The sequence below is a fragment of the Eulemur rufifrons genome, chromosome 6 (genome assembly GCF_041146395.1).
Source record: "Eulemur rufifrons isolate Redbay chromosome 6, OSU_ERuf_1, whole genome shotgun sequence".
Lineage (NCBI taxonomy): Eukaryota > Metazoa > Chordata > Mammalia > Primates > Lemuridae > Eulemur > Eulemur rufifrons.
The window spans coordinates 34164919-34237007 of NC_090988.1; positions in this window are offsets into that span (position 1 = coordinate 34164919).

Sequence of the window (72089 nt, forward strand, 5' to 3'; positions counted from 1 at the left end):
CTCTTTCTCCTCTCCCAGGTGACACAAATGATCAGCAGCAGCTAGATGAGCAGATGTTGTTCCCCACCTAGTTCGCGATGATTTTCTTCTAAGGGTAAATGTTCCCATGTGTGTACCTTCTATTTCTGATCAGCTCCTGTGTTGTACAAACAACAGATTGTGTTTTCCTTTTTTTTTTTTTTTTTTTAGAATATAGACTTTTAAGTGATTTCCATATAAGTGTGTATTTTTCTAAACATTTTTAGTAATTAAGACAAGCTCTACTTTATTCTTCTCTAGCATTCTCATCCTAACTATTAAATCTGGCTCCAAAAGATGATTTGGCTTTTTCAATGTTGTTTTAGCACGAACTATTTAATGACATCATTTAATCTCTATATATTTACTTTTATTTCAATTATTTTATCATGTGTATATAATATACTAATTGATTATTTTAAATTCTTATGTTAACATATTTTATCATGATTTTGATTGAGATGACAGGAAAACACTAGGCTAGGAAAGAAAAATTTTGAATTTACTCATATAACTTCCCATGAGTGATTGTGTCATCAAAAATCTTTTCCTCAATTCTTAAGCTGTAAAATTCTATCTCCGAATCAGCCTGAAAGTTGAAATTCAGGAATCTCTTTCTATGATCTCCCAGCTCAGAAGCTTACTGGGACACCCATGCTGAATCCAGCTTTTACTGCTTCTTCCTAGACAAATGAAAGCAACGTCCTAGCCTCACCATCCACCTTAAAAATTAAAATAAAAAAGAGTAAACGTTTGAGTCCCCTTAAAACCAAGAGAAGGAAAGAGAAAGCATACGGAGTGTATGTGCTATTTCATGGCATCACATGCTCCACATCAGCACTCACCTAGACACTGTACACAAATGACCCATAAATCATTGAAGTATAGATTTGTAAAGGAATCTTACTATTTTTATATGTTTTACAAATAGCAAGATCATGTCCTAGAGAGAAAATGTTTCCTCAAGATCACACATTTCTTAATAGCAGAACCAGATTCAGTATAACCTAGACTTTATTACATTTATTTCATTTTTGTTTTTATTCTCAACTCAGTAAAAAGCACTTTAAAAAGTCTTTGGGTTGAAACTCTCTACAGCGTATTTTTTTTTTCTGACATTTTGTTCAAAGACTATGTTTAGGATACAGCCTGTGTTGAGTGCTACGCTTGGAAATAATGCAACATACTCAAATTTATTGTGTTTGCATATGTAAATATGTAGTTGTAGCTGCATACATTTACTTATTAACCACATCAACAGATGGATGGTGAGTTTTATCTCCCAGTGGTGGGAGTTTGAATGTGCTAAAAGAGATACTTTGATTCCCTTCTTCAAAAATAAGACTTAGGTTTGGTTTTTGGTGCTCCTATGTCTATAGTTACTGACCAATTTCTTTAGTTATAGGTTTTGATATCTTTGAAAATGTAACTGTCTTTTCAAAAGATAAGATGTTACGAAAATAAGCATTGATAGCATGACATCTTTTTTATGTTTTTCATTTTTAAATTGACAGATAACACTGTTTTTTTATCATGTACAATATGATATTTTTAAGTATATATACATTGTGCAATGGTTAAATCTGGCTAATTAACAAATGCATTACCTCCCATAGTTACCATGTTTGTGACAATAGCACATCACATCTACTTTCTTTACATTTTTCAATAATACCATATATTGTCATTAACTATAATCACGTTGCTGTATAATAGATCTCTTATTCCTCCTACCTAATTATCATTACATATCCTCTTGGTCAGAGCATGACATTTTAATTGCACAAATAGTTCTCTTTCTTAGGGATGAGATTTCATACTTGGAGAAATCATCCTGACTCTGGTCTTTAAATAAGGAGAATACAATTTATGTACTAAGAAAGTGGAATTTAGTATTTAATACAAACTGAAATTTCTTCAGTTTTTATTGTTCCTCCCCCTCCAATAGAAACCAGAGGAATAAACTTGGTAGCTGAAGTTCAGGACCCTGACGTATGTCTTACTTTCACTCACATTCCTCTCACATCCCATTTTGCAAGATATGATTTCATATTTTATGTGGCAATGTGGCAGGAACCACAAACTCCATTTTATTCTTTTTTTACTTTTTGTGTGTACTGTTTATTCTGTGTTTTGTGATGATTGTCCAAGATCTTGTGAAACACTTCTATAGGCTAATTTGGCCTGGAAACAGTTTTGCAAATTAAGTATAACCTAGGCAAGTGAATCAACAGTCCATATATGTCTTTAAGCAGGCATTCCATCTTCTTAGAATGGCTTAAAATGTTTGATCACTTGCCTGGAAAGAAAATTTCAAACCATGTGCTTTCTAAAGTATCTTTCAATTTTTGTGGACTTATATGTCTTCTCATCCAAAATAGTACACTTAATTGCACAATAAATGATAAGGACATGGATTTATACTTTCTGTCTACTGGTCATCTCTTACATAATGTCCAATTACTTTAAATGTATAAGGATTGTATTAAATTTTGGAGATGCAAAGATGCTCCAAACAGATATAGTCTGCTCTCAAGTAAGTAACATTTTCCAGCTATTGATATTCTCATCTTGCTCCTCCATAACCAATCTCTTTGTGATAGCCAAATTTAATTTTTCAAAAGATATAAAAATTTTGGGAAAACAGAGAAAAGTCTAGGAAAATGTTCACTTGTATTCTAATGAAAGACCTGTGCCCTCTGTAATCCATCAAGAAGAAGGTCCATATAGTAAATCACTCAGCACAAGCTCTAAGACAGGTACAGGTTTAAATTATTCCAACTCTATAATATTTGTATAATCATGAGCTAATTTGTAAAGATTTTTAAAGCTGTTTTCTCAATTATAAGTTGGATATTTAAAGTTCACATATAATTATTACGAAGATTATTAAGGCAATCTATACACAGTACCTGATACATAGTAAGCCTTTAATAAATGGTAGCTGTAGTTATTTCAAATTTCCCACTTACTTTCTATTCTTATAAACTAAGTTGTACTAAAGAAGGAAAAAACCCAACCATAAAGCCAAACCTATTCCAATTATCTTCTTTCCTAGACCTATCTTCATCACAATTAAATTGTTATTTCTGAGGGTTTTCCAAACATAATAATAGCAACACAACAATGATAATAATAATATCCAGTCTGAGTTTTATCACTGGAGACAGACAAAAGAACATTAAAGAAACCCGTGTGACACGATAATATTATTTTCTTCAATACGTGCTAACAAAGGCTTTAATTGGTATTATATTAGATCTCAATGTTCATTTTGGTTATCATAGATGTGCTAGGCATATTTTATAATTTCTCCCAAAAATTAACAGACTGAGGTGACAGACAGATCTATTCCACAACACTCTGAACTTTTGCTTGAACTGGAATCCTGGCTCCCAGAATGATATGAAATGAAAAGCAAGATCTTTTTCTCAATATTTTCAAGATAATTTTATTCTTTAAAGATGACTAATAATTCCTATGTGGAAAGTTATGCTGAGAAGGAAATAATATAATATACAGGAAAAGTAAAGCAAAATACTTGGCACATAAAAGGTTTAGTTCACTCTAATCAACTTTATTGAGGAAGGAGTTACATACACTAAAATGCCCATATTCTAAGTTTATAATCTTTGAATTTTGACAAATATATACTCTGTATAGCCACCAGCTCAATAAAGATGTAGAACATTTCCATTGTCATAAAAGAGTTTTTTTTTTTTTTTTTGGTACTTGTTTGCTAAAAACAACCCACTAATCCCAGCAACAGGTATCCACTAAACTGCTTTCTGAAGCTACAGATTTGTTTTGCATTTTCTAGAATTTATACATATGCTATCATATACATAAACATTCTTGTTTTGTGTCCTCTTTCATCCATAAGAAGATTTAAAATTGATCTAAAATAAACAAATGTAATATATTTTCATTTTATTGCTGAGTAATATGCCTTCCTATGAGTATACTATATTTTGTTTCTCCATTTATATATGGATAAACATTTAGTGTTTGCAGTTTTGGGTTATAGCATGTATATATAAGTGTATTGCATGTCTACACATAAGTATATACATATAATATAATTTGTAGAAACACAACATCTTATGCTTACATATACTCTACTCTGCTCAAAGAACAAACTTAATTTGATGGCTTTTTCTCTTTTTGTTAGCTTGAATTTTACACATTTCTTCTCATATTTATTATCTTTTTCTACTTTGAATTTATATTTAGCTTTTTAAGGTGAAAATGTAAATCGTTAGTTATACCTGTGTTTACCTTTGAATATAAGCAGTTAAAGCTATACATTTTCTTCTAACTACTGCTTTTAGTAACAAATTTTGATATGCTGTATTTTTATAACCTGGTTAAAATATCAAATTTCCTTTGTTATTTCTTCTTTGAATCATACATTCTTTAGACATGTGTTGTTTCATTTTTTTACGTATTTGAGAGATTTTAAAGTTCTTTTTTTAATTGGTGTCCAAGTCTCATTCCATGTATTTAGGGAATGTACTTTGTACAATGTCAATTATTTTCAAATTTTGAGACATTTTACAATTCACCAGGTGGTCTCTCTTGGCAAATATTGCATGCACACTTGAAAATATTATGTATTTTGCTGTTTTTGAGTAGAATGTTATATAAATGTCGTTTAGTTCTAGTTGATTGATGGTATTATGCTAGTATTTTTCTATCTTCTCTTATTTTCTATCTACTTGTTCTATCCATTACTGACAAAAGAGGATTAAAATTTCCAACTATAATTGTGGACAGTTTTATTTTTCCTTTCATCTCTGACATTTTTGCCTCATATATTTTGAAAATCTGTTTACAGGTATAAAATTATTTTATATATGTTTGTTATCTTGATGAATTGACAATATTATCATGAAATGCTCCTCTTTAACTCTGGTCATATTCCTTTTTCTCCAGTTACTTGCTTAAGGTAGCCACTTAAGTTTTCTTCTGAGTTGTGTTTGCATGATATATAATTTTTCATTGTTTTATTTTTAATCTGTATGTATGTAAATTTAAAATGTGATTCCTTTAGAGAGCATAGAGCTGAGCCTTTTTAAAATTATTATTCAGTCTGGAAGTCCATGCCTTTTAATTTTAGTATTTAGTCTACTTAGAATTGACATAACTGTCAGCATCATTGGGATTCAGTCTGTAATCTATTCAGTCCCATCTGTGATTTGTTCTACTTTTCCTCCTTTCTTTCCTCTTTTTGATGAATAGCATATTATTGGTATTCGATTTTATCTCTACCTTTGATATTTTAACTATGCCTCATTGTTTTATTTACTTTTAATGGTTGCTCTAATGGCTTATGGTTTATAACTTATCACTTCTATGTTGAAATATTTCACATATAACTTAATAATGTACAAGAACATGTTCCATTTTTATTTCCTGGGTTTTTTGGTAGTGTGATTATGTATTTTACTTCTAAATAATTTATAAATATCACAAAATATTTTTCTTATATTTTGTTTAAAACTATCAATTATTGATTAAGGTCATAAAAAAGGAAAAAGAAAACTGTGTTTGTATTTATCAAAATTTTTTTTGATTTCCTGACTCTTTGTTTCTTTTATGGCTCATTTCTTCTGTCTAATATATTTTTCCTTGCACATGACAGAATTCTCTTAAGAAAGGATTTCTTGGGTACAAATAAGATGAGGATGAATTTCTTTAGTATAGTAATGTCTTCTTGAATGTCTCTGACTGGTTTCTGAACTATGTAAAGAGTCTTTGTAAATACCCTTAGCCTCCTTGAATGTTTTGTAAAGTATAATTTTCAAAATTTAAAATCTTCTCTCCAAAAATTGCTACACATAGCCAGATTTTATCTTCCACTATGTTCTTTTAATTCTAAACTGCATTCCCACTGTATTTTTGCCAAATGATCTTGATTTCTCGAGAATACAATAAAAAGTTATTCTCTTACCTATCATGTACTCATCCAAAAGACTGATACTCACATTAATTATAATCATAATGAAGTAATTAACTTATACGTTACTTAGACAACTGAGAGAGATGTAATTGTTAGCTGACTGTTATGTACATAGATTTTAATTAAAAAAGAAAGCTCATGAAAACAAATAATGTATTTCCACAACTATTCACATTCCTTCTTCACCATTTAACATTGGCAAAAATTAATGGCTAAATTAGTTCAAAGAAGTAGCATGTAAGAAGCAAAAATATGTAAAATTAAAATTTTGCTCAGTGATCAATGTTTCAATATTTTATTTTGCTTAGAAACTATGAATCCAATGATTATTCATTAATTATTCCAAAGTTTTATCCTTTAAGTTATTTAAGGATCTTAGGAATTATGCTCAAATTTACAAAATGCAAAAAACATAGTTCCTGTTTTAAAAAAATTTGATAGAAATATGATTCACTATAGATCAGAAATTTGTAATTTTTTATTATTAAATGCTATGTGAGTATAACTTTAGCTTACTTTATCAGCAAACCAATATAAGATGCTTTAGAGTTTCAGATTAATTAGGCAAACAGCACAGTTTCATTAAATTTGTCGTGTTAGTCTATGTGGATATCTTGGTTGAGCCTTTAAAACTGTTAAAATTTAATTTTCAAGAGATAAAATCATGACTTTTTTTCAAATGTAAAATGCCATTTCTCAAATCTTTTATTCAACACTTTAATTAATAAAGAAAGAAGATGTTAAGATTAATTCAAAGAGCATTTGAGGGCTTAGATATTTATGGGAAATTTAATAACTGTACGTTGATAAGATTGCTAGATTAATTTTGAAACTGACTTATGTCTTACTGGGCAATTATACTTAACATTTAGAGTTATCTTTTCTACCAAGCATAAATTATGTGCATTTCAACTTGAAAAATTCTATAATTTAACATGTCATTTTACTCAGTCTAGGAATGTCACACAATAGTAAACAGTGACTCAAACATACAAATTTCCTTAGAAAATTCTTACATAGACCTGAGCCTACATTTGACATTAAAGGTACATTACCCAGCTTTTTGCCTTATTTCTACATTTTGGATCATTTATGGACTGGATATTCTCTTCCATAGAATGAACATGGCTGACAGCTAATACAGTGGGAATATTTTCTACTTGATTATGACTCTGTGGATGTTTCATTTACATTCATATTCAAAAAATTGGAAAACAAGAGCTAGTTTTTATAGTATGATTCAAAAAAACAGTATTAGAGATACTGGGCAAGCTTCAGATTGGAGCAAGTTTCCCCTAAGCCTTTGTCTCTTTGGAGCCTGATACTGTCTAGTGCATGTCCTCCAGTATTCCTGCTCAGAGCAGTTGGTTTTTTTTTTTGTTTTTGCTTTTTGTTTCCTTTTGTTTTTTGACTCAACTGCAATAACTTAAAATTATACCAATGCTCTTCTAGTTAACTCATACAGAACAACATTAAATATTTAAAATTTATTATATCAATATATATTACATAGCATATATATTATGCCAAATTTTACTATCTGAATCTTATATTTGTCAATATGATGTTCATTTCTCTTTCAACAAGAGAAGATTGTTACTTCATTTAGCAACAGAAAAACTCTCAATAAATAGGCTTAAAAACTCTTTTTACAGTGGCAGATAACCATAAACACTACTTTAGAAATAGTTTACATGATACTAAATATAGTTTAAATTGTAAAATATCTCCTATCACTAATATGCTAGCAATCTAACCAAATAAATAATTTATTATTACTGAAACTGTAATAATATCCCCTTATATTAACACTGTATAATTTAAAAATGAATTCTAAACATATCAAATTTTATTCACACAAAATCCCATGAGTTAGGTGATACAAGTATTGCTAACTCAATTTAATGTGTAAGAGTACAATTGTAAGGGGAAATCTGTTTTAAATCTATGTATTTTGTTTCCAAGCTAGGTGCCTTGCCAGTCTTTAAAACTCATAAGGTATATCTTATGTGATCAGATTGACACTACAAAATATGCAGGGAATCAGTCTTAGGATACTTTAGATAAATTTAGGTTGCATTTGAATAATTCTACAGTATTTGGAAAAAGTAAAACTCATATACTCTTGCAATTTCATTGTTTTTCTTTATACTGCCTATATAAATGAACGATAAATATTAACAGTGGAATAGACTTGGTGCTTAGGAGTACAACTAAGATGGGTAGGAAGTCCAGCCATTTATAATAAAATGATATTTCAGGTACACTGAAATTTTCAATACAAATTTTGCTGAACCATTCCATCTTACTTTAGGTCTGCATAAATCAGTGCTTCAAGGAAATAAAAACCAAACTAGAAGATAGCTCCTTTTCAAGGCATGTCATTATTGTTCAAAGGTTTAGGTCAGGAGTCAACAAATTACAGCTTAAAAGCCAATTCCAACTCTGACATATTAATTTGGAAATTAGGTTTTATTGAAACATTATCATGCTCATCCTTTTCCATATTATCTATGATTACTTTCTCACTACACTAATGAGAAACCATATGATCTGCAAGCCAAACACATTTACAATCTGGTTCCTTACCAAAAATAATTGTGGATACCTTTTTCAGAACACCTGCTGCTGTTTTTATTATTTTATATCTTTACTAATACATACATAATATAAAGCAAGAAGCAAAACTCTTCTGAATTAAAAAAATTATATAATGTGTAATCTTTAATATTATACCTTTTATGCTTCTTGCTAATTCTATCTTACTATTGACCCTGAACCTCTCAGGGTAGGCATTTTCACTCATCTACTCTCTCATCGGGTATTCCTGAATATGACAGCTGGATAAGTCCTGGGATATGTTGACATTTTACACAACATAACCAATGAATAGTTAGGAACTGGGCCGCACGGCAGGAGGTGAGCAGAGGGTGAATGAGTGAAGCTTCCTCTGTATTTATAGCTGCTCCCCGTCATTTGCATAACTGCATAAGCTCCACCTCCTGTCAGATCAGCAGTGGCATTTGATTCTCATAGGAGCGGGAATGCTACTGTAAACTGCATGTGTAAGGGGATCTAGGTTGCAAGCTCCTTCTGAGAATCCAATGGCTGATGATCTGAGTTGGAGCTGGGGCAGTGATGCTGGTGCTGGGGAATGGCTGCAAATACAGATTATCATTAGCAGAGAGGTTTGAGTGAACAATAAATGTAATGCTCTTGAATCATCCTCCCCCCCTCTCCACCTTGGTCCATGGAAAAATTGTCTTCCGTGAAACTGGTCCCTGATTCCAAAAAACATTAGGGACCACTGTATATAGAACATTTCCTAGACCTCATTTATACACACATCTGCTCTTTATAAGAAAAAGGCAAATTCAGAATTAATATCAAGTTGCAAATACCAGCATTGAAGGAAAGTTAAAATATAACTTTAACAGTTAAAATGGCAAAATCATTTAAGAAATTTACAATATAACTTTTATAACCTAGATACATTTTAGAGAATAATAACCTCTAGAATTTTGAAATCAAGTTTCAAATAGGGACTTATTTTTCATTCATCTAGTGCAAAGAATTCAAGAATGAAAACTAAAAATGCTAAACTGACAAAATTTCTTCTATGTACAAGTTCCTATTTATTTAGTGTTCTCTTGAAATGAATAATCTCGGTGCTAAAAAACTATAATGATTCCTTCCTATAAACTCTATCGTAATGTTGCTTTCTAAATTACTGGTGATGGAATTTTCCCAAACTGACCTCTAATAAGAACCAGTTATAATTGCCAGTGTATCACAGCATGCATAAAAAGGCACAGCACATTTTTCATTGAAAGAAACAAAAAATACTCTGAGAGAAATATATATTCTGTACTATTATTCATGAAAATGACCACCATGAAAATGATATCATTAGATGCCATAATGTGGTATTGACATGATGTATCTTTAATAAAACAATTTAGATATTTTCTTTCCTGGATAAGTGGCATGACCGCTTACACATTGTTCCTTTTTAGTATGTTATGACCAAATCTAAATGATCAGTGAGGTGGAATTATGACCACCAATTGATAGCTGTATAACTGTTTCATCCAGGTGGTCATTCTGATGTTAATGTGAGATTATCACATAGCTTTAATTTGTAACAAAAGTAAACATCCTTCGCATTTAATTACAGGTAGAAAAAATAGAAGCTCATTATTATCCCATTATCATTACTATAACTTTTATTTAATTAGTTGTTTGTTTACCAATAACAGGAAAATTGCACATGTAACTTCTTCCACTTATAGAATTTATCAAATCAACCCCAATTGTGACTGAATGCAGGCATTATTTTGTCAGTTATTACTCTTAGATGTTCTAGGTGAGAAAAACATTTTTATTAAAAAAAAACTTTATTGAGGTATGCTTGTCATACAAAAGCTGTACGTATTTAACATATACAACCTGATGGGTTTGGAGACAAGTATACACCTGTGAAACTATCACTATAATCTATGTCATTAACACCCCACCCACAAAAAAAAATGCTTCTTCCTGTCCTCTTTATTTATTACTATTATTAAAGTGTATGATAAGAACACTTAATATAATACCCTCTTAGTAAATGTTTAAATATATCATAAAATACTGTTATCTATAGGCATTATGCTCTCAGTAGATTTCTAGGACTCATTCATTTTGTATAATTGAAACTTTGTAACCTTTGACTAATATCTCTCTACTTCCCATTCACCTGACTCCCTGACAACTGCCATTCTACTCTCTCTTTCTATGAGTTTGATTAATTTTAGATTTATCATATATATGATCTCATGTAATATTTGTTCTTCTGTGTCTGCCTTTTTTCACTTAGCATAATGTTTTCAAGTTTCATCCATGTTATCACAAATGGCAGAATTACCTTTTAATTATTTTTTTAATTTCAGCATATTATGGGGCTACAAATCATGGATATTATACAATGTTAGGTAACAGAAAATGAATACTATGTTTGGAGTAAAACTTGAACATACTAAAATCTCAGATATGACCTACTGTGACGGTTAATTTTATGTGTCAACTTGACTGGTCATAGAGTTCCCAGATTAAGCATTGTCTAGTGTGTATTGGTGTGTATGTTTCCAGATGAAATTAGCATTTGAATTGGTAGACCCAGTAAAGTAGATTACCCTCCTGAATGTCGATAGGCATCATTTAATTCATTGAAGGTCTAGAATAAAAGGAGGAGCAAGGAGGAATTTACCTCTTTGGTCTTGGGAGTTAAGACTGTGGTGCAGAGCTCCACCCACTGAGCTAAGACATCTCATTTTATCTTCTCTAGTTCTTGGACTGGGATTTATATCATTGACTCCACTGATTCTCAGACCTAACAGTTTTCCTGAGTCTCTAGCTTGCAGACGGCAGATCATGGAATGAACCAAAGCCATTTAATCCATGCAACTACATCCAGAACTACAGTATTGCTTAAAACTGACCATTTCTAGGCATTCTTTATCATACTTCTTTATTTCCTTCATAGTACTAATTGGGATTTTAAATTTTCATATTTATGTCATATTTATTATCTGTCTCACTCAACTGGACTATGTTTCTTAAGGGATGGGACATACTGTGCTGACAGCTGGAAGCCATAATTTTTTCTGTACTCTTTGATTTATTTATTTTTTGTTTGTGGGAATGGAGTGAAGGGATTCCTCAAATGGCAGAAAAAAGAAGAATGTTTATAGTCTGACTTATATATGACCTGCTTCATGTAGTCTATGTTCCCTTTGCCAGCAATTAACAATTAGAGAAATAGGTAAGAAAATCAGTTCCTGAAGCTCAAGTTTAATTCTATTCTGAAGTATGATTTGTGGAAGCTCTTTTTCAGTGGTTAATTTTAAGTAGAATTATAATAAAAGAATTCTGTGCTCATGTCTTTTTAATGAGAAAGAACAATGACAAGAAAACAAGGACTCCTGAGTCATGTAATATGAAAAATTAATCATCATTCTGCCACTTCTACTGAAAACATTTGATTGTACTCTTTCCTTTTAAATAAGTAAATCATAGTTAATATATTTTATCATAAAATATTTTTATTATTTATAAAAATAGAGTATAAAAATGAAATTCATGAGATAATGCCTTTAAAAATCAACTTTAGAAATACTAATGTCGACAATTATCAATTATTTGGGCTACTTTAGGTATCCTTATAGAAAATGATTTAATTGCTTTCACTGAGCTCATAAACTGGATTTGGGTTTCCTGGTGGGGAGGTGCACTATTGTTCATCTGTAAGGAAATATTCTCTAGCTCACTATCATGATATAGAATAATTTGCATTCTTTCTTTTTTCAATGATGGATGCAGAGGACATTTTTCTACTTTTTAGCTAGTGAGAAGGGGAGATATATACTCTGGATACATTGTAAATATTGTACTTTGTAATTTTAGATGAAGAACACAAAGTCTTTGCATTGTTCTTTCTCATTTAGTTCTGAATTTCACATGATGATGAGTGCTTTAACATTCTCCAGGGAATCAAATTAATTTAGACAGGGTCATGTCCAAGAAAATTGTCCCATATGTAATTGTGTAATGTTACTAATATCAGTATGTACATAAGAATCACTACTAATTAGACTTAAATTATCCGATTTATTTGAGCTGAACCTGAATGTGGTTTCTAGTTCAGTTTTCAAACATTAGTCCGTTTCCTCCTCCAATTATTCAGTGAACTAGTTTTAAATCACGTGACTGTGAAAAAAAAAATTGTGAGGGGCATCATTACTGCATTCATTATTTTCATCAATATTTACTATTCCTGTGGTGATCACATAGCCCTACATAAGTTATAATCTAGTTGAAGAAAGAACACAGACTATGAAAGATGGATACCAGCAGGCAACAGGTTATGTAAGATCTCAGTAGTCTATTGCTTACTTCTAAGTAAATATTGATAAAAATGATAAATATTCCACAGAAACATTTAGAGATTTGTCTGTATAAGACTATCTCAAAACATTCCATTTGTATTATAAAGATCAGCTGTGATATTAGTATTGTATTTCATTAGAATTATTTAAATTCTGATTCTTCCATTTTAAATAAAATAACTGTGGAAGCAGATCAACTTAACAAGCCCTCAATCAATTGATAAATCAGTATGTCTGGCTATAGAATTTTCTATTCCTATTACTTCTATTCATCTAATAGTGTTGCAAACTCTAAACTTCATCTATTTTGGTTCCTTATTCTTCGCTAATGTCGGTTTATGTATCAGGGACAAGATATCTCTCCTTTCTACTTTTTCTGCCAAGTTTATACTTTATTTGTTCTGAAATGACTGTAGTAAGAATTCCTTAACTGGCCTTACTTCTAATATCTCCTGTCTCCCATCTATCCAGGTCTATCTACCATCAGATATTAATATTCCTAAATCATGGTCCTGTTTTCATTATTCATTTGTTCTATAACCATCAATGGTTTCTCATTATAAAATGAATAAATCAAAATACCTTGTGTTAACTACATAACTCTACTGCAATCATATACCAAACCATATTAGAGTATAAAACTGTATCTACATAGCCTTTTCTCCATAGTAGAACCTGCTGCTATATAGGATTTTAGGCCAAAAGTCATAGCAAGTATTTGATTCCTTTTCCAACAAATGTTATAGTATCTTTTTAGGTGACAGAAAGTAATGACATTTTATTTGCCTCTGAAGTACCAGGTAAAATGAAGTTAGCTGGCTTTTTGGCATAGCTAATATCTGGAGTAGATAGAAGGACTATATAGCTGTTATTCTGTGAGTATTCACTTGTTCATTGTATTGAATTATGTGAGAAACATACTAATTAAATCTTTTATTTGTGCTACTGTGGTTAATTAGAGCACATGTGGAGTATACTTTTCCTCAACTAATGAAACTACCTAAAATATTTTGTTTCTGTATTCCCTAATTGTGTCCTTTGTGTTAAAGCCAATTGTTTTCAAACTAGAAAATACTAACAAGAACATGGATTTAGGGCCTTTATTTTCTGTGCAAGAATTGGTATCTACAGGATCATGAATAATTTTCTTAAGCTTTCTGAACCAATTTTGTTTATATATAAGCCTAAACTTGATAAATCTTTATATGATTTATCTTTATATGATAAATCTTTATATGAAATTTTATTGTGAATTTGAAATGTGTCCCTACCTAAAAAACACCTACTGAGTTGCAAATATTCGGCATATAATGTAAACATTTTTTCTTTCCTAATCACAATATCGTGAACAAAATAGGTATTGGATTTTGTTTTTTTAAACATTCAAAGAGATCATTGTCATGTCAACATAGATTTTAACATATTATAACCTTGAACATACACAGATAATCAATTTAATTACCAGCCTGTTATGTTTCCTCAGAAAAATATACTCTAATTATTCAGAGGATTCAATTCTATTTACACATAAAAAGGACTTGACTTAGATGAATCATTACCTTAGAACTGAAAGTAAGATCTTTCTACAGAGGAAAATGTTTGCATTTGGGCAAGCTGTCCACAACAGCTAGTGAGGGTGGAATCCAGAAGAAAAGATATAAGTTTAAAAATATATTTCTATAAAAAAGGAAGATGAGAAAGTATAGAAAAATTCTTTAGGGATACAGGATGCAATAAAATTTAAGCCCAGTAATGAGGAAGGCTATGGAAATCAGTGAATAAGGAAGGTCCCTGATTAATGGTGTCCATATGGTTTCTCTAGACCCATTTGACATAGTTCTATGTAGAGCACCCAACTCAAAATCAGCTTGGAGCTATCATCTATACAGTTGTATGGTTCTTTTACTTTCTTGTTTTCATTCAATGGCATAGATGAATTTCAGAAAGCCTGTATAAAATAAAGAAAAAAGCACTGAGTAAAACTGTTAGTCATTTCCCAGAGTAGTGTCGAAAACTCAGCTGCAGGTAAAAAAATATACACAGGATTCTTTTTTTTAAACCTTGTATTTTTTTCTATGAATATTTATTTTGGCATTATAAATCAAGAATATGTGTGTATCTCAAGAATTTTCCTGAAGAAAATTAAAGAAACAGTATTACTTATTCTGTCATTTCAATCACAAAACAGTTCTCATAGTTATAATTTTATCAAGAAAATCATTTACAAATGCTTGGGAATACAAGAGGAAAAATTCCAGCTTTCAAGTACATGTAGAAGGGAAAAATGGGTAGTTTGTCTCTAGTCTCACTAATATGTATAATTTAAAACCTCATCTAATATTCAACTTTTAATCAAATCTAAAATTTTACAAAAGCCCAATATAGTAAGGTTGCTATATTGACTCAGTCCAAAACATTGTTTCTGTTAATTTATTTATTGGGAATTTGAAGCCTCATTCATGTTTTAGCAGGTAGATGTTCTTATATTGCAGGCACATTCCATCAATTAGTATTGCTTTGTACTTTTCTAAGAATCTGTACAGATAGTTAAAATTAGAAACAATATAGAAACTGATATGTGTTCTTACCATTTATTGAAATCATTCATTTTTTTTAGTAATCTCAAGAAATTTTTCAAATCACACACATAACTTTATTGATTTATTTTTTGATAAAGGTCTCAGGCATTAATCAATTTCAATATAATTATGTAAATGATATACAGAGATACTTCGTAAATAAAAATGCACTGTAGCTTCTTTCACACATATATCCTTATGTTATATTTGTTTTAGGTATTAAAACATCAAGACAGGAGATGGAAATTTGATGATTTATATAAGAAAAATTGGCACTTGTGAAATATCATATATGTGTACTGTTTGCAAAATGAATAATATATAGAAAAAATGGTTGTGTGTTTTAATTTAAATAGTATATGTGAATTTAAAAACATTTTAAGAATCTTGTATATTTTTTTGTCTATTTATCCGTTTTAAACCTTTCCTTCTATTCTGAAGTCTAATTACATTTCTTGAATTTACAAGTGTCAATTTGATCAAGATCAATTCTAGAAAATATGTATTATTTATTTTGTGTGTACGTGTGTTTTGGAGAGGGCAGAGATTGAGTTGGAGGGGTGAAAGCCTTGGGAACTTGTGTGGAGTTAGAAAAAGGCTGAAGGAAATTTTGATTTTTTTTTCTATTGTTTCTCTCCAGAGAGGATTGAGAGTCACATATAATGAACTCTTTAATGCTTTATATTTTAAAACTTAGAATATTAATCTGCTTTGGTTATTTTTTTCTTTGTAAGAGAAATAGTATAGCATATTGGTCATACATTCAAGTCTGGAACCATACCATATCATTTGGCATGGGAAATGTTGGAAGTTGATTAATCTGGTGAATTCTGCAATTTCCCTGGTGTTGATACAGATTTAGCAAGGTGCTGCCTCGCTTCCTCTCTTTTGCCTGAAGTATGGATCAGATGTTTAGATACGATCAGAGGTGATAGTGGACAGAGTCAACAGTCCTGGGAATTGATAGTTCTGAAACTTTACATTAATACATTTTAATAGAAGAATTATTAATATAAAGCAAATTGGATTAATAGCATTATAATTTCTCTTATGTTAAAATTAGGGCAATGATTGGGAAACAATAGTACTTTGAAAATTGGGTAGGGGGCACACAGGCAGATTCTTATAAAGTAAAAAATTTAAATTCTTCATTTTTCATGAGACTCCTTTATCACTAGAAACAGCCCCCTTTCCTTGTTTGAATAGGTAAATTTCTACCTGCCTGCAGAAATGTTAATGACCATTTATGAGGTAGTTGTTTTAAAGGGGATGCTAGTTCTCCTTAAACTCTACCCTCACTATTCACATTATTTCTATACCTAAACCAAGTGCTATTTTTTTCAAGCCCAAGGAATGGAGACATTAGATATAGATATAGGTACAGGTATAAATGAGGTCATATTTTATATACATATATATATATATATTCACATATATCTCTCTTTTCAAGAACTACTCAGCAGCAATTTTCAATGTGTTCCCTCCAAGTCTCTGACAGTGTACATTACTCTAAATTCTGCCTACTGGGGTGATTTCTTTTCAACTCTGTCTGTAATGCAAACCCTAAGCAAGATTATAATGGTACTGCTGTACACTTTTGGATAATGCCAGCATATTTTTCAGAATTCTATGTAAATCAGACCCAATTTTTTCTTCTTCAATCAATTGTTCATAGTGAACACCTCAGGAGGCCATAGATGTGGACTGAGACAGAGGCAGTGATATTCCAGGAAAGGCATACATAGGAATTGGAGTCACTTGCTCATGCAACATATGAGTGCCTTGAGGAACCACTTAAGCCAGACCTTGTATACATCATTTCTACTCAATGACAGAATGATGCTTTGTAAACCCAACTTTATGACCTGGTGGGTCAGACTACCCCAAATTCATGATGAGCACGTCATGTTACATGAAAACTTGGTGACCTCTGACCAAGCATTCAGTCCCTACTGGAGCCCAACAACAAGCCAAAATTTGTTCATAAAGAGAATAGTCTTTTGCAAAGAGTGGAGACACGTTGTTCCAAAATTCCAAAGGTCTACACTGTTAGCCATTAGAGCAGTCTGGCAAAAGTTCCACACAGCTGCTTGACAGCATGAGACCTGCTGAGTCATGTAGCTCAAGTAGCTGAGTAGTTTGCATGGCAACGATCAACTATTGCAGAATCTTCTCTATTCTTTGTTTTACTAAAAAAAAAAAAGAGAGAAGAAAAGAAAAAGCATCCTTTTATATGTTGTTAAAAAAAATAAAAAGAAAGAGAATACTTTACTTCCTGGGGTGATTAATCTTGAAAATCAAAGAGGAGTATGCAGTTGTTACTGCCTAATGGAGACAGAAATGGAGACAAAGGTATGTGTCTAGAACCCAAGAGATGCTTTGAAGTTCCTCTTAGCACTTGTATATCTTGTGGTGAAAGCTAAATGGAAACTACAAGCACTAAATGCAGATGTAACTACAAGTGTACCAGGACTCTCAGTAAGGAAGGTCTGTGGTCCCAGCAGTGAAGAGACCACAACTAGGAAAGGTAAATACTGAGGGCAAAGGGCATATAGAGTAGGGAGCAGAAGATGGAAGTTATTAGTCCAAGCTACGACCTTATCAGGTAGGTGGAATTCTAAGACAGTTCCTTATTCCAACTCCCAGGTATCCCCTTGTAGTTTGAGACAGACTGTGAGTGTGACAGATTTCAATCTCATGGTTAGATTACACTCTAAGACAAAGGTAATTGGATTTTGCAGGTATCATTAAGGTTCTATTCAGTGGTGTTTGTGTTCCTCTAAAAGGGGGTTACCCCGCATGGTACTGACAATCAGAGAAAGCCTTCAAAAGGAAAATGGGGATCTCTCCTGTGAGAGATTCTTCTCCTGACTTTGAAGTGGTAACGTGCTATGTTATGAAGAGGCCAAGTTGGTAAGAACTGGGAGTAGAATCTAAGAGCTGATGTAACCAGTGCCCTGTTTTTGAATGCCCAATTTGGAAATTTTCCTGCCCATTTCTTGCTGTGCTCTTAATGAGGAAATACTGATCTTTACAGTCCTTCCTTCCACCAGGCCCTCCCTTGTACAAGTCTCCCCTATCTAATTATGTGCTTGTTTAGAAGTTCCAGAGACTGAGTCTCGAACCAATCCAGACCCCCACCAGGAGATTATCTCAAGGCCACAGTTGATCTGTACATAAACAGCCTTCAAGATAATGCCAACCCATTCACCGGGTGGGGCCATAATTCAAGATAGTCATTGAGACAAGTAACACTGACCAGCACCTCCTTGCCACTCCTGCATGCCCTTCATTCCACATTCCCTTTTTAAACCCCTACCCTCAGCCCAAAACTTCAGAATGGTTTCTTTGAGGCCCCAGCCTTGGCCATTTCCCCACTGCTAACTCTGCAATAAAGTAACTTTCCTTTCATTTCATCTCATCCTTGTTATTGACCCTTGCAAGTGGCAAGCAGTGGAACTTGTGCTCGATTACACTAAGAGCGCACCCTAGCCAAGAGACAGCAAGAAAGTAGAGACCTCAGTGGAACAACCACATGGAACTGAATAGTGCCAACAGCCACGTGAACTTGGAAAGGGACAACTCCAGAAAAGAAGAAACCTGGTTCCAATCTTGATTTCAATTTGTGAGACCCTGAACAGAAAACCCAGTTACACTATGCCCAATATCTGAATGACAGGATTGTGAGATTAAAAAATGGGTGTTGTTTTAAGCCATTAAATTTGTGGTAATTTTTTATACAATGATAGAAAATTAAAACCCATATTATCAGTTATGGAAATAAAATCAGTAGTATTTATATGCTTTCTTTGTATTTATATGAATACATACATCTGTGTATATAATTTTCCCTTCTCATTCCTGTTATATATGTTATATTTCATACATTAATATTCTCTGTATTAACTTACCAGATATCAAAGACAGAGTGAATCAGCTTGAGTAGTAATAAACATTATCCCATTGTGGCTAAACTAACATATAAGTCACCATATATTGCCTTTGGGGAGAAGGTTAATGTGCATTTACTTGTGCAAGGTATACTAAAAGTCCTGTAAGGGTAATAGATGGTTATAATATTCCTTCTTTTGGAAGTTATATTTGGCTACTAAATGAGGCATGTATAAATGACAAATTGAAAAAGAGTAGACTGTAGTTGATGTTGCTAGTCAATATATTTGAACCTGGTAAGCATGTTTCGCATAATCCCCTTCCCTTTAAGACTCAGGGATAGAGTTGGCCATAAGAGGAACTTGAGTCATGTGTGAAAAATAAAACTAAGGCGTAGCCACTATTATCAAAAGGTTATAATAATAAGATATGTAGTTGGATGGACACAGATTTACCCATCTGGTCTTAGCTCATTCTCTTTGCCCTTCATCCAGCTCATCTTCTCAACTGTTGTCTCTGCTGATAAAAAGCATCCCCAGGACACTACCAGGTGCTTGAGTACACAGCACAGATGCTTTAATTTTACAGAGATAATAGTTCCCAATAGATTTCTCCTTGAGCTCCCACTTCACAGTCTCACTTCAGTGATCTGACAGGTTCACTTGTCAGATTTTCCTTGCAAGCTCTGAGTTGATTTCCTGTGGGCCAGTAATTCACCCTTTTCCTGATGCTATAGCATTCCTTCCATGCCTTCACTCCCTCAGATCCTTCAATATTTGTGTAAAGTCTGATTACTATACAAAATCTCTTAGTCCCAAAACAATTGTAGGAGCTCTGCTTCTCTGACCAAAACATGACTGACACAGAGTAACAATAAAGGGGTGTACTTAAGTATTTTCACTATCTCGTAATAAAGGAAAGAATGGAATTTTCAAATAACCAGTGGTAGGAGCTGGACGAAGAATTCTAAAGAGACAATATTCCTTTTTAAATATACAAAGTGTTATCCTGTACTATAAATATCCAAATTAATTGCTCTAATCCTTCAGTAAAATGTTACCTCCCTTGTGTTTGTGGCCATACAAGAGAATAAAGGAATTGCAGGGCTAGCTAGCAGTGAAATATGCATAAAAGGAAATAAAATGTAAAAGACAGAAAATAAATACAGAGAATGCTAGAGAAATAGCCTTGAGCCAGAGGGAGCCAGGAGAAACATTTGCAACCCACTACTCTTCAAAGATCAGCTATAAACATTTCACAATAGCCTTACTATATTTTACTTTGTATTATAGTTATTTGTGAATATTCTGTATCTTAACACAATTATCAGCTTTTAGATGCCTCAAAGAATGTGCCATACATATCTTTCTATTGGCTAACCTCCCCTCTAACCCCTCTAACTCACATCAAGTATCTAAGGCAGTATCTTGCACAGAATAGCTCTAGTAAACACGTTTCTTTTGTTTGATAACATACTTCTATTATTATTTATTCCTCTTCTAATCTGTAGGGTCCTTTTAGGACTATGAATCACTTGATCTCCCCCTTCCTTGTTATACAGGTTGTGCATGTGTGCATGCATGTATGTGCATGACAGAGGGAGAGAGAGAGAGAGAGAGAGAGAAAGAGGGAGGGGATGGAGGGGAAGAAGAAGGAGGGAGGGGGAGAAAAGGAGAAGGAGGAAGAGAAAACAATGTGTTAACAATTTGAAATGCTTTGCTAAAAGGTACTCTACCCTCAGTTTTCATGACAGTTTTCATATTTATGAAAAACAATAAATTGTCTTTTGTTTAAGTTAGTTTAATCTTCTAATTTGTACTCAACTTCTGTCCAACATAAACAGTGTTACTTAAAAGTGAGGAGTTACAAATGATGAATCCTAAATTACAGAATTGACTGAATGAGTTAAGGCTGGTAAATTTGCAGTTTTACATTGTGAAACATTATGTCGGGATTCAGACTATGCATCCACAGAATATAAAGATTGAGATGGCTTGTTAATAAATTTTTTCTGAACTCCTCTTTTCACCTTCAATTAGATGTAACAAAGATGTTTCAGGCTTCTTTTAGACTAGCCCCTTCTAAAGAAGAGAAGGAAGGGATGTAATGGTGCTTTTGAAAAATGGTGACTGTTATGCTCAGAATCAAAGAACCAAAATTTCTGAGGTTTACATTTTAAAGACAATTAGATCGTCACAGATCTGCAAATCTGTATTTTAAGCAAAATTCAGTATGATGATAGCAAACAGAGGTGTTTATGACTGCCATATGAGATGAACAAAAGAAATGCTATAAATTTAAATTCTGAACTGGATTATCTTATTGAGGTAGGGGAAATATTAGGCCTGTCTTACTGCTTTACCCCGTAGACAGATAGACTCTATTACGATGAGAGCTTTGGACATGTACAACACATAAAGAGTTGCTTCTAAGGGAAGAAATCTCATTATCAGTATCTAAATTCAAGATTTATGACTTTCCTTAATCACTCAATCTCTGATTTTGTTAACAAACTCTGATATAGGAAAAAAAAACTGGCCACAGGCTTTCTGTCATTGTCAGGAGATTTAGGACAAGAGGAAGACTTGTTAATGGGTGATTATGCCTGTTCAGTGCTCAAAACATCCTCCAACCCTCCATAATAGGACATTTAGGCAGTAGGCAGAAAAGCGTGAATAGCCCCCTGAAGAGAAATCCACCCCTCTGCTTATCTCAGATCAGTTCATGGAGGACCATGGCCAAGAAGATAGGACCTCAGTTGTCTATATTGAGAAACCTAACAGGAGGTCCCTCACTATCTAGGAAGAAAATCTTTACTGAACCTGGCCCAAAGAATACAGTGTATGTTAAAAATAGTTGCCTTATGTTATTCCTTTTCCCTACTGAACTATTAATCTTCTGCCATTGCATGCTGAATTTCAATTATGGTTAATTTCTTCATTTAAACAAGAGATTGCTGCATTTTGAAAAGAGATCACCATAGAATTAGAGATGTGTCTTGAACTTACCTTGTTATCACTTGTTATTGCTTTGGAATAAGATAATTTGGGAATAATTTGGTTTGATTCTGTTATGGAGATATCAAGGTCTTTTTCTATTCTACATAGGATAGTTATATTATGGTAATGGCCATAAACTTAATGTTTGATGTATAGGGACAAGGGTATATGTGAGTGATAAATGACAAAGGAATATATTCTGCACATACATTAACTTTGTTGGAGCGCTTCTACGTATCTTTTAGAGAGATTATACTTGAAGAATGAAGTTATGTCAAACCACATGCAGTTACTATTTGGGCATAGGCTCCTGATTATAATGGTCAAGCATGTAAAAAAAAGATCTATCTGAAAGTAGGTCCTTGCGTGGAAAACTTAAAGATGAGCCAAAAATTGTAAATGCAAAAAGTATTATTATTTTCCTTTCTTATGGTTAAATATATTGTTGCATGAATAGATTGCAAAATGTTCCTAATAAAATAGGGTAGGTATGGATATGACCAGAGATCCTGGCCCATAGACAAGTGGTCAATGAAACTACTTTATAATGCAGTATCTGGATATGGCTTTGGATGGCCTACTTTTGGGAAAGGATCAAGTGCACTTTCTGCTTACTGAATAATCAGAAACAATTGCAGAAATAACTGTAGTCAGAAAGATGGATTACTGTGGTTGGTCTGCCATGTGGCATGTTGATCCTCAGGCCTTTGGGAGCTAAAGACTGATAAACATGTTTGCTCATCATGAGCTGAGTTTCTGATATCTGCAACTGAGTCTTGACTAATATAATACGAATGTAAACAAATTTTAAAAATAGGTTTCTTACTGTGGAGTGCACCAAATTCTACAAGATACTCCACTGTTGCCATTTTTTTTTAGTAAGTAAATAAATCCATTTAATTCCAAATGAGGAAGTAGCTGAAGAGCTAAAGAAGGCATATTTCTCATTTCGTTAGGAAACTTAACAATAAGGGCTACTGTCTGTGAAATGTCCTAGGGCGTAAATGGAAATTCTAGACCTAGGACATCAGAGGGAAGCGTGAAAATATACTGGCAACATAATGAAAGAGAATTGAAACCAAAGCCCTGGAACGATGCCTATGAGGATTTTGGCTGAGGTAATTCTTTATCTTTCCTTGGAATACACAAAATCTGCAAAAATGTGTACTTACATTTATTAATTAACAAGTGTAGCTTTATTTTTGTATGAGCAAAGAGCAAATTCTTACCTGTAGTCTTTGAGAAGATAGCATTTTTCTTCAGATTTCTGTCTTATATATTTTTAGATAGAAATGGAGAAATAATTTTGATGAGTTATTTTAATTTATAGGTTTAAAATATGTTATTGAGTTTAGTTAACAAGATTTTATGTTATTGTTTTAAACACACAAACACACACACACAGCCAAGACAATCTCATTTTTTTAAGATCTGTAATGTTGTAGCTACTCAGCGTCTTATACCCTACTAATACTACTACTTAGTATTAGTTGAATTCTATGTGTTAGGCACTATATTTTATACACTATAAAAATTAATTATCTTAAAAATTCGAGGAATTGACTATTGTTACTATTTCTACTAAATAAATGAGACTGAGGCTAGGCTAAGAGAGGATAAACAATGTTGGGAGAAAAATCTCCGTAGGACTCTCACTCTTTTACATAGCTTGTGAGCACAGGTATCGACAGACTATGTTTTTAAGGATGTTTGTATAGTAGATGGCCTTGAAAGATAGAGATAGCATCTCCCACCAGAGCAGAGGTCAAGTTTGTTAGCTGTCCAGTGTAGTAAATATTATGTCTCTCTCTGGGGAAAGGTTGGGCAGGTTTGACTAAGGCCATTATAAAAGACTGGGATTTCAAAGGTTTGGCTTTGTTGGCTCAGATACAAATCCACCAGGTGTGATACACGCATTAGGCCAATCTATGCCTCCACTGTGGGTCCGGGAAGGCATGGAAAACTCGTGCAGGCATGAGGTTCGTGCTGCTTACTGTACCATGAAACAGAAAGTTCTTTGTCTCTCATTAAGAACCTTCAACATTCATGGAACAATAGTAGGCTAATTTGTTTATTTAAAAATAGAGTAAAATCAAAGAACCTTCATAATTCTTGTCAAACAATGTGCTTAAGACTATCTAAATAGAGTTAACAGAGATTTTACATCCAAAAATAACTGTCTCTGGATCCTTTTTCTAGAATTTAGTAGTTACATTTCATGGGCTTCTATACCAGCCATGGAATACTATTATAAAAATATATTTGTTTATTAAGATTTAACTGTATGAATAAAAAATTATTTTAGAATAATATTATTTTTATTTCTACTTATAATTCTACCTCAGTGCAATGAAAAAGGAATATAAATCAAAACTTTCAGAATACCCTTTCAGTACTTTGAATAGAATGTAAAACAAAGACAAAGCTTTAAAAAAACAGTTTATCTGTATAATAACATCTTGAGAATGCATCTATCAATTTGGTGTTCACCATTGTGAAGTTGAAAAAGGAAGAGTCAAAGAGAGCTCTCAAGATGGAGGGTAAGTTGGCTGATTTAGTTAAATAATCAATTTATTAAGAAAAAGAAGCAGTATTCATTATAAGTGAGAAGTCAGATATGCACCCATCCCCCTACATGATGAGTGTGATGTGCACTGTCTAGGGAATGGACACACTTGAAGCTCAGACTTGGGGGGATGGGGAGGCAAGGGCAATATATATAACCTGAACTTTTGTACCCCCATAATGAGCTGAAAAAATAAAAATAAAAATAAAAAAATAAATAAATAAGTGAGAAGTCATAAATGGAGTGTTTAGGAAGACTTTCCTGACTACCACTGACAGGAAAAGGATAGAAGATATACATTCAATATGTTCTTTATTTTCTTATTTTGACATTTGCAGATTTTTACTGCATTCAGAAAGCATGTCATTGTTTACAACAAATATGCTATAGGTAAGTGATTAGCCTAGAGTTCCACCAAACAAATTCAGATCTCAATTTGTACCATGTTTTATTTATTAAATTTTTAAACTAACGTGCTCCATTTATCCTCTTCCTTGCTTTCACCCTTTGGAGCAGTCATTGCCAAACATAATCTTAGCGTATAATTCATTAGTCAATAATAATAGAATTTTATGTAAGTATTTAAGTATGAAGAACATTTTGAATAATTTTTTCTAATAATAAGAAACACCTAAAATTATATCTAAATTATTATATATGCTTTACAAAGGAAAATTAAGTCCCTGGGACCATATAAACTAGCAAAGGGCAAACAGCTTGTAAATAAGTTTGGTTTGAATTTATAAGAATCGAATTACAAATAATAAAAGACTCTTTTGTTTTACTAATGGAATTACCAAGAAACATACTGTATTCAACTCTGCAAGAACTACTGTTCACTTGGGTAATGTATTTGAGTGACTACTCTGTGCATTTGGAATGAAATATTAGTTTGTGTCCTTGTGAAGCATACGCTATGCTGTGAAAGTCAAACAAACAAAAAATAAACAAGTAAAGGATCCCAAAATAACAAACGTTAATAAAAAAACAAGCATCGTGGTGGTCTAATGGAAACTATAACATTGATATGAATGGTGAGATATGTTTAGTCAGGAAAGAGCACACTGAGGAACTGATATATTAATATAAGCAGAGATCTGTAGGAAGGCAATGAGCCAGCATTAAGAGCCTCTGTAAAAGAATTCAGTTAGTAGAGATAATATTAATACATCCAAATGCCAATGACTGGATGCTTTTGAGCAGCTTATGGGACTTCAATACATGGAAGGCATACATTGATTTGTCCTGAAAAGGCAGGATATCTCAAAGCAAGGGCTTAAGGGTGGGTTTAGAGATTCTTTGATTTGCAATTGGTTAAAGAAAAGAAGCTTTGTCTAAAGGCTTGGAATGTTTTAACTTATGATAAGAATGTCTGTTAATCAGAGACAAGCCATGGGACATTTACTGAAACCCAAGAAATCTGTTAAGTAAATTGATGGCCTGCAGGTGTGAAGTTGTGTCTTGTATCACCTTAAGCCTGTTAATTATTTAGCATTATTGTTACAAAGGATATCTCCAAGAAGGGAGGGGGGTGTGAGGATGCATATCTGACCCTTCTTCTCATGGCCAGCAACCCAGTTTAGGGTATTTCTGGGGTCCCCTTCGCCAAAAAGTTTCCTGTTAGTTATCTGGGGGGCTTAAAATTTTATTTTAGTTCACAACTGATAAAGATAACTATATAAAAATTGTATAAATGTATTTTTCATTGAAAATCTTTTTTTCTATCTGATTCAGTAGACACATCAAAAAATGAAAAATTATAAATCTATGATGATGGCCACACAATATATAAATATAATTATTGCCTGATAATAACAGCACAAAGAAGGGAAGAGGGAATGGAATGATACAAGAGCAAAGTTTTTTATACTATGGAATTTAAGTTGATAATAAGGCAAACTATAGTGTAATAGTTTATGTGATTAATTCTAATCCCAAGGACACATAAACACATACATACACACACAAATTAAAAGACCTATCATTTAAAAAAGACAAGAAAATTAAAATAATACAATAGGAATTATCTAATTAACAGAAAAAGGCATTCATAAAAAATAGAACAAAAAAGACATAGGATATATTTAAAAAATAGCAGAATAGCAGGCATAAATACTAAGTTCAGTAGTTTGATTAAACATAAATAGATTAAACACTTTAATTAAAAGTCAGAGATGAGTAGACCAGATTTTTAAAGTGATATAACTATATGCTATCTACCAAAGATTAATTATTTTCTATTCATAGATATAGATGGGTTGAAAATAAAACCATACACCATTAAAACAAGAATCAATAGAAAATTCTTGTGGCTACAGTAATATCATATAAAATTGAATTTAGTATAATTGTTTTAAGTGACAAAAAAGGATATTTTGAGTGAAAAAAGTGCCAATATATCAAGAAGTTATAACAATTAGAAACATGTATGTACCTAAATACAGAACCCCAAAATACATGGAACAAAAACTGATAGAATTGAAGGAAAAAATAAAATAAAAATTATACTTGAGGATTTCAATATTCCACTCTCCACAAAGGATACAACTTTACAGATAATAAGGACATAGAAAACTTGAGTAACATTGTAAAGCCACTATACCCAACACATCTATAGATATTTTATCCAAAAACTGAATAACATTCTCGAGGATAGATCATATGTTACTCAATAATCATGTCTCAATAAATTTAAAGTATTGAATTCATATAAAGTATGTTCATCGTATACACAAAAAGTGAAATTATATATCAATAACAATAAATATCATTAAAATGACAATACTGCCCAAAGCAATCTATAGATTTAATGCAATTCCTATCAAAATGCTGTCATTTTTCACAGGATTAGGGGAAAATAAAATTCTTAGGTAACCAAATAAGAGCCTGAAGAAGCCAAAGTAATCCTAAGCAAAAAGAACAAAGCTGGAGGCATTATATTACCTTACTTCAAATTATACTACAAGACTATAGTAACTAAAACAGCATGGTACTGCTATAAAAATAAGACACAAGGATCAAAGGAATAGAATAAAGAACCCGGAAATAAAGCCATTAAAATTATCTCTATTTTGCAGATAAGGAAACTGAGACATAAGATTACTAGGCTAAGTTCACACAATTTGTGACTGAGATAAAACTCTAACTGCTTTTTGTAAGAGATGTTGCTCAATTTTATTAACTAGAAATGTATTCCAATAGAACACTAAATTTAATTCTGATCTAACAATAAAAATAGATTGTATATTTATTTTTGTTGGATAAGAGGATATATGTATTCGTATGCAGAAAAATTTTTCTTGTTATTAATTTCTATAAAGAATTTGTCATGTTGTTTTTGAAACCAGAATTCAATTCTTTGTTACTCAGGCTAGTAGAGGGAGTCAGAGATGAAAGATACATGACAGGGGCTGTATGTGCTGGAAATGTTATACAAATTAGGTGAATAGGATGAATGTAAACGACAGACAATAGACTATGGCAAGCTGTGGTTTTCTTGACTGAATTTTAATAAGTCTCCAACTGGGTAAAAGTGTTTCAACAATTTTCAAATAATAATCAGGCCAAACAAAACATGTCTAAGAAATATGTTTGAATCTAAGTTTATTGTATTTATTCTAAAGATGATATATAATAAATTTATCACATTTTTTTAGAAATAATCATAAACACTGATTTTATTGTTTCTGTCTTAACTTTTCTTTTTTTATTTCAGCTTATTATGGGGGTACAAAAGTTCAGGTTATATATATTGGCCATGTACCACCCATTCCCCCGAGTCAGAGCTTCAAGAGCATCCATTCCCCAGACAGTGTGCATTGCATTCATCATGTAGGCATACACCCATCCCCTCCCCCCAACCCCCACCTCAGTCTGATACCCAATTGGTGTCATTCCCAAATGTGCATTTAGGTGATGATCAGGGAAACCAATTTGCTGGTGAGTACATGTGGTGCTTGTTTTTCCATTGTTAGGATACGTCACTTAATAGAATGGGTTCCAACTCTCTCCAGGAGAACCAAAGCGATGTCGTATCACCCTTATTTCTTATAGCTGAGTAATACTCCATGGTATACATATACCACAATTTACTAATCCATTCATGAATTGATGGGCATTTTGGTTGTTTCCACATCTTTGCAATTGTGAATTGTGCTGCTATAAACATTCGGGTACAGGTGTCTTTGTCATAAAATGACTTTTGTTCCTTTGGGTAGATGCCCAATAATGGGATTCCTGGATGGAATGGTAGGTCTACTTGAATCTGTTTAAGGTATCTCTATAATGCTTTCCACAGGGGTTGCACTAGTTTGCAGTCCCACCAGCAGTGTATGAGTGTTCCTGTCTCTCCGCATCCACGCCAACATGTGTTGTTTTGGGACTTTTTGATAAAGGCCATTCTCACTGGAGTTAAGTGATATCTCATTGTGGTTTTGATTTGCATTTCCCTGATGATTAGGGATGTTGAGCATTTTTTCTCTGTCTTAACTTTTTAATTCTAAAATTATAGAAACAATATAGAGATATGTTACCTACTGGAAATAAAGCATATCAACTATTTTAAAAATACAAAGCACGAAATTTGCAAATCAAGTCCATAAATGTATGTGAAATCTATCACAACTAAGTTAGATTTATCCCAGAAATGCATAATCTATCACATCAACAGATTAAAGGAAAAATATACAAATTATTGAAACAGATTCAAAATTATCCACAAAAACATCGACAATAATAATTTTAAAAAAACCTTTCCTTAAATATAAATAAATTTCCTTACCAGTTTAAAGAATATCTATAAATAACCTGCATCTAAGGTCATACTTAATGGAGAAATATAATTTTTATTAAAGTCAGGAATAAAACAAAGGTGTACAAAAGTCCAACTTCTAATTACTTGATATTGTCCCTGGAGGATCTAGATAGAATGGTAAGACAACAGCTAAAAAGAAAAATAAAGCAATAAAATAAAAATTTAGGCATTAAAAATAAAAATGTATTATTCAGACATATTGTGATTCTCTACTTAGAAAAACAAATTAATCTACAGATTAATAGTTAATGTTTGCTATATATAAGACATTTAAAAAATCAATCAGAATTTTATTTATACCAAAGCAACAGTTAGAGGTATAATTTAAAATTTTTACACAATTTAAAAGCTATAAAGTTATTGGAATAAATATAATGCAAAATATATTACAAAGAGATTCCAATTAAATGGAGAGTTTTAGTGGGGTAATTGTTAGAAAGACTCAGTTTTCTGAAAGTGTCAATTTTGCTTAGATTAACATATAAGTTCAATATAATTATATTCAAATTCTTTAAATTGTTATTTCTGATGGAACTTGGCAAGCTGATTCTATTTTTTTTAAAGAAAGATCAAAGGGCCACAAATGCAAGACAATTTTGTTATGGAGACACAGGATAACAGGACTTATTAGAAAGCTATCATGAGTGATACCATGTATTATAGTTTTGTTGAAGGGATAAACCAAGTAGGAGCAATGGAACAAAATAGCCCAGAACACAACATATTTATAAATAAAACTTCATAAGGTAGTGGTGGCAATAGAATCAGTGGAGATAAGAAAGGCTATTTAATGACCAGTGCTGGAGGAATTGATATTCAGCAAGAAATATATACACGATTCATTTACCTCCTCTTATCATAAAAAATAGCAAATGTGAGAAAACTTTTACTAATCTGAAGATTTAACATTAAAATCCACAGTCCCAGCTTTTCTTGAAAAATCTTCAGATTTCCTGACAGAAGAGCTACCGCTTCCATTTATAACAATTCTCTGAAGATGAGCGACAGCTGCAACATGTGACCAAATCTCTCACTGTAAAAATCAAAACGTTAAACTTTTAAAAGGAAATATTTGTGAATATCTTCATCACCTCAGAGTAAGAAAGGATTTCTGAAACATAAACAGAAGCCAATGGTCTGTTTGATCATTTCACCTCTGACATAAGTTCCTAATAGTCTGCCCTTTGCTCCCTCTGCTCCAGCTACACTGACCTCCATCATATTCCCAAATACTTTAAAAGTTTTATACTTTAAAATGACTGTACTCACATTCTTTTCTCCCAGGAATGCTTTTCCCCAAGTTATCTGCATGATTGATGCTTTGTCTCTTTCCAATCTTTGATCAAATATGACTTTTTCAACAAGACATACACAGGTTAGCCTTTTCAAAATCACAATTTCCCTTAATTCTCACTTCAGAAATTCTGATACCTTTACTTTACTTTACTTTTACTTATCTCTGTAATATCTATTGCTTTAACATACAATGTAATGACTTTCTTATAATATGCATTTTTTTTTTTTATTTTTCAGTCTGTCTCTTGTTATTAGAATGCAAACTCCAGGAGAGTAATCTTTGTTTTGTTCACTAATGTACCCTCAAGCACCAAAAACTATGAGTTAGGAGCAATAAAATTTTTGATTGAATTAATTAACATTTCTTATGCACAGTCTACTTTTATTGCTTGTACTTCTTTTCTCTTGTTTAATAAATCCTTATCAATCATAACATGCCAGCCTTCTTTTATATTTTTTGAAAAGTTATTTCATTTTGCTTTTCAGATTAATATATTTAATTACCTTAAATTTATTTTATGTGTAGAGTGGGGAAATGATACATGTCATTTCCGTGTTTCCATATATATTAAATATTAAACACTTTCTTAATCGATCTTCAATGTCAACTTTCACCTCCTCCATGGATCAAGTTTTCATTTATTCTCTCTCTTTTAAAATTACATCATTTAACTTTCATTATCATCAGTCCATGAATGAAGCTCCTCTCCATATTTCTAGTTAATGAGAAAGCAAAGATCTTTGTTGCTAGTTGCTGCAGATCATATACCTGAATTCAATATGCACTTCACCTCCAGATAAAAAATGATAGTGATCATTCCCTCTATACCTGTATATGTGTATTTAAATTTACCTCTTTCTTATCCTATGTAATATATATTGAACTGTCTCATTCATCTAGTTCTGAAATTATCCTCAATTTAATTCTTTTCTGAGTGAATATTTACCGATCAGACCATGAGCTATTTTTCAGAGCACACTGAAATCAATTTACTTCATATCAAGTTACTATCTCTTTCTGATTCATATTTTATCTGAAAGTCCCTAGTCTCTGCAGAACCTAGTACCTATTTGGAACCTAATTAGCATTTTGGTAAATGACTATGTCAGTACATGAAAGACGTCTCAAGATTTATGTGACTGCTGTTCTCCTTTGACAATATTAGCTTATTCAAAATCAAAATTTACATTTCAAAATCTCCTTGCTTCAAACTATGGAACACTTATTTCCACATCTATTTTGTTTTAAATGGTGCTTCGGAGATAGGTTTTTCCTCTATCGAATGATATAAATGTCAAATAGAAATTTTCATTATGTTTGCTATCATCTCATCCAAGTATCTAAGAATAGTATATTAATGGATATTGTAGATTTACCTAGTGTACCCCTTGAGGTGATTAGATTTTATCAGAAGGATATGGCATACATAAACTATAGTAAAAATTTCCTTAGAGAGACTTTAAAACTAACCTTTCATGAAAATAATTTAAAATTACATGATTATGATCTTACCAGTGCAGCTCTCTGAAATTTCAAAATAGTGCTAATGCATTATTTGTAGACTTAATACTGGTTGTGACAGAAGATATATGTGAATGAGAGTAATTCATCTAAAAGTATAAGAGATTTTATCAATAAAATTCAATGTTCCAAAGCTGTTTTGATGAATGGTAGCAGCATTGGGACAATTTTACTGCCATTTCAGATGACTATTTTAAATAAATCCACAGTATTTAGATGATAAATTCTTGTATGGTTTTTAAAGTTTCAACCTACTAATTTATAGTTACAGCTGGGCTATCTGTCTCTTTCTCTAAGATTTTTACCATTTTTTTTCCATCTGTGATGATACTGTTATGATTTGGATCCAGGTGCCACCGCCACCCAAGTTAACCAGTAAGCAAAAGACAGCTGCCACTGTGAGTTAAATATGTTTTATATCTTTCCAAATGGGAATTCCAGAAAAGCACATTCAACACAAGGTCAGCAAAACACTTCTGAGGTTCACAGTTCATTGGGGAAATCAGCAGACGGGCTGGCTACAGCTGGAACATATGCTAATCACCTTGGCATCAACTGCAATTTCTGCCACGAGGTATCTCAGGGTTGCCATTATTAAAAATGCATCAACCTCAAGTAGTCACCTTCTAGCTCTTACATCCAAAAGGCCATGCCAGCAGCTTGGAGGAGCTTGATGTCAAGGGTAATGAGATAGGACAATTAGGAAGGTGTGTTTTAGGAGGGTCTTACATCCAACATAGGCAATAAGGTACAGTCTATTTTGGTTTTATCACTCATATTTGTCAGAAGACTCATATTCCTTACATAAATAGAGGATAAAATCATTTTGATCATGCTGCTTAACTATAAATTCTCAGAGAGTATGCATCTGCTATAGCAGATATCTATAATACTGGTTGTTCAAAATATGTATTTTTCTGACTCTGTGTGTTACGATATGCCTACAATGGCAAGTGTATAAATGAATAAATAATTCTTAACCATAAATATTTTAGTAAACTTTCTACCTTCATGGTTTGCAAATGTCAGCCAAATGGATACAACAAGGAATAGGATAAAGCAGCATCTTTATCTTTTTAATTACAATAAGCTAGCTTCAGAGAAATGGTTGTTGAAGAGATAAGCCTGGGTTCTTTATGGTAAATAATCTATATTCTTCCTCATTTCTGCCATCTGTGTTTTCTACTCCTTTCTTAATGAGAAGGCACTTACTTCCTCAATACAATGAAAAGTTGTCTCTAATAAGACCGATGGTTTTTCTCTAAGGTACAGCCATAGAGTGAACGCTAAATGTCCTGGCAAATGATCTGCAAAGTACTCATGATATGATACTGTGCTTTTTACTTTACTTTTCATATTGGCACAATGTCGAACCTGCCCAATCAGGGCTTGAAAGACACCCACTTTTTTAATGAAAATTATGACCAAATGCATTTAGAAAATAGAGACTGTTTGGAGAGCAGTCTGCCTAGCATCAATTCAATATTTGATTAATGAATGGGAAAAGAGCACGGTGTTCCCAATATTCTAGGCTACCAAAGTATGTGAAGCCGGGGTAAACTACTTATAGGCATGTGCTGACATAAACCGCGAAGCCACTGAAAAGTAACAAGTTCTTACTTCTGCGTGGACAATGTTTGCAACTTTTCCTGAAAGTTTTCTTTGGCTTTTGGTAATTTTAAGAGCAGTACAAACAATACCTAAAACAAAAATACTCCTGGCTTGTCTCGGATTTTGAACATTGCTCTGGGGCCCCAGTATGTGTGCTCAGCGGCTCCGAGAGCCCAAGTTGGTGCACGTGCAGAACCTCAGAGACTCAGACAGGGAGGACTAGACAATCAGTGAACCCTCAGGGGTTGTGAACTAAGTAATGCAGATCCTCTAGCTATAAATAGACCAAACAGATCACTGCCTCAGATTCCTCTCTGGAAAACATAATTTGTGAAGTTACATTCCCGCAAAATCACTGTGGTATATAATTGTACTTTGGTGACGTTTGTCCCATTTTAATGATATATTTTAATTCTGCTCTAAATTTACCTGGATAGAAATGTCTAAAATGAAAAAGGACACAGTGTGATGTAATACTTCAGGAGCCACTTCTTAGAAATTGCCAGCAACTGTGTCAAGTATGTCATGGAGATTAAACTTGGAACTACTGAAATTCTGGAGAACTGTGTCACCTTCCAGGTGGGTGCAGATGACTGGCATGTTCACGTTCAAGGAAAAAGAGAATGTCATAGAATATTTTTGGCTAGAAAAATAAAAGCCTCTAGGTAAGAAGTTCAGGATCTTCATTTTGGGAAACTTTTTTTTTTAAACATATGGTCTTTCTTATGGCATTATGTTTTTCTATAGTGTCAGCTTTTTCACTGAATATTATGGGTTTTTTTCTAGCAGAATTGGAGGGTAGTTAGGTCACTGAGTTCGGCCCAGTTACATCTCAAAAAGAATATGCCATCTGTCCAAGCTACATAGAGGACACAGTTATAAATTGGGCATTTTCATCTCTCAAATCATGAGGATTCATGCTGAGATGTATGTGCATGTGTGTGCATGTGTGTGTAGAATTTAAATGCAATACAAAGTGTTTTACTATAGCATACTTATTTCCACACAGTTTTGCAAGATTCATTTAAATCTCATTTGCAATAAAATTAAATATGTAATAAAATCTACTACTTGTAAGTAGCATTATTGCAAGTCAATCTTTCTGAGCCTCGAGTTAAGAAAAAGTGAGTAATTAAAAAAAAAAAACACTAGGCAAAAAGTCAAGATTTCTGAAAGACATCAGTTTACTTCTTTGGATTTCAATTTCCTCATCTGATTTAGGTACCATATTCGATGTAATATTTAGGGACCTTCGATGTCTAAATATTTTATATTGGTTAAATGAAGTGATAGCGGTAAATCTGCAACACAAGCCATGAGACACGAAAGGGTTCAATGCATGTTTACTCTTTTCATTCCGTTACTCCACTTTAATAAAACTCTACTATGAATTTTCCTAACAGCTCTCATTCTAATATGCCTAGCAAAGTTTTAAGTTTTCTTCTTACTGTAGATGAGTTTTACATATAATAATTTGTTTTGTTGAGAAAGTGTGTTCAGAAACTCTGCTTTCTTCAGATATTTCAGATGTGTGTATATGTATGATTCATTATATATCTAGAGCTACATATTTAAATTTTAGATATAATGATATATAATGCATTATTATATTATATTATGACCTAATATGTCATTAGCTGCAGAATTTCAAGATGAAAATACAGACAGTGCTAATAAGTCTATTTGTCCAATAGAAGAAAAATTTCCACACATAATTCAAATGACAAATGTCATTCAGGAGGACAAAATTCATCATGGAACATTATTTTCAGAGTAGATAAATCTTTTCGTAGTATTTGCAGAAAATCATATTTTATAATGTTCTCCAAGCAAGTCTCCTTTATGGGATTTTCTAATTTATTTTGATGTTTCATTGACATATAAGTGTGTAGTACAAAAATCATAAAGTCTAAGTTCAAACCCTATTGCACCTCCATATCGGAGATCTTTTCACCAAGTATTGTAATTTCCTATGTAGTCCATTGTCTCCTGCTGTGAGATACAACCTACTTCAGGACATTCTTACCTGCATTTTATCTATCATCATACTCTCAGCACATACATGCATTTGATTAATAGTTAATAATAAATGTTATTAGTCAATAGTCAATTAATGAGTAAACATACCATTTGCTTGAGCCTCAGTTTTCTCATAGGCATAAGTAGTATACTATTTTAGGGCAATATTTCAAGTAATAAAACTAGTATCTAAAAGACATTCAATACATTGTTTTCTTTTAGAAATATGTTGGTATCAACAATAATTTCCTAAGTAAAATATATCCAAGTGTAGCAAAGGAAATTTTCCTGACCACAAATGTAATACTGTTTGCAGATGACATCTAAATCCATCTAGTAGCAGCTATAGATAATAGTCTCATTTAATACCAATTGAAGAGATAGAATGCTTCAAGCTTTATACACTTAATATTATTTTTAATACAACTTATCATAAAGAAAGGAGTAAACAAACTTACTGACTAGACTTGAGTAACGCAATGGTACGCATTCAGCCTCATCATGTAAAAGACAGATGTCTAAAGGAGTTTTCTGATTTAGTGACCCAGCAGAAAAACTATTAATAGACTAATTAAAAGAGTCATCTAGTGTAGAGGTATAGAACGCATGGGCCATAGACTCCATACCTCACCAAGTAACCATTAATGTACCTCTGAAAATGTTCTGTCAGTCAAAACAAAATATCTGTGATATCATCTATGATTTTTAATATCAACATTAAAATACTTTCCATGCTATTCCCCAGAATAAAGGAAAATACTAGGGTATTCTTTTTTGTCCAAATAGTTCTTTCCCTCTGCACTTCCATCCAGTCCTGTTAACAGAGACTGGGAGGCAAGCTTTTCCTTGAAAATACATTTCACCACAATGAACAGAACTGTTAGAAAAATTAGAAGTAGAAAAAGGAAATGAAATGTATTCTGTCTACTTTCAACTTATAAAATGTGCCATCCACAGCAAGGTGCCAATGTAATTGCAGTGCAGAAAGACTTCACTATAGAAGTTTTTTATTATAAAGAACCAGATGTGAATGTTGGAAATGTAAAATTACTGCAGGAAATATGTATTATTTATTCCTGTAACTATTTGTTTTAGAGACTATAAAAGTAATATGTATTTCATGTGCACAATTTGTAGAAAAATATAATACAATTTTAAAGCATCAACATGTTAATGTGATTCCTTCCAACATATTTTTTTCTTTTTATATTTTAAGATGAAGGAGATCATTTGGGACATATGCCCCTTTCCTATTTAACATATATTAAAAGCATTTACTTTTGTTATATCTTGTATCTACAATTTTAAAGGCTATATAACAGCCCAGAATCTTTTAGAAAGCACAGATTTGAGAGCTCTCTCTTTTCTATAAGATGAATATTTTGTCCATAATAGCTAACTTGATAGTATTTGTTATCTTCTTTCAGTTAAGAGATTCTGAAAATTTATTAATTACCTTCAAAATTTATTAAGGACCAATTCATTATTTTCTGATATCTCTGAGATATTACATAATTATACACATTTTGGGGTTACTTTTATTCTCAGTTGCAATAAATATCTATTTCTCTTTACCACATGTCCATGTTTAGATTAATATGAAAACAAATATATTTGATAAACAGAAATGATTTAGACTTCCAGAGTTTGAATTCTAGCTGCTATTATTATTTAAAAACGTGTGACTTTGAGCAAGCTACTTTACCTCCTCAGGCTTCAATTTCCTCATCCCTAATATGGAACTAACAGTATGTATCTCTTAGGCTTATAATAATAATATGATAAAATAACATGAATAAATGTCCTTAAAATCTAGTGGATATTAAGCATTCAATAAAATTGGCTAATATCTATTATTATTATTACTACTACTTTATAGAAACAAGGTCTTGCTATGTTGCCCAGTCTGGTCTCAAACTCCTGGCCTCAAGCAATCCTGCCTCAGCTTCCCAAGTAGCTGGGATTACAGGTGTGGGCCACCACAGCTGGCTTAAAATTGGCTATTATTAATTTATAGTAGAAATATTAGTATATATGCACTTTTTAATATAGAGTTAGGTAGAACTTTTTGAATGCTTAAATGCATAGAAACTTTGAATCAATGAAATCTGTGTCAAGAGGCGGTTCTTATAACTGATTGGATGATGTGTTCAAAATAATGAAATATTTGGTAGGCACAGACTCAAATGCTTAACCCCACATACTATATAAAATTTGAAAGTAGCTAACAGATAACAGCAACACCCTGTACTTTTACTTAAGTTACTATTTTGCTTTATTTTTTAAAAAAATCATCACTGATTATTTAATCTCTGATGTATGCTTTTTATGAAAGTATAAATGGTTTGGGGTCGATTATTTTTGCCTATGAAAATACTAATATATAATTAGTGATATATAATGTTTTTCCTTTTTATTTCTATATAAATGTTAATAATTGTGACAGAAACTATTAAACCCATGTCCCAGACACTTGACTATTTGGGGATCATTTGACGATTATTTTGGTGAAGCAATTGACTTAAAAAGTATAAATTCAGCCTAACATTTCTTTTAATTATTTTTAATAGTTTTAGTGTAATCATCTAAAATGTATAGACAATGCTAAATTTTAAAATGGCAATTTTTAAGATTAGAAAAATTCTCATAACATTTTCTACAATATGAGATACAAGAAAAGACAAAAAAAAAAACTATGGACCAATATTTGTTAAAGTGTTTGCTTTTGTAATATAGACTTTTCTAGGACTTGTATACTCACAATTCAAAACATCTGCAGGGATCTAAAAATCAGAGCTCACATTGCCGTTATAAAACAAGCACACTTGACCCAGTGTCGACCCTTGTTAGGCAAACACTATTTTTCAGAGACAGGGAAATATGTTTGTAGGGCAGTGGCTTATAAGATTTTCTTTCCTGGACCCCTGAGTAATGATAAAAACCATCCTCACTGTTTGTCTCCTAGTCTGTTTTCCCACATTATTGAAACGTAATATATAGCTGCTTCTGAGACTCTCTGACTTGGAAACCACTGAATACCAAATTATGTTTTCATCACTCTCGACTGATAAAGAAAAATCTGTTATTTGGCATGATCCCAGGAGCGGAATGTTCTCGTTAATCACATAGTCTTATTCTCTGCTACTTCTTTCACTTTCCAAACCAATCTCAGAATTACCACCCATTCCACAGATGGCTCAGCCTGTATTTCCAGAAGCCCAATAATTAATACGAGGAAACCAGGTTTTGCATCTTCCTGTATTCTTCAATGGACCTATGACTCAGATAATTAACATAACAGCTGTGATTTTTGGTTTATTTATTTGAAAAATGAGGATAGAAGTGGTATCTGGCTACCTTATCAGATTAATGAATAAAATTTTATTGACAATGCAGAAGTCTCCCTTGTGCCTCCTTTCAATAATTGTGATTCCAAAAAATAACCCATATTCTGACCTTTATTGTGATAACTAGTTTTCCCTGATTTTAAATTCCAATCAAATGGAAGTTTACAAAGTTTTCTTTTTATAGCTGGCTTCTTTCATAAATATTACGACTGTGATATTCATTTGCTATTGAGTTTAACAGTACTTTGTTCAGAAAATATGCTTTTTTTTTTTTTTTTTAACTCAATCTAATGTCGATAGATACTTAAGGTATTTCCAGTATGGAACTACTATGAGTAATGTCACCATTTATGTAATTTTATACATCTTTTGATGTATTTCTGTTATATATATAATGTTAATATACAGTGGAGCAATTACTGAGCAATATGGTTGGTGTACAATCAGCTTTAGAAGATGCTGACGAACGGTATACTGGATATACTAATTTACATTTTCACCAGTGGTATGAAGATCTAGTACTTTTTTTCACACTCAGGGGTGTATAGTCATATTTCATCATGGTTTTAGTTTGCATTTCTTCAATATGTTTATTGGAGTTTTGAATAACCTTTTTAAAAAAACGTTCATTCTTCTGCCAGTTTTGGGGGTGGATATGTTTTTTCTCATTAATTTTTAAAAGTTCTTTATTTTACATCTCAGTCCTTTGTCTGATTTATGTATTACAATATTTTCTCTCATTGTTTAACTTGCTTTTTAATTCCCTTGGTGTATTTTAAGGACTATGCCCTTAATTTAACAAAGTTTAATTTATCTATTTTTTCTTTTATGGCTGGTACTTTTTGTGTACTGTTGAAGACATATTACACCCTCCCCTACTACGTTTAATAAAGATATTCTTTTTTAAAAAAATTAATTTTTAATTATTATGGGTACATAATGATTGTATATATTTATAGATGTTCTTTTATGGTACCATCAAGAAACTATTTAATTTTTTCGTTTTTTTTTTTTTTTTTTTTTGAGGCAGGATCTTGCTTTATCTCCCAGGCCGGAGTGCAGTGGCATCATCATAGCTCACTGGAGCCTCAAACTCCTGGGCCCAAGCAATCCTCCTGCCTCAGCCTCCCAAGTAGCTGGGACTGCAGGTGTGCATCACCAAGCCTGGCTAATTTTTTTATTTTTCATAGAGATGGGTTTTCACTGCGTTGCCCAGGCTGGTCTCAAACTTTTTTTCTCAAACAATCCTCTCAGTTGGTCTCCCAAAGTGCTGGGAGCCACTACACCTGGCCAGTCTTTTCCATGTATGACTACAATCCATGTGCAATTTATTTCTGTAAATTGTGTATTGAACTTTATTTTTTTGTGTATGTATTGAATTGATCTAGTCATGTTAACATAAGTGTTTTTCTTTAATTATTTTCATTTTTGAAGACATCTTGTGCTCAAGTTTATTTGAGGGAAGGTTCTCAAGTCTATCTGTTTAAAGATGTGGAATTTTTCAGATTTTATATTTCTTATATCAGTTTTATGTTATATTTTTTCAATATAAATTTCACTTCATCTATTTATTTTCTTTGTTGACCTGATCTCAAAATGTTTGCATTACCCACTCTGTCCTTTTGTTTTGCTTTTTACTGTCTGTGGTGATGTACCCTTTTATATTCTTTATAATTATATATGTATAGCCCCAGTTCGGTTAGTCATTTTAGAAGTATATCAATTGTATTAATCTTTAAAATAAAAAAATAGACTTTGGGCTTTTAATTTTTTTCTATTTCATGTTATTATTTGTTATTAATAACTTGCTTTCTTTTACTTTCATAGGTTTTTACTTTTCAGCATCATTTTTAAATGCATAAAATTCCTTCATTGTACTTCTGCAGATACATGTCACAAAGTTTTGAGGTATGTTTTCATTCACAATTAGTTCAAAGCACTTTATAATTTCTTCTATGATTTAATTTTTTGACTCATGAGTTAGACAGAGGTATATTACTTAATTTCTGAATACTTTGGGATTTTCTAGTTATCTATTTGTTATTAATTTCTGTTTTAATTCTACTATAGTCAGATTACAACTTCAGTAGGTGTTGAAACTTTGAGATTAGTTGAGCCAAATTTTCTTAATTGTTTCATGGTCACTTGAAAGAATGCACACTACAGTTATTGAGTGCTGTTTTTTGTATGTCAATTTCATTGAATGTATCGTTCAAATTTTCTATATTCTGTATGATATTTTTCTATTCTTATTACTAAGAAAAGGTTTTTTTTTATTTCGACTGTACTTTTGTCTTCTAATTAAATGTAAAATCTTTTATAATTGGTTTTAATCTACCATTTTTTTCCCATTTATTTCATTCAAATTTCTTTCACAGTCCTTTGGTTTCTGAATTCCACTAAGAGCTGAACAGCCAGATCTAAGACAAATTAATGCACTTTTGAGGGAAATACTCTTTATTTCTCTAACTTTTAAAAGATATTTTCTGTCTTTGATCTTCACTCATTTTAACATGATGACCACTTGATGTGATTTGGTTTCTCTTATATACACTAATTCTACTTGTTGGTTTCCCTTATATATACTAATTCTACTTGGCTTTAATAGATCTTAAATAACTGAGAGAATAGTAGTGTCATTTGCTGAAATAGGAAAGATTTGTATATTTAAGAAGAAAATCAAAGGCTAATGTTGGATATGTTGATTTTGAGATGCCTATAGATTTGAGCTCAAGGACTATAAGAACTGGTCATATAAATCTGGAAAGCAATAGGGTGTAAATGGATAGATACAATTAACTAAATATAGAGTGGATCTTGAAATGAAGAGCAAGAAGGCCTGTGCAATGGTGAACCTTAAAGTTCAGAAAAAGTAGATGAGCAAGAGAAAAAAAGATAGAGCTGAAATAGATGGAAAGCAGGGTGTTACATCCTATGCTTTAAGTAAAAACAAAATAGTTGAAGAAAGAACAACAAAAAATGTAAGTTGTAATTTAAAGTTGAGAATTGACCTCTAGCATGGTAGAGGATACTGATAAGAATATTTCTGGCATAATTCTGGAGAAAAATATCTAGCTGATAAGAAAATTCAATGTGCTGAAGTGGAGACATAATACAAACAATTGTAAAGATTTTGATGATGGAGGTTCTAATTGGGTGATAGCTGTTGGTATATGTGGTATCAAAGGAGAGTATTTATTAACAGGTAAGGTTTATTTCAAGAGTTTCATGATTGATGTCATTATATAAGAGGCCATCTGGATACAATCTAAGAGACAGGGAAGAGGACTGGAATTCAATGCAAAGTAGAAATATTGTTGCATATTTAACAGTTGTTTTTGGGTGGAATTTTGTCACCTCAAAAGCTATGTTGAAATTCTAAGTCATAGGTATGTGTTCCTGTTGCCTATGAATGTGGCCTTTATTGGAAATAAGGTCTTTGCAGGTGTAGTCTAGTCAAGTTAAGATGAGGTCATTAAGGTGGGCCATAATCCAATATAACTGGTGTCCCTATAAGAAGAGGGAACTTTGGACATAGTGACAGAAACAACACGGGAAGAACACCATATGATGACAGAGGCAAAAATTGGAGCCACACAGCTACAAGCTAAAGAATGCTGAGATTGACAGCCTCCATCAGAAGCTAGGAAGAGGAAAGAAAGGGTTCTTCCTTATAGGTTTTAGAGGGAGCATGGTCCTCCCTGTTGGCAACTTGATTCAGACTTTTAGGTTCCAGAACTGTGGCTAATAAATTCATGTTGTTCTAAGCCACCCAGTTTGTGGTACTTTATTAGGACAGCATTAGCTCTTTAATGAAGAAGCTCAAACCACCCATCATTAAAAGTGGAGAATTAGAATAAGTCCCAATGGGTTAGTAGAGTTGGTGGAATAAAAATGAGTTCTTTTTTTTTTTTTTAACACTTTTTGACCCGTCAGTAAATTAAGAAGCAACAGAAAACAGCAACTAATAAGTAAAGGGAAAGGAGTTTAAAGTTTTGATTAGAGAAGAGTGAGGTACAGCCAACTCAGAGAGTGGGTAATTGAATGGCAAATTAAGTTGGAAATGAAGTAAGATTACTAACAGTGCGTAGGGCTCAGATATAATTTGTGGCCACATATTTAAGGTGGAATGTGTGAGCTTGGTTTTTTCTTTTATTTTTAAGGCATACTTAGCTACTTTGATTCAGGGATGAAATTTTGTCAAGGGAGAATAAGGGACAGTGGAACCAAGACACTATGGATATATTCAAGGATATGATAACAGTCACAGACCCTAGAAACTCATCTGGTAAGGACAAAAGGAAATGAAAAACATACATATGGTGGAGTCCATTGGTGAGTTGTTTCAGTCAGGATTAAAAAATTTTAGGGAGCTTATTTAGAATATGTGAGCAGGAAGTATAAGAAATTTGGTTTGAAGGTGAGATGCTTGAAAATTAATACTGAAAGTTTTTGTACAAGTTAATGTCAAAAGCTTCCCAAATGTTTTCTATTTAGGATACAGAGACAAAAAATAATGTGTACGTGGCAAGCTGAGGTCAACAGCTAGGTTTCCTCTCATTTAAGGACAGCAGGATCTTGGATTCTGGCCCTCACAGTCTCACATAGCTTCGCTTATGACTGAGTGACTAATATCTAAGATATACCTGTGTTATAATAATGGCACAAATACATGCCACAGCAAGATGGTGAGAAACTCTGGCCTAGCCTAAGACCATAGAAGTAGATAGCTAAGGTAAGGGAGAGGAAAATTCTGTTGTAGTAAGTTTAAGGAACTAAGAGGTAAGGGCATTGGATGTATCCTCTACATGGATATGGAAATACTGGAATTGATGCTCTCAATAGTGATGACAATAAAGATGGTGAGGAAAGTGTTAAAATCTCCAGTTAAAGAAGAGCAGTGATTTTGGATTTGGTACACTCCAGAGTACAAGTAGTATAGCTAAAGGCACGTGCTTCATGGAGCTCAGGATTTTAGAGGTGTGACAGAAACTAGACTGGAATTTGTAAGAAGCAGCAAGAAGCATACTTACTTCAACTATAGTTCCTATATTGATTAATGTGTGAGGAAAAATAATGGCTGTCACTTGATGGTGACACAGTTACATTAAAATCAGGAGAATCCAGAAAGTTTCCATTAGATTAAAAAAAAAGAAAAACATTTTTAAATAAGCAACAGTTGAAGTTATAGGAGATTTTGCTCAATACATAGCATACATTTTCATAGAGAATAACATGGGAGGCTTTTGTTGGTGGTAATAACTGATATTTATCAAGATGTAAAGCATGATAAAATATTAGAGAAAACTGATCATTCTAATTAAAGCCACCTTCTTGGGATTAGTTTCTTGGTCAGTTTTGGTGATAAAGTGGCTATAATTAAGTCTGGGTTATATTCAATCTATATATAGGCTTACCATATTTAGCCAATAAAAATACAGAATATTCAATTCAATTTGAATTACATATAAACAACAAATTATTTTTTAGTATAAGTTAGTGCCAAATGTTTTATGGGATCTAATAGACTAAAAGGTATTTTCTTGTTGTTATTTATATAAAATACATTCTATATTTTATCCAGCAAACCCATTCTTGATGCCATGGGTGGAAAAGTGATCTTAGGAACTCACAGAATATGAATTTACGAGGTGTTTATTGTATGAACACAGGAAAAGTCAAATATACAATTATTTCAGAAGTGACCACTAACCATATGTAGAGATTCAGACTTCAGAGAAAATACTGGTTTCTGAATGGCTCCATTGCCTTTTGGGTTTTAGAGCAAGTCTTCATTTTGACTTCACCTTCAAAGGATATATTTTTCTGGATAGAGAATTCTTTCAGTAACACTTATTTCACTCCACTCTCTTCATCTTTGCATAGTTTTGATGAGAAAACTGCTGTAATTTTTATTGCCTGTTGCACTTTGGGTAAAATCTTCTCTCTCTCCACCTCCATCCACTCCCATCCTTGATTCTTACAAGATTTTCTGTTTGCATTTGTTTTCATGGAGTTTGAATGTGTTATATGTGATATGTCTCCATGTAGGTATTTTGGTATTCATCCTGTTTGGTGTTCTCTGAACATTGTGGATCTATGGTTCAGTATCTGTTATTAATTTTGGAAAATTCTTGACCATTATTATTACAAATACTTTTCCCATTCCATTCTTTCTTCTGATACTCAAATTATGTGTATACATATCTTTTGAAATTGTCCCACAGTTATTGGATGTTATGTTTTTTTTTTTTTTTCTTCATTCTTGTATTATCTTTTTTAGAGACAGTGTCTCACTTTGTTACTTGAACTGGAGTTCAGGGTGCAATCATAGCTCACTCCAGCCTCAGGTGATCCTCCTGCATCAGCCTTCCCAAAGTGCTGGATTACAGGTGTTAGCCATCATGCCCCCGGTCTTTCATCCTTTTATTCTTTTTTTATGCTTGCATTTCAATCTGGGAAATTTCTTTTGGTATATCTTTAAACTCACTGATTCAACCTCATTATGTTCAGCCTACTAATGAGCATGTCAAAGATATTCTTCATTTCTGTGTCTTTTTTTTTTTCTGTAGCATTTCCTTCTTCCTTTTGATTCTTTCTTAGAGTTTCCATCCCTTTGCTTACATTACACATCTGCTCTTGCATGTTGTCTACTTTCTCCAGTAAAGACTTTAATATGTTAGTCATTATTATTTAAACTTTCTGTCTTATATTTCTAATGTTTGCGTCATATCTTAGTCTGGTTCTATTGTTTGTTTTATCTCTTCAGAATGTGCTTTGCATAACCTTTTAGCATTCTTTTTGTTTGTTTGTTTTATTTATTTTTGCTAAAAGCTAGAATGATATACCAAGTAGTAGAAACTGAGAGAAAAGGCCTCTAGTGGGAGGATAATTGAGGTTACTTGAGGTTAATTGAGGGTAAAAGGTTATTTGCTAGGAAGTGAGTTTTGTTTAATAATTACTACAGCTATAGATCCAGTGTCCTTGTTTTTGCCCCTTCTGTTGTCTTTGTGTTTCCTAAGAACTCTTCCTTAAATAGCTCTTTCAGCTGTAATCCTGTTATTATACTAGATCCCTATTATGGTGACAGTAGTGTGTCTAGGAGGAAAAGCTTTTATAATCTTATAATTAAGTCAAATTATTTTAGTGCCTTTGTCTTTTGGCTATGATGCCCCCTTCACAAATGTTTCTAATCTTCTCCCATCTCCCCCTCCAATTTACAGGAGATAGAAAGATCAGGAATAGCTGATGTCCTTCCCTCCAGGTGTGATAAGGTTCTCAGAAAGTCTTATCACCTGGAGAGTAAGTCTTTATTATGGAGAACCCTCTGGCTGATTTCAAAATGGTTCTTTTTTTTCTCTCACCCTGCCAGAGCCTTGAGGTGTTTTTGTTTGTTTGTTTGTTTGCTTTTTGGCTTTTCACTTGTGAAAAGTTGGTGGGATTGCCAGATATAAAACTGACAGAAGTGTGAGGTCTGCCTAAGACTGTAGCTCTAGAGTTTCTCACTCTATGTTTCACGTGCAGCCTCCGGCATTTCAAGTGTTCTTACCAGTTAATATCTCCAGCAACTATTGCTCCAGGTAAATAACACATGGACTGATTGTTGTATGTTCCTGTCTCTTGGGGCGACGGTTTGTCCTGGCAAGATAATTGTCTGGTAAGTCCAAGAAAATTTGATTTCTACTGTGTCCAGCTTTGTTCTTTTGTAAGGAGGAGAGTGATGAATACCAATTTCTTTATGTGTTGGATCTGAAATTGCCTTTTGAAATAGCATATGATTATTGCCATCAGGCATGGGGTCTTTTGGCTAATCAAAATTTCCTGGAAATAGAACTGGCAAAGCTTTCAAATATAGTGCTTATTGTTCTTGTTAGTGCACTGAACAATCGAAATGACTCAATATATCATAATAATGAAAATTTTCTCTGAGAGATTAAATTTCTAGGTGACTTATTAGATGTTTTTAAATACTTTATTTTTGTGTTATCTACAATGTTAATGGGAAAAAAACTCAAAAAGTTTAAAAAGGTTTTTTTCTGAGCCGAATGTGTGTGACTGGTCTGGAACACATAGCCACAAGAGATCCTGAGAAAATGTGCCAGTGATAACTGGGGTACAGTTTGGTTGTATACATTCATGGAGACAGGAATTACATATAATTCTGTAAGTCAATATGTGGAGGGCATACATTGGTTTGGCCAAAAAAACAAGATATCTCAAAGAAAGGGCTTACTGGTTATTGGTGGGTTTAAAGATTCTTTGATTTGTAATTGGTTAAAGAAGTGAAGCTTTGTCTAAAGGCTTGGAATGTTTTAACTTACAAGGATATCTGTTAATCAGAGACAAGCCATAAGACATTCACCAAAACTCAAGTGATCTGTTAAGTAAATGGATGGCCTGCAGTTGTGATTTAAGCTTTCTCTTATATAGCCTAGGCCTGTTAATAATTTAACTTATTCTTACAAAAGATATCTCCAAGGAGGGAGAGGGGCATGAAAAGGCATGTCTGATCTCCCTTCTCATGGCCAGCAACTGAGCTTTAGGATTTTTCTAGGGCTCCCTTTTTGCCAAGAGAATGTCCAGTCGGTCAGCTGGGGGGCTTTAGATTTTATTTTAATTCACAACAATAATTAATTTTCACAACAGAAAATGCCATCATTTGTAAAATGAGGATAAAAACTTTGTGGAAAGGCTGGCCGGGCGCGGTGGCTCACGCCTGTAATCCTAGCTCTCTGGGAGGCCGAGGTGGGCGGATTGTTTGAGCTCAGGAGTTCGAGACCAGCCTGAGCAAGAGCGAGACCCCATCTCTACTAAAAATAGAAAGAAATTATATGGACAGCTAAAAAAATATATATATAGAAAAAATTAGCCGGGCATGGTGGTGCATGCCTGTAGTCCCAGCTACTCGGGAGGCTGAGACAGGAGGATCGCTTGAGCCCAGGAGTTTGAGGTTGCTGTGAGCTGGGCTGACGCCACGGCACTCACTCTAGCCTGGGCAACAGAGTGAGACTCTGTCTCAAAAAAAAAAAAAAAAAAAAAAAAAAAAAAAAAAAAAAAACTTTGTGGAAAGGCTAAGTTGTGCTTTGTAAGCACAGAATACTGAGCGGAACAGAAAAGTAGGAAACTTTTAGGTTCTCAACACTCTTTTTACAACGTCTATGATGATGATATGGTACTGCAGTTCTAAATAATATCATATACATGAAGTGGTGAAAGTGTAGGGGAGAAACAGTGGCTTTCCCCCACCCTCCTAGCTTCTTTGGCTGGGCTATGAATTAAGTTGACATAAGAGAGATTAACGGTAGGAAAATCATTTTAATTATGTACGTATGCACGGGAGTCCCACAAAGGGTAAGACTCAAAGAAGGGCCAGATGATTGAAGCTTATATAGCATTTTAAGCTACAGAAAGGACGAGGGGCTTGGGGGTTCTGGGGGTTGGTGGAGACAAATTATAGGAATGTGAAGGGAAGAAATATATGGTTGCTTCATTATGAAGATAAAAACCCCAGGTGATAAAAGTTGTCTCTGAGCAACTCTCTTCCTGATACAGATATCTTTACTACTAAAAAAAATTCCCTGATGGATGTAAATTTCTTTCACAAAAGGGCAGCTTTTCAGAGCTACTCCTGCGTCTGCAGTTTCTCAAAATAATCAGCTTGAAGTAATCATTATGCCAAAGAGGAATATTCTGGGGTGGCCTATTCTGGTCTCCTAGTAGTCATATTTTGGGGGGGGGTATGCCCTGAGCCCCCAAAAAAGTTTGTCTTAATGCTAAGTTCTTACAGTGTGTTTGTGTGTACGTGTATTATAGGCACCTGCGTGCACTTTGTGTTTGACTTTTTACAAGTAGCACCTTGTCATGTAGATTTAGTTATCTGAAGTGAAAAAAGATGTAGTGGCAGGTTCTACAAAAGCTGCACAACCAAATTCCCTCAACACAGCTGGATATGGTGTAGGAAACATGAGTTTTAATTTAGACTGACCCAGGTTTTACATCCCAGTTGCCACTTGTTAACTGTCTAATTAAAAAAGTCACCTCTCTGGATTCATTATTCTTTCTCCTAAATTGGGATAATAATGATGATAATGCCCTCCTTTTCTCATATTTCCATCTGTTACTACCTTCCATTCATTTATCCTTAGTGTTGTTCCAAATATGTTCTGAAAATAAAACTCCAATGATTCAAAATCTCCAAATCATCTGTCAGATATACAGAGCATTTCACAGTTTAACTCTTTTCAGATTCTCTGTATTCTTTTCTATTGCTCCTTCTTCATTTTTAAGCCCACCATGAGTCCACCTGAGCAGATGTCTTTTGTCGCCCTAACTTTCCTCTCTTTGCTTGTCCCTACATATTTGTCCACCAAAGTGCTACCATCCTGTCAGATGTAATCCATGCACGGTCATGAAGAATCATTTCTACACCACTGTTTCTCGTATTTCTGTTATTTTTTAGATCATGACAGTTTGCCTTGAGACATTGTCTATATCACTGACTAGTTTGAGACTCTGCAATTCAGAAATCATGCTAGACACATAGAGTCTGATATTTCTATCACTTATAGTATTTAGTTTCAATATATAGTCTTTCTTGGCTAAATTTTACATTTATCCAATCAATGCCCATAAAGTAGGGTAGATTATTCCCAGACAAACTGAATTTCATCCTACAGCAGACCTCCCTAAACTCTCACTAGCAACTACTTACCTCACCACTGATAGGCAGAAAAGAGAATTGGTCAAGTTAGTCAAAGAAGTTTTGGCCCAGGCAATCTACGTGTTTTGCTCACAAATATGTAGCTGAGCCTGAGCTGTGTCCAGGGATTTTTAATTGGAAATTCTCAATAACACTGGGATATTTCAGATTCTCATGAAATGGAAAATATTGATGTTATACGAAGCAATTATTAATATGTATGTAATGGAGAAGTCTTTTATTAGGACATGACTAGTGCTTTGATTACCTGAGCTTTCTCAGCTGGCTTGGAGCTTTAAAATCTTAGGTTAATCTGTTTTTTGTGTTTACCTGCCATTTCTTCTGACAGTAATAATATCTTATGATATTCACATAAGTATGTTAAATCTTGCTTTAATACATAATACAGTGTAGCACATTCTGCAGGGACCTATAATCCTTTGACTAAAGTTACAATTCAAAAGCATCAATTTTGTATATCTCAACTCTCCTCTTACCTTTCCCAGATCAGAAATGAAAAATTTATATGTACATTTATATAAACATGAATGCACATATTTCCTCTGTTACATTCACTTGTGTCAACTTTATTTTTATCATGAAGATACACAACTAAGTTAATCTGTCTATCCCCTTGAATGACTAAAATATAGACATTTTGTTAAAAGAAAGATACATGCATTCTCTTGACATCCAGACCACATCACACCTCAAATCATTCACAGCCCATTCAGTTTCCATATCTTTATTTTTACCTCTAGGACCTGTAGCAGACAGATGAATGACACTAGCATTCTTTTCCAAGTCATCTTGAGCAATCAACTATGAATAACAAACCAGTTATTTCAATTCTCTATATTAATATTTTCTTCTAGCTTTTTCTACAACTACCCCAACAGAGTTTAAATTGTCAATTATATTTTTTCCAACAAGACTTAAAAATAGTTAATGATAAGTAGAGAAAACTTCAGGGGCAATAATTCACATTATAAGTTAAGAAATTTGTGTATGGCTTCTTATCCAAATTAAAGAGGAAACATTGTATATTGTAGAAATGTCAGCCTTTTGAGATAATGTGAATAGGACTTACAAGTCTGGTGAGAGAAACAGAAAGGTAGAAGCAATATACATTTAGTGCCAAAACTGGGCTGTCGAAGGGCCAAGATTAATCACATATTTGAAGATTCCTTTATTTTTTAAATTATTCCACGATTAGATACCAGCAATAATCTATAATATGATTTGAAAAAGAACACCTAAAACAGGAAAAATGTTAATACTTGTTAACATGATAATAAAATATTAATACTAGTTAATCTTTGTACTTTGCAAGAACATTCTCATGGATTATATAATCATTATGTCCTACTTCAATATATCTACATAATTTGTATTATTTAGGAATAATTAAGAATCAAAAAAATGTTGCTTTAAAGCATGCAGATTGAAAAGGCTTGGTCACTCTATGACAAGATTAATATTTTTTTAAAAGACTCAGACCTAGAATATTCTGGTGAAATTCTTGAACTCCAGAGGTAATATAGAATATTATAAGAGTCCAAATGGAAGAAAAAGCCACCTATAAAGAACAGATGATCTTATAAACATCTGATTTTTCACCTGAAATCTTGAACACTAAAAATCACTAGAAAGCTATCTGCATGCAAATGAAAGAAAGGGAGACAAATTCATTAATTCTATACCCAGCCATTGCTATCTCAAAACAAATAAAAGACACTTGGAGAAATGTAAGAACATAGATGAAATTTTTCAAAAAAATATAAGGGACATTTTCATTTTGAGTATTTATTAATTGCCTGAATTTTCAGGGTTTGGTAGAAAGTAAAAGTCATAACATGAAAGTATTTACCATCTTAACCATGTATAAACTTAATCACATCATTTTGTAAGTAATTTGAAATTTCATAAGTTGAATAATAGCTATTTTTATAAAATAATTTTAATTTGTATTTATATATTTACATTTAATTTATACATGTTTATAATACAGTTCCTCATTTATATTTAGAGAAGGTAAACAGCAGCTTCTTATCATTGCTTTCTTCAAGTAGAAGCAGGACAAATGTAGTTGGGAATATTACAAATTTTTAACTGTATGAAATATTTAAAACATACCTTGTACATAGAGTACTGGCTGAGCATGATGGCTCATGCCTATAATCCTAGCACTCTGGAAGGCCCAGGTAGGAGGATTGCTTGAGCTCAGGAGTTCAAGACCAGCTTATCAACAGCGAGACCCCATCTCTACTGAAAATAGAAAAAATTAGCCGGGTGTGTTGGTGCACACCTGTCGTCCCAACTACTCAGGAGGCTGGAGAAGGAGGATCGCTTGAGCCCAGGAATTTGAGGTTGCTGTGAGCTAGGCTGACGCCAGGACACTTTACTCAGGGCAACAGAATGAGACTTTGTCTCAAAAAAGAGTAGAAAAAAAAAAAAGAGTACCAAGGACAAACTTAGAGCTTGAAATGTTCATAAGTACAAATGTTTTCTTCTCTGTGGTAGTATTTTCCCCTCTCCTGCCCAGAGATAATGATACACCACAAGGTAGTATTTATCATTAGATACCTTTTCTTAAAATACTTCTTAGTTATGTATCTGAGAAAATATATAACATGGCATCATATGTTTTGAAATTTCAAACAGATGTAACATGAAGAACACAAAAGTGTTTAAAATTTCTTGATATTACAAACAACTGTGCTGGGGATATTCTTCTACCTTGTATTCTGTCTTTGTGAGACATTTTCTAGGTTGACAACTTGAAGGTTAATTAATAGTTCCAGGGTATTAATATCTTCATCTTTACTAAATATCATCACATTATTTTTGTGGCTTCTCTTTTCCTAATGGTTTATAGGAGTAATTTTAAAGTTTTGTTGTTACTGCTATCCACCTCTCAATTTATAATGTACCATTTTTATTTGAAGAAAACTGTAACATAAATATAATTAAACTTATCCAAATTTTTTATGTCTGGAATGATAGTATATCAGACTAAATAATTTCTTAAATCTTCTTTTTCTTTTGGCACTTTGAAGATCCTGTTTAATTGTTTACTGGCTTTCCTTGGTACTGTTGTGAAGTTTACTTTTTAAAATACTATTTCTCTTTAGGCACTTTTTCTTTTGATTCATTTAACGCCTTCTTGTTCAGTTTTTATGGTCTGCCATTATGATGCTTAGACATGGGCTTCTTTTTATTGACACTGGAATTCCACCAAACCAGAACAACTTTGAGTTCATTCGGGTAGTCATAGCTTGAGGTTTCCTGGATCATGTAAGTAGTGTATATTTAACTCCAAATGAATGTGAGGGAAGACTTGTGGTTAGCAATTCTTAAGTTCTTAAACGATACATCTTACCACCAAGAACAAAGGTGCATACGCTGTTTTTTTTTTTTTTTTTTTACAAGTGATTTATTTTAGAACATCTTTGTAATGATGTAAATATATTTTCAGTTCCTAGCTTTATGTTACAATTTTCTCTCCATTTTTTGTTATCCTTTCACTTTTAACTTTTGTGTCAGCTAAAAAGACCATTTCTATGTATTATAGAAATTTGTAATTTTTTTTCCCTGCACTGCTGACGTAATATCATATTTTTGTCCTTCTTCAGCAATTTTTGTCCCTAAGGATTTTTCCTTACTTTCCTTCAACCACAATTACGGTGTTAGAAAGATAATTTGCTATATTTTATCAGTCACTTCAATGTGTTTTATAACATGATATAGTATTGCATTTTTCTGGACATAAAAGTATTTTTGTATTAATAATTTACATCTATACACTTATTTTTAATTGAATTTTGTGATAATTTTAGATTCATATATACAATTGTAAGAAATAGAGCTTGAAAAACCTTACCCAGTTTCCACCAATAGCAATTTGAAAAATTATAATATAATATCACAACTGAAATATTGATATTAATACAAGCCACCATTAGTGTTTCAGTTTCCCAGTTTTACTTGTACTCATATATATGGTATTTGTGAATTTGTGTTTAATTCTTCATAATTTTATCACATGTGTAGCTTTGTGTATCCATAATCATATTCAAGATATGGAACAGTTCCATCACCACAAGGATCCCTCATTTTGTCCTTTTATGTTCATACCCACCTTTCTCGCCTCTCCACTTCCCCCCTAGCCCCAGAAGCCACTTACCTACCCATATTTAAGATTCATCTTGAGTTAATTTTTGTATAAGGTGTGAGGTTTATATCAAGGTTCAGTTACCATTTGTTGAAAAAACTATAATTTCTCCACCAAAATGCTTTTGTACCATTATAAAAAAAAAAATCATTTCAGCATCTTCATGTACGGCTATTACTAAGTTCTCTCTTCTGTTCTATGTGTCTATCCTTCTGCCAAAGCCATACTTTCTTGATTACCATAAATATTTATTAAGCCCAAACAATGAATACAGTAATTCGTTTCATTTTATTCTTTGTCAGGATTTTTTTTTTTTCTATTTTAGATTCTATGCCATTCTATATAAACTTTAGAAGATTGTCTCTGTCCACAAAAATTCTGCTGGAATTTTAATAGGAATTGCATTAGGCCTGTAGATTAATTTGGGGAGAATTCATATCCTTATTATACTGAGTGTTCCAATTAATGTATCCATTCATTTATTTTGGTGCTTGATTGAGTTCTTTCATTAGGATTTTATAAAATTGAGTTTAAAAGTTTTACAGATGTTTCACTAACTATATATCTCATATACTTTGTTAAGTATTTCATTTTCTTTGGACTGATTATAACTTACATTATGTTTTCAGTTTTGGTTTCTGCATGTTCATTGTTAATATATAGAATTGTAAACAATATTGATTTTTGTGGGTTGATAATGTATCCTGTGGCATTGCTGAACTCGCTTATCTCTAAGAGTTTCTTTTTTAAATCTAGAATCTTATGGAATTTATTCATAGATATGCATATGACATGCATATAGTGACAATTTTATTACCAATATGTGTGCCTCTTCCCTGTCTTATTGCAGTGGGTATAATTTATATAATTGTATTCAGAGTGATGTGAATGGATATCCTTGCCTTATTCCTGATCTTGGAGTGGGGGGAGGAGGGAGCAGTCAGTTTTTAACCACTCACAGAACAGGGTTAGTTCTTGGTGTTTTTTGTTTGTTTGTTTTTGGAAGATGTCCATTATCAAGTTCAGACAATTCCTTTGTCTTCTGACCCTCCAAAAGTTTTATCATTTATGGATGATGAATTTTGTGAATCAACTTACAATGTGATTTTTTTTTCCTTCTTTAATCTGTTGATATGGTGAATTGCATTGATATTCAAATAAACAAGCCTTGCATCTCTATAATAAATCTCACTTGGGGATGGTATGTGATTTTTTTACACATGGTTAGATTTTGTTTCCTAATATTTTATTGATTTTGTGCACTATTTGTATAGTTATTTTTGTTTGAAAATTCATAAAAATGTTCATCTGCAGTTTTATATTTTTACAGTGTCTGTGTCTGATTTTTGGCATCAGGGTAATTCTGTTCTCATAAGATTAGTCAGGAAGTATTCTTTTTCTGTTCTCTGGAAAAGATTACATAAAATTAACGTTAATGCTTCAAATGTTTGGTAGAGTTCTCTAATGAAATTATCTGGACCTGGAAATTTCTTTTTCAGGAATGTTTTAATTACAAATTCTGTTACTTTAATTGTTATAGTACAATTCTGATTATCTGTTTCACCTTAGTTCAGTTTTAATATTATGCTGTCTTCATAATATTGGTTTATTTTTTCTAAGTTTATTTCAGAAACATAAAACTGTGTGTAATGTTCACTTACTGTCCTTTTAATGGCTGAAGTATCTGTAGCAATGTCTTATGTTTCATTCTTGATACTGGTATTTACTGGTATTTGTGGGGTTTTTTTGTCAGTCTTACTAGAGGTTAATTATATTTTTAATGACTAGATTGTTGTTTTGATTATTTTTTATTTTCCTATTGTTAATTTCATTGATTTATCACTATTTCCTTTTTTCTGCTTAGATTTGTTTTGTTCTACTTGTTTTAGCCTTGAGGTAGAAACTATGATTATTAATTTTAGAACTTTCCTTAATTTCTAATGTTGATTTCATTTGATTCTGTTAAGATAACTTATGCATAATTTCAATTATTTTATTTTATATTGAGTTTCATTTTATGGCCCAGAATATGGTCTATCTTGGGAGATGTTTCATGGATGCTTGAAAAAAATGTGGAAATATTGGGAGTGGCATCAACGAGGTAGCAGTATAGATGTTTTGAGCCCTTTCCCCCCAATAGAAAAAACAATTTTGACAGTCACTCACTAACAAAAGTACCACTGGAGGAGCATAGGAGCCCAACAGAAAAGTCCTAGCACCCTGTATGAGCAAAAAATTTGAGAACAGATGCATTGCAGAGGGTAAGAAGAACAATGTCACTTTATCTGAATAACCTCTCCCTCCTCCCAGCTTGGCATAGCTTAGTGCCAAGAAAGATCCCCTTGCCCCAGGATTTATCTCATTGGGGAGGATGAATGTGGGTAGGAAGCAGCAGGCTGGATACTGCCCAAGACGACCATTTCTTTCACACTTTACCCAGAAGCCTGAGAGGATCGGTACATCTGAATAGTCTGGGGCAGCTAGGAGTAGGGAAAAGAAGTGGAAGGTCACAGCAGCTGGGGCACATAACTGTTAAGAGGGCCACTATTAATACTGCCTTGCAGGTACAATTAAGAGATCCTCCCATTAACCTTGTAGGATGCATGACCTGAGGACCCCTGAAAGTAGCCCATGAACACCCATAGAACTCTTCCTGTCCTGTCCTACTGTAGGTAGCATCCTGGGTGTGCCTGCTATAAACAGTGCACAGAAGCCTCTGCAGGTCATGTATGAGCACATATAGATAGCCAGGTCATCTGGGCTGGATTGAGAAAAGCGTAACCTTGAATGCTTCAGGGCACTGCCCTAGGGAGGCTCTTGGTACCTTGCCTGGCCTTGAGGGATCAAGATGAGGCATATAATCCTAACATGTCCCCCTTCTACCCCCAAGAGAAAAACAGGGGGAGTGGAGCAGGTACCTTCATAAAGTCTGAGGGACTCCCAGAATTCATAGGGCGGCTAACTGGTGAAGGCCTTCCTTTCCTGAAGCCAGTAAGTAAAGACTGGAGGATGTGATTATTTCTTCAAATGCAATAAAATCAGGGAAACATGTCACCACTAAAGAAAAACAATAATCTTCCATAATTGAATACATTGTTGCTATAATTATCGTTATTTTGAAACAACTATTATCTGTTAGATCAATTAAAAGTAAGAAATACAAAGTTATTTTTTTAAACCTTATCCTTTCACCAATATTCTTCCTTTCTTTTTGTAGATGTGTGTTTCTGACCTATATCATATTCTTTCTCTCTGAACTTTTAACATTTCTTGCAAGGCAAGTCTACTGGCAACAAAATCTCTCAATTCTTGTGAATCTGAAAATTTTTTTATTTCTCTTTCCCCTTTTGAAGGATAATTTCATAGGGTACAGAACCCTAGGCTGGTGGGGTTTTTTGTTTGTTTTTGTTTTAACTCTCTCAACACTATAAATATTTCACTCCGTGTTCTTTTTGTTTTCATACTTTCTGAGAGGTAGCATGTAATTTTCTTTATTCCCCTGTAGGCATGGTTTTCTTTTCCTATGGTTTCTTTCAGGATTTTTTTATCTTTGATTTTCTGAAGTTTGAATATGACATGTATGCCTGAGTGTAGTTTATTTTTGGCATTTATCTTGTTTAGGGTTCTTTGAATTTCCTGGGTCTCTGACACTAATTTGGGGCAAATTCTCAACTGGTATTGCTCAAATATTGCTGCTTTTCTTCCTTTTTTCTTCTCCTTCTGGTGTTCTCATTATGCTTATTTATACCTTTTGTAGTTGTTCCATTGTTCTTGAATACTCTAGTATTTTTTTTTCTTTGTTTTTCAGCTTTGAAGTTTCCATTGTCATATCTTCAAGCTCTGTGCTTCTTTCCTCAGCCATGTCTGCTCTGCTAATGAGCCTATCAAAGGCATTCTTCATTTCTGTTATGTTATTTTTATTCTCTAGCATTTATGCTTGATTCTTTCTTAGAATTTTTATCTCTTCACTTACATTACCCATCTATTCTCACATGTGGTCTCCTTTTTCTATTAAAGCCCTTAGCATATTAATCAAAGTTAAAAATTCCCTGGTCTGATAATTCCAACATTCCTGCTATATCTGACTCTGGTTCTGATTCTCGTTCAGTCTCTTGAAACTGTGTTTTCTGCCTTTTAGGAAGTCTAAGTTTATGTTGAAAGGCAGGCATGATGTACTCAATAAAAGGAATGTTGGCAAATAGCCTTTAGTAACAGAGTGTTGAGGTATGGGGGGAAGGGAAGTGTCTCACAGTTGTATGATAGGTCTCATGAGGTCTTTTGGTGACCTGTGCCCCTCGATTGGACTGTAGACTTCACCATGCTTCAGTTGTGCCCCCTCCCTTAAGCTGGACAGGATGGCTGAAAAGGGGGTTAGGGTCAAGTATTTTTCTGGCTGAATTTGGCCATTTCCCTTTCTCCAGGTAGATCCTTCTGGTTAAATAGATTCCCCTGAGGGTAGGGATTTTTGAAAAGAACAGAATGCTCTGGTATATTTCAAAATTATTCATTTTTCCCTCCACCTCCTGGAATTATCAGGGGATTTTGCTGATATTCACTCTGTGGACCTGGTAGAACTCCTGAAGGTAAAACTCATAAAAGTATGAAACCCCCAACTATGACTTTGTTCTCTTGGAGTTTTTAACTCTCAGACATCAACACAGAGCATCCAGCAATTCATGAATTACAGGTCAGGTTTTCCCACCTTAGCACTGCTTCCCACAGAAGTTTCTGCTCATAGGTTTCTGCTCCAGTAGGTTGTGATTCTTTGTATCTGCCTGCCTGTCTCTCCAACTTTGGGAACAGTGGTTTGCCCAGTGACTTCAGTTCTCTGACAAATCTAACAAGACTTATTGTTTTTTTCAGTTTAGTAAACTTTTCACTTAGAAGTTGGCCCCATCAAAAATAAGTTCCTTACATGCTGGGTCAGAAAGTAGAAGTCTAACTTTACTTTTTCTAAAATAATTTTCTTTATATTCAGAGTTATTCCTTTACCTACTCTTTAAGGGTAGGTTTTTTTTTTTTTTTTTCAAACTAATTTCGTTAGTTTTCCTTTGGCTGTGAATAATATACTTATTTCTTTTTCATTTCTTAAAAATGGACTTTTGGATATGGAATTCTAGGTTGAGATTTATTTTCTTTCGGCACTTGAAAAACTCTTTACTACTTTGTTCTGGCTTCATGGTTTAAGGTGGGAAATCTGTTATTCAGTTTGGTGTTTCACTGTAGGCAATGGGTAATTTCTCTTGGGTAGCTTTCAAGATTGTTTTCTTTCCATTGGTTTTTAGAAGTTTTATTTTGATGAGTCTGGCATGAATTTCTTTGATTTCCCACCCCCACCCCCACCCCCACCCCCTGTTTGAGGTTTGCTCAGCTTCTTGAATCTATAAGTTTGTGTTTTTTGCCAGATTTGAAAAGTTTCCAGCTATTATTTGAATACTTTCTTCTATCCTAGGATTTTGATGATATAAATAGTTGATCTTTGTTATGGTTCCACAGTCTCCTGAGGCTCTGTTTAATTTTTTTTTTTCAGTCTTTTTCTGTGGCATTCAGATTGTCTAAATTCTATTGATCTATCATCATATTAATTCTTTCCACTCTTATTGTTACTCTAATATTGAGTTCACCAATACATTTTTAATGTATGATATTGTATTTTTCTGTTCTTTAATTTTATTTGGTTCTTTTGAATAACATATTCCTTTGCTGATATTTCTATTTTTCTTTTGTTTGGAGATAATTTATAATTGAAGCATTTTATGATGGCTACCTCAAAATCCTTGTCAGATAATCCCAATATTTGATTTATCTTAGTGTTGGTGTTAAGTTGATGTTCTTATTCAAATTATGAATTCTGGTTCTTGCTATGATGTAATTTTTAAAAAATTTATTGTATCCTGGACATCTTTTTAGAATGTAAGAGGTGTCTGGGTCATATCAAAATTTTTAACAGGAAGTAACCCTGTTTAGATATAACATAAAGATTCTGGACTGGTATTGTTCTAAGATCCTTATTGTATCTGGGGAGGAATGAGGCTACCTAGGCTGCCTTTTCTTGCTAGATTGGAAATTAGAAAACACAAGGCCCTGGGTTACCTTCTTTAACTTCCTTAGGAAATATTTATTTGATGCTTGTAGCAAATAATTTTTGTGTGACTTTTATGTACACAGTATTATTCTAGCATGTTAGCATATATAAGCAAATAAACACCCTGATAAAAAGATTATATTTCATGTTTTATATAAGAGGAAATGTACAGAGAATTTGGAGATTTAAGCCATTTTCTCAAGGCCACATAACTGGTGTGTAGTGGATACGCTGATGAAGTAAAATAATAGGTTTCTTATTGTAGAATTTTAGTACATGTCTAATGTCATAGGGAGAAGTATCGGGAGAGTTAAAGCTTAAAGAAATTTATTCTTAGGAGTGATTCTTAATTCAGTGAATTATCTATCAATGGTTTATGTAATAATTGAGAGGACTAAAGAAACAAACTAAACTCTAGTTCCTTCCTAGAAATAACTTAAGACAAAAAATTAAATAAACTACAGTTCTCAAAAAGTAAAACACAGAGATGAAGCCTCCAAGGTAACTACTGTTTTGTTATATTTCAAAGATAAAAAATAAGAAAACTGTTAAAATTGAAAATCATCAGGGTCTTTCTATATCTACTGAGAATTATGCCATCAAATGTATGTCTCATGTTACTCATCCCTCCCAAATCAAGTTGATTCTGAAATTAAGAGCAGCTAATTAGATAGAATGCCAGCATCAAAGGAAGTCTAATGAATATGATTTTTAGCTTTCTCAGCTCTGCTGTAGAATATACTAGAGAGAGGTTGCTATTAATAATATGAAGAAATATGTAGAGAGCAAATTGCGCATTTTGTTTTTATACATGAGCAAAGAAATAAGTGAGTTACCTTTTGATGGTTACTTGGAACTACTGGAATTCAGAAAATAGAAAGTATGATTTGCAGCAGAATGGAAGTGATTAGTTGAGGATTTACTAATTTTAGGTCTTGGATGGATATCATGTGATTATGAGATAATAGAGAACATAATTTTCCTCATACACACACGATCATTGTTTTATTAACAGAAGAAACAATACCCCTTGTATGCTGAGTTGAATTGAATTTCACTTTAAGAAAAGTAAGATAATCTTTATAAATGTATATACCAGAATGGTATTTTGTAATAGATAATAATAGAGAAAAGTTGTTTTTAAAAAAATTCATAAATTTATATATCAGAATGCCAAAGAGGAGAGAGTTCCACAGAGAGAGGGCTCCAGAGATTTAAAGAGGGTCACCCTTGAGTCTTCAACTGGGTACTAACAGTACAAGTGTATAAAAAAACTGTATAACATTGGGGAAAAGAACAGGCAAAAGAATTACCAGGGAAAATCCTCTGAAGTCATACAGAAATAGGAATAGATGTTATTCCCACCAAACATGGCCAAAAATCATCATAAATCATACAAAGTCTTCAGAGAGAGATTGCCAAAGTAATGTCATACCCCAAGACTAAACACTCCTCTAGTTCAACCAAGTAATGCTTTAATATAAATACAAAGAGTAAAACTGCTTCCAAGTAACTTCTGTACCTGAATTGATTATAATTAAGAATACAAAACTGTCTAACATACAACAAAGTAAAATACAAGAATCAAGAAAATAGGACCAACTACCATGAGAAAATTAAGCAACCTGGAAAATACACAGGTGACAGAACTAGTAAATAAGAAAAGTAAAACAACTATTTTAGCATACAATTGTCCAATATGTTACAGGAAAAGTTGAAATGTTAAGTAAAAACATTAAAAAAATCCACACACACAAAAAATCAAATGTTTAGAGATGGAAACTACAATGACTAAGATAAAAAAATATACTGGATGGGATTAAAGACACATTAGTCATTACAGAAAACAAGTTAAGTAAACTTGAAGACACAGCACTAATTAACAAGAAAAGACTTAAAAATAGTATCAGCAATCTGTAACACTTCAAATAATCATATATATGTATAAATGGAGTACCCAAGTGGTATGGAGTTGGAGATGAGAAAAAGTATTTAAGTAAATCATGACTAAAATTTTTAAATCTGATTGATACAAACCTTAATATAGAAGAAGCTCAATGATGCCCATGTAGAACAACTATGAAGAAAAGTGTACTAAGTCACATCATGATTAAATTGCTTAAAACCTGGGATAAAGACATTTACAAACTCTTTTGAAGTACTGAAAGATAAAAGCTGTGAAACTAGAAATCTATACCTTATGAAAATATATTTCAGCAATGAGATTTGAGGAACCTCCATACATTCTATGTAGAAGACACTTGCACTTGAGTGTTTATTGCAGCACAACTCAAAACTGCAAATATGTGAAATCAACACAAGTGCCCAGCAATTCATGAATGGGTTAAAAAATGTGGCATACGTACACTCAGCTATAAAGAAGGATGACTTAATGTCTTTTGCAACAATTTGAATGGAACTGGAGACCATTATCCCAAGTGAAGTATCTAAAGAATGGAAAAAACAACACAGGTACTCACTACTAAATTGGAATTAACTGATGAGCACACATGCATAGAGGGAAGTAAAACTCAACAAAAATCAACCAAGGGGGCTGGAGAGGAGGGGATGGAAAAACCTATCTAACACGTACAATGAACAATATCTGAGTGATGGGCACTCTTGTAACTATGAGTCAAGTATTATAAAAGTGATCCATGTAACCAAAATTGTTTATATCCCATAATACTTTTAAATTAAAAAAAGTTAATGGCAAGGAGAACACTATGTATCAGAATGCATGGTGCATTTAAATCAGTAATAGATGAAAATTCATACCCCTAAGGATTTTATTAATAATATGGAAAGAATAAAAATAAATGAGTTAATTTCTCAGCTTAGAAAACTAGACAAAGGAAAACAAAATAATTCCTTTCATATGGAAGAAGAAGGAATGATACAGTAGTAGTAAAAATATGAGCTAAAAAATAGAAAAAGTACAGATACAGTGAATCAAAACTTAGAAATTCCTAGCTAACTTGTTCAAGCATAAAGTGAGAAAGTACAAATAAACTGATAAATGGGAAGGGGAATCATTGTTGAACATAAGTGATTCAAAATTAACAGACTAATATGCAGACCCCTGTACAAGTAAATATGAAAACTCATATGAAGTGGATAATTTCTTAAGGAAATACAGACTATGAAAATTTATCCTATTAGAGAACTTACGCATTCCAAAAAGAAAATTTTAAAATTTGATATAAAAATAATAGATAAAATATCAGCAAAAAGGATCCAACACGTTGACATAGGTGCTCTCATAAAAAGATTGCAGGTGTGGACTGATCTCATTCCCAAACAGTAGAGGTGCATCCTCTAGCTTAGGCTAGAAAGTGATACATGGGGTGGTGGGGAAAGGTTCCTGCAAAATGATAGAGGTGGCATCAATGTCACTCAACTAAGCACCTGTTAACTGTTTCAGGAAATTCTTACTAATGAAAATATGACCATAAATCCATAAATAACTTCACTGTTTTTTTCAGGAACTTTTTGCAAATCACTTTGTTCAGCCAAACAGTTTGGACAAACATCTGTCCTATTGGAATAATAGATTGCTCACTTATCAGAAAACAGTTTATTTATTTTTTGTATTTTCTTCAAAACAATTATATCATCTTTAATACCTATAAGCTCCTCACTTTGAAACACCTGCTTTTAAATCAATCACTTGAACCTAGACACACACAAAACACTATAAATAGCGTTTCCCAGCCTACCTGTGAGACAATACTATCAAGTTATGTTCTCTTTTGCTGCAGTAAGTTTAATGAATTCCTTCACTAGGTTTCTCTGCTGTTCTTAAGGGAGATTCAGTGCTCAACACAATGTCATTTTGAATTATAATAGGCATGATGAAAACATTTCAACATGAAGTGTAGAAAACCAAGTAAACTTGAGATAAATTTAAGACTTCAAGACTCAAAAGTTAGAGGTTTATAAATGAAACTTTTGCATTTATTTGTACATGTATCATATTTATGCATATTCTCATTTTAATGGGAGCAACTTTTTTTTCAAACAGCAAAAGTTCAAACGTCAAAAGAAAGGTTGGCAAAAAGCGTGCCTTTTCCTATTACTTGCCCCTATTCCTCTTATAAGTAGTTACGTTGTCATAAACTACTTGTTTGTCTCATGGTCTAGTAGTTAAAGGCTGAATACAGTTGTATTACTCATTTCAACTTACTCTGTGATCATAAGAAAGTCGATCTCTCAATGCTTCATAAGAAAAACACTATCATCAATGCATATTTTTAAACATTTTTATAATCCTTTATAAGATTAAGTTATAAAGTTCTTTCATTAGAAACTCTTAACGAAAACAACATATAATACTATATTTCATTTCCCTTCCTCCAAATTTGTAACCATCACTGAAAAATTCATTGGCTTCAGCCATTATTACAAACTTTTGCCTGTCAATTAAGGTCATAACTGATAGGCACATGTGTTTGTTTGCAGAGGTGTCTCATGGCCTCTAGTGGTGCATTGAATATGTGCATTTTGAAAAGCAGACTTACATCTGTCAAAATAAATCACTGAACAACAGATGGATAAGAGAATTGAACTTTACAAAATCATTCATGATTTGGAATACCAAAAATTCTCCCTGCCTTTCTCCTGTATATGTATGTACCTGTCAAGGAGTAGGAATACATTACCTGTCCAGCTTAGAAAGAGCAATTCCTATAGTAACAAGGAAAGAAAAAATAAAAAAAAGGTGTCTAGAAAAACATGGGAATATGATACTTATGTAAAAAGGTGTGTGGGAAAAGGATTTCAAATGTGCAAAAGTAAACTGTTGAAAGTTCCCTAATAACAGAGGAATAGCAAGCTGTGTCTTCAATGTTCAGTTTTCTGAAGGGCTCAAAAGTACAGTGCAATGTTGACGTTGACTAATAGTATTAATAATAGTACCATTCATAATATCAACTCTCACTGAGCATTTTTTGTCTATCAAAGAGCTTTACTCAAAGAATCCCTAATTTTTTGCAACCTCCCTGCCAACAATCTATTATTATTTTAACCTTACCAAAGGTGAGAGAGGGTAACTGTTTCTCAGAGTAACAAAGCTATTAAGGAGAGCAGGCAATATTCAAATACATATTTGTCTGATTTCAAAGGTGTATTTTTATGCTATATTTTTTATTCTACTCATGAAAATGAGACATATGTAATATATGTGGGAAAGTTAACCTTGATGTTTCACTTTGTTCAGTGTCTACATCTGTAAGTCCTCCAACTCCAGTTAAGATCACCCTATTTCATTTCTGCCTTACCAAAACACATTCTTTGGTTGTTCTGGCCTCTTAAAGTGGATTACTGCCCTCATGTTTACCTGGCTACTTCCTAACTCCTATTTCAGTACTCAACTTAAACGTTTTTTTTTTTTTTTTCCTCAGGAAAAGCCTTCTCCAATTCCCAAGAAAAGAAATTAAGTACCCTTGTAATATGTACTCGTAGACCCTATTATTATCATTTGAATTATCACAAGTGTGATAATGAAATTATGTGTTTAAAATCAGTACTCTTCATTAGACTCTAAATTCCACGAAGTCAGGGACAATGTGTGTCTCATACTTTTATTAATACAAACTGACATGGCAGAAGCTCAGTAAGTATTTGTTGAAAAAATAAATAAGGCAATTATTAATATATCTGAGATAACCATGTAGAAAAAAGTTACCTTTTGTATGCACTGATTTGTCTCTCTTCCAAGTTTCTGCTTCTTGAGACAGTTGGGTTATAGTCGAAATACAAATAAAATGTTAGAGGTGAAAATATATCTAAAGTTCATCTAGTTCTAAGTCAGATGGTTCCATCTCAGCTGTAACATCTCTTTGAATGGTCGCCTATTCTGTGATTAAACATCTTTAATCTCAGGAAATTCAGTATCCAGAGGAAGCTCATTGGCACATTGATATTTAAGCCCATTTCACTGAATCCAGCAATAATTCAATTAAAATGCCCATTTAGGTAGCGCACTAAACTCATACCTAACAAACTCATTACTGAATTTCTATTTTTCTAACCACAGAGAAGAGGTCCAATTAACAATCAGAAGATCTTAGGAATGATGTATGTTGCCCTTCTTCCTGGGCACAGATAATACAGACCCTCAGATATAATCTCTGTGGATCTCCTTGACAGTTGAATGCAATTCCAACTGTGCTTCAGGGAATTGTCTGTTTGCTAAAACATCAGCTGCTGGAGATTGTTCCAGCTCACTGGAATTCTATTATTTAGAGGATAATATCTAGCCCTAGAACAACAAAGCTTTATGATTTTGAAATGTTGCCATTTCAAAATAGCTATAAATTGGACTCCTCTGAGAGTACTTATATAAGGTTGGAAGAAAAAAGAAACCATGTAAAGATAGCAGCAACATCTTTTCTTATAATATTCCAAAAATAAAAAAAGTCATATACTAGTTGTCATAATGCTACTTTTGTATTAAATGTTGGAGACATACAGACAGAAAACTCACAAAGTTTACATCATTCCTTATAAAAAGTCACAATTATATTGTAAAACTTTAAGCTTTAATATTACCTAGTCTTTTTTTTTGATAGGCATTTGTCTTCTGGAACACATATGCTTAGGTTGGGAACACTCAATGTTAAATAGTTAATGCATCAAGTGAAGGAACGTCCTTACTTATATTGAATTTGTCAGGTCTTTCCTGGTCCTTAAGTGTGACGAAGCTATCTGTATAAGAATTTCTTATATAGTTAGTGAAAGCAATTTATTTTGCAAAAATATTAAGAAATCTAGGTTTCTTCATAACTGGTTTGCATTTCAAATTGCTTTTTCTCATTCAATTGAGCTAATTGATCATCCCTCACATATCCTATAAATAAAATGCCAAAATAGTATTCAACTTTTGGCAAAGATAAATTTTTATACCTGTGTTTGCAGTCACAAATAATTATATGCCCATAGCAGGTGGCAATAAATATTTCCCCACAAACACTGCCTGATGTTATTGAAACACTCACCCTTACCCACAGATTCATGTTGTTCCCCATAGTGCATTGCATTATTTGTTTTGCTGACAACAAATACCCAAGAATGTGACATTAGATCACTTTCAATTAAGTATGAAGAGTGGCAGATAGAAATTCAGAGTAAGATACATTTTGACTTAATGCATGTGTAAAATACAACAGTCTTACTCAAAAAAAGACTGGAAGTACCCAATAAAATTCCAGATATTTTAAGATCAAAGCTGGCATAAAATATTTACAAAATATACTTTTATATTGGAGTATCAGTATGTTATCTTTTCCTGTGGTGTCCTTTTCTTTAATCCAAAATTGGAAAACAAGGCTATTAATTTGAGCCCTCAAAATACTCTTACTAATAGAAACATATTCTGGACTCTAAATCTAGTCAAATATCTTTTTAAAAATCTTCAACAAAATAGAAAGAGGTACAAAACGTAGATTAAAAATGCACTAATAAATTGCTATGTTGGAAGTAAAAGTAAAATAATATGATAATGAAACTAATACTATAAGGAACACATGATAGGGTAGATAATTTGACAAAGGAAAATTTGATGAACTTTTACCCTTACAACACACACTACATCCATAAAAAATGTCAGATATGCTTACATTTTCCATATTCAATATATCAACAGCCTACTTACCTTTTGGGGAGATTTTATTCTATCATTAAATATAATCCTCATCCTTTGTTTTGCATGTTACTGAACACATCCTACATTTGTCCTAAGCAAGTTTTCAGAAAATACTGTATTAATTTCATTGTTCTATGTATGCCCTAAATCTAAGCATATAACCTCCACTCTTCCAGGAGAAGGAAAAAAAAGTTTGTCTTTATATAGAAGACTTTCTATATATTAGCATAAAGTAAATGCATGAGAAAATGGTAAAATCCGAAGCTATTTTTTGTTTTTCTTTGAAATTCTATTTATTCATAATATAATCATTAGTAATTAAATTATTAGTGTGTATATTTTTTGTGTTTTAAATTTATTATTTCAGAATATTACAGGTATACAAATGTTCTGGTTACATAAATTGCTTTTCTGCCATTTGAGTCAAAGTTATAAATGTGCCCATCTCCCAGATAGAGTGTATTGTACCCATTAAGTGTGAATTTACCTATCTCCTCCTCCTCACTCCCACCGGCTTGATTTCTGATGAATGTTATTTCCATATGTGCACTTCAGTATTGATCTATTAGTTCCACTTTAATGGTGAGTACATGTGGTGTTTATTTTTCCATTCTTGTGATAATTCTCTTGGAAAGATGGCCTCCAGTTCCATCCACATTAATACAACACCATTTTTTATGGCTAACTAGTACTCCATGGTGTATATTATACCACATTTTATTAATCCACTCATGTATTGATGGGCACTTGGGTTGTTTCCACATCTTTGTGACTGTAAATTGTGCTGCTATAAGCATTTGAATGCAGGTGTCTTCTTTATAGAATGTCTTTTATTCCTTTGGGTAAATATTAGTAGTGGGATTTCTGGATCAAATGGTACTTCCACTTTTAGTTCTTTGAGGTATCCCCATACTGCTTTCCATAGAGGTTGTACTAGTTTGCAGTCCCACCAGCAGGGTATGAGTGTTCTTATTTCTACATTCATGCCAATATTTATTGTTTTGGGACTTTTTGATAAAAGCCATATTCACTGAGGTTAAGTGATATCTCATTGTGGGTTTGATTTGCGTTTCCCTGACTATTAGAGATGTCGAGCATTTTTTCATATGTTTGTTGGCCATTAGTCTACCTTCTTTTGAAATGTTTTTGTTCATGTCCTGTGCCAATTTTTTTAATAGGGTTGTTTATTTTTTTCTTGCTGATTTGTTTAAGTTTTATGTAGATTCTGGATATTAGCCCTTTATCAGATGTATAGTTTGTGAATATTTTCTCCCATTCTGTAGGCTATCTATTTATTATTTTCTTTGCTGTGCAGAAACTTTTTAATTTACTTAAGACCCATTTATTTATTTTCGTTATTGCTGTAAGGCCCTTTGGGGCTTGGGTCATAAATTCTTTGCTAGGCTGATGTCTAGAAGAGTTTTTCCTACTTTTTCTTCTGGATTTTTATGGTTTCATGCCTTGCATTGAAATATTTTATATATCTTGAATTAATATTTATAAATAGTGAATGAAGCCGGGCGTGGTGGCTCACATCTGTAATCCTAGCACTCTGGGAGGCCGAGGTGGGTGGATTGCTCGAGGTCAGGAGTTCGAAACCAGCCTGAGCAAGAGTAAGACCCCGTTTCTACTAAAAACAGAAAGAAATTATCTGGCCAACTAAAAATATATATAGAAAAAATTAGCTGGTACCGTGGTGCATGCCTGTAGTCCCAGCTACTCGGGAGGTTGAGGCAGTAGGATCGCTTAAGCCCAGGAGTTTGAGGTTGCTGTGAGCTAGGTTGATGCCACAGCACTCACTCTAGCCCGGGAAACAAAGTGAGACTCTGTCTCAAAAGAAAAAAAAAAAATAGTGAATGATAGGGCTCCTGTTTCATTCTTCTGCATATGGCCATCCAGTTTTCTCACCACCATTTAATGAATAAGGCTTCATTTCCCCCAATGTATGTTGTTGTCTGCTTTGTCAAAGGTCAGTTGGTTATAGGTAGATGTTTTATTTCTGGGTTCTCTATTCTGTTCCATCAATCTAAATCTCTACCTTTTATACCAGTACCATGCCCTTTTGTTTACTATAACCTTGTAGTACAGTTTTAACTCAGGCAATGTAATGCCTCCAGATTTTTTTTTTTTTCTTAAGAATTCTTTGGCTATTTGGGTTTTTGTTGTTGTTTGGTTGGTTTCAAATGAAGCTTAGAATTATTTTTCCAAATCTATGAAATATGAATTGGTCTTTTGATGGGGCTTGTGTTGAGTCTATAAATTACTTTGGGTAGTATGGGCATTTTAACAATGTTGATTCTACCAATCCATAAGCATGGAATGTCCATTTGTTTGTGTCATCTATAATTTCTTAGTGTTTATGGTTCTCATTATAGAAATCTTTCACGTCCTTGGTTAAGTATTCCCTAGGTGTTTTATTTTCTTTATAGCTATTAGAAATGATATTGACACTCAGGTTGACTATTATTATTATATAGAAATGCTACTGATTTGTGTCCATTGATTTCTTTTTTTATAACTGGAGACATTGCTGAATTTATTTATCAATTCCAGGAGTCTTTTGGTAGAGTCTTTAGGGATTTGTAGATACAAGATCATATCATCAGCAAACAGGAATAGTTTGCCCTCCTCTTTCTCAATTTGAATATCCTTTATGTCTGTCTCTTGCCTGATTGCTCTGGCTAGTACTTCCAGTATTATGATGAGCAGAAGTAGTGACAGTGCCTACCCTTGTTTTGTTTCAGTTCTTACAGGAAATGCTTTCAAATTTCCCCATTCAGTAATATGTTGGCAGTGGGTTTGTCATACATGGCTTTTATAATTTTGAGATATGTTCTTTATATGCCTAGTTCATTGAAGGTTTTTATCATGAAAAAGTGCTGGATTTTATTGAATGCTTTTTCTGCATCTATTAAGTTGATCATATGGTCTTTATTTTTGCTTCTGTTTATGTGGTGAATCACATTTATTGATGTGTGTGTGTTAAACCATCCTTGTGTCTCTGGGATGAAACATACTTGATCATAGTTAATTATGTTATTGATGTGCTGTTGAAATTAGGTTTGCTAGTATTGTGGGTTTTTTTTTTTTTTTTGAGGATTTTTGCGTGTATATTTATCAAGGATATTGGTCTGCAGTTTTCTTTTTTTTTTTTTTGTTATGTTTTTTTCTGGCTTTGGTATCAAGATGATACTGGCTGCATGGAATGGGTTAGAGAGGACTCCCTCCTTCTCATTTTATGGAATTATTTCTATAGGAGAGGTAACATTTATTTTTTGTAAGTTTGGAAGAATTTTTCTCTGAATCCATCTAGTCTGGTGCTTTGTAGTTGTTGTTGGGAGTTTTCTTTATTACTGCTTTAAACTCACTGATTTTTATTAGTCTGTTCAGGATTTCTATTTCTTCCTGATTCAGACTTGGAAAGTTGAGTGTTTTCAGGAATTTATCCATTTCTTCACCTCTTTCTAGTTGGTGTGTATAGATATTTTCATAGTATTCATGGATAATATTTTGTATTTCTGTAACATCAGTTGTAATGTCTCTTTATTTCTGATTGAACTTATTTGAATTCATTCTCTTCTATGTCTGGTTAATTTGGCTAGTGGTCTATCAATTTTGTGTATCTTTTCAGAGAACTCACTTTTTGTTTTATTAATACTTTGTATTGTTTTTTGTTTTCCATTTCATTTAGTTCTCCTCTGAGTTTTGTTATTTCTTCTGCTAGCTTTGGGTTTGATTTGCTCTTCTTTTTCTAGTTCCTTGAGATGTAACCTTACCTTGTTAATTTGTGATCTTTCTGTCTTTTTGATGGAGACATTTAAGGCTTTGAACTTTCCCCTTTGAATTGCTTTTTCTGTATCCCATAGATTTTGAAACATTGTGTCCACTTTGTTGTTCAGTTCAATGAATATTTTGATTTCCATCTTAATTTCATTAT